Here is a 72,089-nt window from a genome sequence, read left to right as displayed (position 1 = left end):
AAGGAGAAAGACCAACAGAAAGAAATACTGAAAGAGACAGGGTCTGGGATAAATAACTAAAGAGACAGGGAAAGAGTGAGAGAAAGACAGAGAGACAAAGGTAGAGAGACAGCTGGACACAAAGACAGGCAGAATAAGAAAGGGATGGGGAGAGAAAGAAAAAACATGGGAGAGAAACAAAGAGAAGAAGCAAGAGGGACGGAGAGGTAGACAAACACAAACATGCAATCTATTATGGCTCGAAAGACGTCATCTGATCAGCTATGATATTCCCAGAAGTAAAAAAAAAAAAAAGCCCTGAAAGGCACAGAAGTCTGAACTGGGCCATCAGTGACCAAGAATCAAACCACTTCTGTAGAACAAACACACGCTGACTCGCCTCGATATATATTTATACACACTTACAGTGTACGCTCACTCAACCCCGACTCGCCTCTTTATATACATCCACACTCAGTGTACGCTCACTCAACCCCGACTCGCCTCTTTATATTTATACACACTTACACTGTACACTCACTCAACCCCGACTCGCCTCTTTATATTTATACACACTTACACTGTACACTCACTCAACCCCGACTCACCTCTTTATATTTATACACACTTACAGTGTACACTCACTCAACCCCGACTCGCCTCTTTATATTTATACACACTTACACTGTACACTCACTCAACCCCGACTCACCTCTTTATATTTATACACACTTACAGTGTACACTCACTCAACCCCGACTCGCCTCTTTATATTTATACACACTTACACTGTACACTCACTCAACCCCGACTCACCTCTTTATATTTATACACACTTAGTGTACACTCACTCAACCCCGACTCACCTCTTTATATTTATACACACTTACAGTGTACGCTCACTCAACCCCAACTCGCCTCGATATATTTATACACACTTACAGTGTACGCTCACTCAACCCCGACTCACCTCTTTATATTTATACACACTTAGTGTACACTCACTCAACCCCGACTCACCTCTTTATATTTATACACACTTACAGTGTACGCTCACTCAACCCCAACTCGCCTCGATATATTTATACACACTTACAGTGTACGCTCACTCAACCCCCGACTCGCCTCTTTATATACATCCACACTCAGTGTACGCTCACTCAACCCAGACTCGCCTCTTTATATTTATACACACTTACATTGTACACTCACTCAACCCCGACTCACCTCTTTATATTTATACACACTTACACTGTACACTCACTCAACCCCGACTCGCCTCGATATATATTTATACACACTTACACTGTACTCTCACTCAACCCCGACTCACCTCTTTATATTTATACACACTTACACTGTACACTCACTCAACCCCGACTCACCTCTTTATATTTATACACACTTACACTGTACTCTCACTCAACCCCGACTCACCTCTTTATATTTATACACACTTACACTGTACACTCACTCAACCCCGACTCACCTCTTTATATTTATACACACTTACAGTGTACGCTCACTCAACCCCGACTCACCTCTTTATATACATCCACACTCAGTGTACGCTCACTCAACCCCGACTCGCCTCTTTATATTTATACACACTTACACTGTACACTCACTCAACCCCGACTCACCTCTTTATATTTATACACACTTACAGTGTACACTCACTCAACCCCGACTCGCCTCTTTATATTTATACACACTTACACTGTACACTCACTCAACCCCGACTCACCTCTTTATATTTATACACACTTACAGTGTACACTCACTCAACCCCGACTCGCCTCTTTATATTTATACACACTTACACTGTACACTCACTCAACCCCGACTCACCTCTTTATATTTATACACACTTAGTGTACACTCACTCAACCCCGACTCACCTCTTTATATTTATACACACTTACAGTGTACGCTCACTCAACCCCAACTCGCCTCGATATATTTATACACACTTACAGTGTACGCTCACTCAACCCCGACTCACCTCTTTATATTTATACACACTTAGTGTACACTCACTCAACCCCGACTCACCTCTTTATATTTATACACACTTACAGTGTACGCTCACTCAACCCCAACTCGCCTCGATATATTTATACACACTTACAGTGTACGCTCACTCAACCCCCGACTCGCCTCTTTATATACATCCACACTCAGTGTACGCTCACTCAACCCAGACTCGCCTCTTTATATTTATACACACTTACATTGTACACTCACTCAACCCCGACTCACCTCTTTATATTTATACACACTTACACTGTACACTCACTCAACCCCGACTCGCCTCGATATATATTTATACACACTTACACTGTACTCTCACTCAACCCCGACTCACCTCTTTATATTTATACACACTTACACTGTACACTCACTCAACCCCGACTCACCTCTTTATATTTATACACACTTACACTGTACTCTCACTCAACCCCGACTCACCTCTTTATATTTATACACACTTACACTGTACACTCACTCAACCCCGACTCACCTCTTTATATTTATACACACTTACAGTGTACGCTCACTCAACCCCGACTCACCTCTTTATATACATCCACACTCAGTGTACGCTCACTCAACCCCGACTCGCCTCTTTATATTTATACACACTTACACTGTACACTCACTCAACCCCGACTCACCTCTTTATATTTATACACACTTACAGTGTACACTCACTCAACCCCGACTCGCCTCTTTATATTTATACACACTTACACTGTACACTCACTCAACCCCGACTCACCTCTTTATATTTATACACACTTACAGTGTACACTCACTCAACCCCGACTCGCCTCTTTATATTTATACACACTTACACTGTACACTCACTCAACCCCGACTCACCTCTTTATATTTATACACACTTAGTGTACACTCACTCAACCCCGACTCACCTCTTTATATTTATAAACACTTACAGTGTACGCTCACTCAACCCCAACTCGCCTCGATATATTTATACACACTTACAGTGTACGCTCACTCAACCCCGACTCACCTCTTTATATTTATACACACTTAGTGTACACTCACTCAACCCCGACTCACCTCTTTATATTTATACACACTTACAGTGTACGCTCACTCAACCCCAACTCGCCTCGATATATTTATACACACTTACAGTGTACGCTCACTCAACCCCCGACTCGCCTCTTTATATACATCCACACTCAGTGTACGCTCACTCAACCCAGACTCGCCTCTTTATATTTATACACACTTACATTGTACACTCACTCAACCCCGACTCACCTCTTTATATTTATACACACTTACACTGTACACTCACTCAACCCCGACTCGCCTCGATATATATTTATACACACTTACACTGTACTCTCACTCAACCCCGACTCGCCTCTTTATATTTATACACACTTACACTGTACACTCACTCAACCCCGACTCACCTCTTTATATTTATACACACTTACAGTGTACACTCACTCATCCCCGACTCGCCTCTTTATATTTATACACACTTACACTGTACACTCACTCAACCCCGACTCACCTCTTTATATTTATACACACTTAGTGTACACTCACTCAACCCCGACTCACCTCTTTATATTTATACACACTTACAGTGTACGCTCACTCAACCCCAACTCGCCTCGATATATTTATACACACTTACAGTGTACGCTCACTCAACCCCCGACTCGCCTCTTTATATACATCCACACTCAGTGTACGCTCACTCAACCCAGACTCGCCTCTTTATATTTATACACACTTACATTGTACACTCACTCAACCCCGACTCACCTCTTTATATTTATACACACTTACATTGTACACTCACTCAACCCCGACTCACCTCTTTATATTTATACACACTTACACTGTACACTCACTCAACCCCGACTCGCCTCTTTATATTTATACACACTTACACTGTACACTCACTCAACCCCGACTCGCCTCTTTATATTTATACACACTTACACTGTACACTCACTCAACCCCGACTCGCCTCTTTATATTTATACACACTTACACTGTACACTCACTCAACCCCGACTCGCCTCTTTATATTTATACACACTAAGTGTAAGCTCACTCAACCCCGACTCGCCTCTTTATATTTATACACACTTACACTGTACACTCACTCAACCCCGACTCGCCTCTTTATATTTATACACACTTACACTGTACACTCACTCAACCCCGACTCACCTCTTTATATTTATACACACTTACACTGTACACTCCCTGGCTGGTGAGACTTTACAAAAACAAACAGAGAGACAGAGAGCTTAACAGAGAGATAAAGGCAAAAGGAGAGATAGATAAATAAAAAAAATACACAGATAGACAGGTAGAGAGAGAGAGGGAGAGATAGACAGATAAACATGAAAAGCAAAATGTATGTAAAGATTTATCTTTAGAGAAAAAAACTAAATCAAATTATTGTGAAGCATTTAAAATGTTCAGTCCAGTGTCCTGTCTGCATCAACACACACACACACACACACACACACACTAATGCAAACACAGGCCCTGATGCACGCTGCAGCGAGGCCTAGCGAGTCCCTGTTGTTTTGCACAGCCCAGTGTGCCACGCCAGTTTAGTGCCTGCAAAGTGGCTGTAAAGTGGCCACAGGAGGTCGAGGAGCCTGCACCATTAATATACTACTAAGGCCCAATTAAAGGCAGGTGACCCAGAGGAACCAGGTCCTTTCCCTCCATCTGCCCTCTATGGGGCTTCATTAAAGAGAAAGATGCAGGAGATGCATCTCCAAGGATGCCACGGACACAGCAGCAGCAGCCCCCCTTACAACAAACACAAACACACTCACACAAACACAACAATTACACCACATCCACAACACAAACAGAGGCCCAGGCCACAGAAACGATGAGCACACACACACAATTAAGCCAACGGAGGGGGAAAAAATGTACGAAGACGCTGCGACCAGGTCGTGCTCAGACACCGCACACGTGTGATTACATCAGCGCTGACGAACAAAACCGCAGCAGGAGTGTTAATGAGCTCGCAGGTAGGAGTGTGTTAAAAATAAATAAATAAATAAAATATAAAAATAGAAGTATATACTCACAGATCTATAAAGTCCACATTAAAAGTCTACATCGGCACAGATCTACAAAAGTACACAAAATGCTTGACAGTTATTGTACAAGAGAGGAGTGTAAAAGAACTTCCAATGCATTAAAAATAAAATAAATAAATAAACAAACAAACTCACCAAGAGAACCCTGTGCCCACGGTGAAGCATGGTGATGGCAGCATCAAGCTTTAATCCTGCTTTTCTCCAGACAGACCTAGTACTTCTCTCAAGGTGGATAGAATCGGGGAGAGCTACAAATACCAGTTGTTATTAGTGCAAAACATTCAGATGTCTGCTGGCTGTAAGTGAAAAGGGATTCGTTATCTCAGCCCAACAACGACTCGAATCAAAGATAGATAGATAGATAGATAGATAGATAGATAGATAGACAGACAGACAGACAGACAGACAGACAGACACACACAGACCAAGCAATAGGTCAGTAGATAGATAGATAGATAGATAGATAGATAGATAGATAGATAGATAGATAGATAGATAGATAGATAGATATAGACAGACAGACAGACAGACACACACAGACAGACCAAGCAATAGGTCAGTAGATAGATAGATAGATAGATAGATAGATAGATAGATAGATAGATAGATAGATAGATAGATAGATAGATAGATAGATAGGTCAATAGATAGATAGATAGATAGATAGATAGATAGATAGATAGATAGATAGATAGATAGATAGATAGATAGATAGATAGATACACACACAGACAGACCAAGCAATAGGTCAGTAGATAGATAGATAGATAGATAGATAGATAGATAGATAGATAGATAGATAGATAGATAGATACACACACAGACAGACCAAGCAATAGGTCAGTAGATAGATAGATAGATAGATAGATAGATAGATAGATAGATAGATAGATAGATAGATAGATAGATAGATAGATAGATCGATGGGTCAATAGATAGACAGATAGATAGACAGACAGACAGACAGACACACACACAGACCAAGCAATAGGTCAGTAGATAGATAGATAGATAGATAGATAGATAGATAGATAGATAGATAGATAGATAGATAGATAGATAGACAGACCAATGGGTCAGTAGATAGATAGATAGATAGATAGATAGATAGATAGATAGACAGACAGACAGACAGACAGACACAGACCAAGCAATAGGTCAGTAGATAGATAGATAGATAGATAGATAGATAGATAGATAGATAGATAGATAGATAGATAGACCAATGGGTCAGTAGATAGATAGATAGATAGATAGATAGAAAAAAGAAAAATATAATTCTAATTATAAAATGTATGCAAAATAAAAAAAAGTAACTTACTTTACTACCTAACATCAGACCAGTTGAGAAAGCGTCTGCTGTAACGTGAGTGAGAACAGAAACAGATGTTCTGCACCGTTACATGTAACTATAAATGAATAAATGTATAAATGGTAAATCTGACAGATTGCTGTAAGAAGAATAAAAGAAATGTAAGATGTTGTGCTGTAAATCAAGCACTTAGTTGATTGTTTTCCTAAAACTGCAGCACTCTTAGAGGTCTTTGCTTACTTCTAGGATGAACTTGTTGCCTTCCAAAGCCAGTCAGTTAATGTGTTTCAACTAAAGCGTTGTGTTCGAATATATTGGGGTTTTAAGTAGAGTTTAATTCTAAGAGCTTAGAAAGTTTTAGATGATGAAGATGATGATGATGAGCGCTCTATATATTGCTTTACTCTGAATCAGCCTGCTACTGGATTTTTTTCCCTTCGTCTCTCTCTCTCTCTCTGCAAACAGCAGATTTTCTGGGTCTGAGCCAGGGTTCGGGCTGCCTGGAGAGATGCGCACGGCTGTTACAGCGGATGTGATTGCGCTGCCAGTCAAGCCGCACACCCGCGTGTGTGAAGAGGTGATTAACAGACGTGGGAGATCACACGTATACGTGTCATCAAGCAGAGCTGTTGATGTTAGCCTGGGGACCAAAAAGAGTGGTTTCAGAGCACATACGTCGAAACACAAGCGGGTGTGTTTGCATGTTCTCAGCAGGACTAACAAAAAAGGAGGATAAAGCAAACACGGCAAGAAGAGCGAGAAGGTTTACAGGTTGCTCGGGTGAAAATGGGAGGGTAAAAAAAGCAGCAGGCGACGGATTAATGCGGCCTGGATTGAAAGACAAGGAGTCGAAGAGAGCGAGTGGACGGTCAGGTGCGGAGTAACACGGACAACCCAGACAAAACATTAGCTTCGTGTGGATAAACATCCTGTTAGCCACAGCTAATAAGCCAATTAATGAAATATTTATAGCACCATTAAAGCTTCTCAGGCATTCACTTTCTCCCCTTGACTACAAACCGCAGATGACGCCATCTTGCTGATCAGAACAGTTACGCTAAAATGAAATACATGTTGCATATAACAGTCCCTAAACGTCGACGCTCGTGAAGCCGAACACGTTCACGCTCTTGACTCACGAGACATCATTTGGCTCCTTAGCAAAATTTCAACATTTTGATAATTAAATAATGTGCCGTTTTAAGAAAATAATCAATTATCTAATTTCTTATAACTTCCTGAAGCATCATTCCTCATATACGACAATTAATTTTATCCTTTTAAATTGTTTTAAGTTGCATTTTTTTTATCCATTTATATTTTTTGCCTGCAAAAACACAGCTTTGTTCTCACCTACGCTATATAAACCAACCGTTCGTTCATCAGCCCATCGTTTTTCTCTCTCAACACTAGATTCTAGATTCCTTTCCTAAAAGTTGTACATAAAAATATCTGAAACAAACATTTTGAATCTGTTTACAATTAGTTGTAAACAGCATCCGGCACCTGCCGTTTAGATCGCTTGTTACTATAGAAACCGTAATGTCAGTACACCGCATTCATATTCAACTTGTGATTTGGTTTCCAGATGGAACTAGAAAGTCTTGTGAATGTACAAATTTCAGAATCTAGAACAGACATTTTTCATATGAGGCTGATTTATGGAGAGAAGAAAAAAAAAAAAAAAAAAAAAAAAAGTCGGAGAAAAGAAAGCCAAGAATGTCAGAAGCCACAGAGGGCAAATCTAACACGCGTTTGACTGCACGACATCCAACAGTCGCAGCTCTGTATGCATGTCGTATGATTTGAAATGCATATTGATTCGACTAATTAATTCCAAATATTTCATGAGTGAAGAAGGAAGCAACGTGCACACACACACACACACACACAGTGTGTAATTACCTTCTCTGTGCTTTAACAGTCCCCATAATGCAGCACTCTGACACAGGGCCACTGTGTGTGTGTGTGTGTGTGTGTGTGTGTGTGTGTGTGTGTGTTGCTGTCCTACCTCCCTGAGGAAACCGGCGCACTAGCCACTTTAATGAAGTCCCACAGAAGGGAAGCAAAACCTGTCTTGTTTTTTCGTGCTCGCCTTTTGGGCCAAGAGCGTAATTGGGGACTGAGTATCCAATTAATGCTGAACAACCGAGGGGGCTCGTGCGGAGAGCATAAGGTGACTCGGCTAATATTGTTTGTTAGGCGCTGTGTAATGGTAGGGAGGAAGGACGAGGCGGAGCTTTGGGACACGATCGCACTTTGAAGATGCTCTAAATGGAACCATCGTTTAGCCCAGTGGCCAGAGGGACGCGTAATATCGAGGGACGCTGATTATTTACTCGAAGTAGGCGCTCAGACTCTAGTGCCGTCTGGCTGTGCGTGTGAAGAAAAAAAACGTTAGGGTCCTTATGAGTAAGGAGAAGGAAGAGGAGGAAGAGGAGGAAGGCACCCCAGGCTGGATGTCCTTCGCCTAGACCAGCAACTAGGTCACAAACAAACGCGGTGTTCGAAAGCGGTGGCGTCTAGCGAGAAGGAAAATCACATTAATGCCACAGGGACAGAGGAGTCCCTCAATCCCTTCTTCATTAAAACTAAATAAAAAAGCCAGGTCATTTATCTCCTTCCCTCTAAAGCCATAAACACAAATAGTTTCACTTGGCTATTTTTCTTTCACTCAGTGCCACGGCATAGATCATCGACAATAAAAGTCTCGTCCTGACGATTTGCTGGGTTAAATTGGAATGTAAAGGAAGCGAAGTGTAATTGGAAGAAATATGATGTAAGTAATGACACCAGGGTTACTTTCTTGGAAAAAAAAAAAAAAGAGAGACAGACACAAAAGGCAAAGACAAAGCTGTGGGAAATTATACGGAGGCCTCGACGCTCAGCTTGAAGGCTTTCCTTTGGTAACGACTAGCATCTTTAAAAAAAAAAAAAAAACAACAAAAAAAAAACACTCATTACAGGAACAATAGAATGGGGTGGTGGTGGGGGTGGCGTTGGGGGTGACAAGGCTTTACAGCTGGGTCCCCCGAAAAGCAAGCAGGCGGTACATCATTGTGTCTGTTATTAATTGGATAACAATTAGCCAGATTTAACCCTTATTAATGACATCTCTGTTAGGATGTAAGGATGACGCTGCACTCTCGGGCGTACGTCCGTCCGTCCGCAGAGCCACAGTGCACTCTGTGGAAAGACTTGGAACCGGCAGGGAGACGAGGATTAAATTAAAATAATCCTACATGCACAGGTAAATGATGAACTGCAAGAGGTTTCAAAGGGTGCTTATTAACATAGCAATGTATCAAACAACCACAGGGGAATGAAATCCGTTAAAAAAAAAACACCATAAAATGCTACGGTGAAATTAAAGAATTTAAAAAAATGGACATGAATAAATTAAAAATAGATATGAAGCAGGCCTGCCTGGAAGCGTAAGTGTTTTCAATTATAAAGTGCTTACTAACACATTTAAAATGGTGCTAGACTACAAGCCTAGAGGGGATGAAGCTCCTAATTTGGGTAATTCTGGCTTTGACAGAATCCGAACACTTACAGCAAGGGTTTTAAAGTGTATTTAAAGCACTCCGAATGTGAACGTTACCAAGGGGACTGTAACCAGGCCCGGGTCACGGCGAAGAAGAGGGAGAGAGAGAGAACACTATTACCATGGCTTCAGCACCAAGGGAGGCCTCCACACCAGGCTCATCATCAAACTCTTCTCTTTTTTTTCCCCCCTCAAATAGCCCATTCAGAGTTGGATCGAACAAAGCAATGCCTCCTGCTTGAGTCGTTTTTTTTCCTTTTCCTTCTCACCCCCCTGTCCAATGTGACTGAGGACAAGTATGACACTTTAATAGTTTGCTTCATCTATCTTCCATTGTGCTTTTGCACCTTTGATACCGAAGCTATTCAGTGTTACGCTGCACGTCCTAAAAGCGCAAGAACTTTGACTTTGACCTGCGGTCCGTTCCCAGTGCGTATAAATGAGTTACAGCTCCAACCTCGGCGGAAAGGCATCTGTATAAGTGCTGCTTCGACCACTGTTTTAGTGCCCTGCGAAGATCCCGATCCAGATAAGAGGGCCGCCTGTTTGAATGACACCTCTGTTACTTGCGCGGAGGGAACCGACGAAGCAACCCTTCGGATTTCAACTTCAACTTGACCTCCGAGACTGGATCGGATATCAAAACACATTGCCATCTGGCCTCGGTCAGGACCCAATGTGGGCTCCAGAGCACGAGGTTAATATCATACAGTTAGGGAGCGAGATAGAGACCACAATTATCTTCAATTCCAGGACAGAAAATCCTATTATTCTATCCTGGCTCGGACAGATGGGGAGGCAGCGACGTCCTCTCCCATTCCTGAGCAAGCCAATCTGCTGGCTGTAGCCACAGCAGAGTTGAGGAAGGTACACAATGGTGGGAGAGGGCAGGAGGCCAGCAAGGTTTGTTCTCATGTTTTGTATCAGGGTGCGGTGCTTGGTGAAACCTGAGCCAGGACCGGCGGCTGCGTCTCCTCCCTACAGCACGGACACCACAAAAGAACCTGCAGGGAGCGTTTGAAACCCTTCAACAGCAACCACTGGGAGGTGAAGCGACAGATGAACACATCCCATGAGAACCACTTCTCTAAGGGGGTACACCGACCTTATGCGATATGTGTTGGGAATAGGCAGGAATCAGACTAAATATGGGGCATATTCTACTAAAATGGTCCAGAAATACATTACAAAAAGGCGGCCAGTATCTTTTTACCAAAGGCGATGCTAATGTATGTTTCCCAGCCAGCTGAGGTCTGTGTACTATCAGGCCCCAGAGATCTGTTTTACGGAGCAAGCCCATGCCTGAGCTTATTAAAGGAAAGTTCGCCCGAGTTACCCAAAAGATGCGCCTATGTTTTAAAAAGAAATCCGAACATTAAAACAGACCGATCTGTTCACTATTAAGTTCTAAAGACAAAACAAACAGATTTTAAATGGTAAAAAAGATGCATCAATCTTAGTGACCCTGAACATGCCACCCACAAACACCGCTTTCACCTGTGGTGAGAATTTAATAGCTGAGAATACCACACAAAAGGGTTGTGTGAGAAAGCATGAATGCCCCCCACTTTAGCACCCCGGCTAGAGTGACCACATTGGTGGTGTTGCAGACCACAAAGCCATACCGTCATACCGCTGTAGTGTGAGAAATTGCCCAAGGCATGTTATAAGGCCCCATCGTGGTCCTCTTCACTGCCGTTTTTAAAAAAAAGACACTTTAGGCGAAGACCTGCGGCTGGAAAAAAAAATTCTATATGTTTTTCATAATTTCTTCCCTTGATATATTAGACTGACCTGGTTACTTGAACACGACACCTATTAGAAGGAGTAGATAACTACATAATGGGCATTTCTGCATCTATGCATAATGGCAGACAGGAACCGTGTTATCAGAACAGCGTTCAGTGTTAAAAGCCCTTCATCAAGAACGTAATTGATTCCTGGTTATTAAAATGAATTTATTAACTAAATTGGTTATTAAATGTCCGTGAAGCTTCTTTAATGGCGCTCCCAGCGTGAAGTCCATTAGACAGCACGACCTAATTTAAGACTCGAATACGACACGATTTAGAAGCAGCACAATTTTGATATCAGAAAGGCGGTGATCAAGGGGTGACGGTCTGGAATGCAAGTTTGAACAGTCTCCTCGGGCTGCCTTCAAAGTTCATTTAATAAAAAACTAAAAAAAAAATGAAAGAAAAGAAAAAAACGAAATAAGGAAAAAAATAAAAAACCGCCCAGCACTACGGTGGAAATCTCAGCGTGTGCAAGTGTCATGATAATTAAGATGGCTGCCTCCTCTGATGCCTCCTCGATGGCCCCAGCAGTTATCAAGGCCACGTCTGGAAGTCATCATTTATCTAAGAAACAGAAACACAGAGGGTGCAGAGAGAGAAGCGAATGGAGGGGGGGCTGCTTGTATGCCAAGACAAGGATGAGATATTGGGACATAAGAGAAGTAACAATGTCCCACTTACGCTGTCAAAAACGTCTTTTGATGCTCACTAAAACACGGAACTGAATTCGAGGCTTGCGAGTCGGCCGCGATTTCAATCGAGAAGTATTCTGGAGTAGAGGCATTTAACGCAAAGACGTAGATGAGCTATTTGGACTCTGACAGCTTGAGCGAGATGTTCTTACTTCATCCAAACACGTATTCTGATGGTCACCAGACCCTGGAATTGAATTCAAGCTTGTTGCAAGTCGGCCCCCGGTTTCGGTTTGTACCGGAGGTAGTCCGGATAAGAGGCAATTACACAAAGACAAAGATGAGCCCCTTGGACACGGATAGTCCGATGTCTCCCTTTTGTAGTCAAGTGCCCAGCAAACCCACTAAGGCTGCCACCAAAAAAAAAAGTGAAGTACTTCGAGTTGGCCCACAATTTCAGTTTGTACTACGAGTAGTCTTGATCAGAGGTATCGGGGGGGTCTGCTGGTATGCAAAGACAAAGATGAGCTGCTTGAGTGTGGAGGTGTAGGGTTTGACTTCATCCATGTATACCGTTGCCCATAAAATAACCTAACACAGCCACCAAATGGCGAACTGAATCAAAGCCCCGAATCGACCTCCAGTTCCAGATTCGTCTGGGACTCAGTCTGGATCAGAGGCATTAAAAGACAAGACTTTGCCTTTCCCTTAAATTACACACACAAAAAACAGTGTAGTATAAACTCACAAGGCACCCTGTGGAAGCAAAGAAAAAGAATCGCCTACCTGCTTATTTCGGCGGAGTTTCTCCATCGTTTCACCCAAAACAGAAATTAAACGTGTATCTACATTTTATCATGTCTGGTATCGCCTTTGAAAATTGCAGGTAGTGGTAGTGTTTAACATTCTCTTGTCAAGCATCCCCCTGCTGAGACAATAAATGCCTGTCCAGTTTTGCTCGCAGCAGCAGCGGCAGATTAGAAACAGCAGGAGGAACGGTGTAGTGTGAATACAATACCGATAAGAACGCGCCTCTTAGCCCCACTGCTACGCCTCGCTTCTGCGAATGTGAGAACCTGCTGTTTTCTAATATTTACACACAACTAGAATCGCAAATGTACCATAACTGCATTGAAAGAGCACTTTCTGTCAGCCGCCTAAAAATCAGTCTATAGAGTTTGTTCCATGGGTGTTTTCAAGATGGAGGGCACAGGGGGTGCGACGACAAATAGGAACACAATGAGAGTGAAATTTATTTTCATCTAAATGAGAACGAGATACAAAAAAGACCAAATTCATGAAGCCAGACAGATGAAAATGAGATACGAGACGGCATTTCTTCTTTCAAAACACGATAGATTAACGAAACAGATTTTTCAAGTATAACACAATTTAAGTTGATATTTTCAAAAGATTTTTTTTTTCCCGCCCATTTGCTCTCGACATAAACCTCTGATCGGATCTGCGCGGTCCCCTGGTCCCTTATCTGAACAATTCAATGTCAAGAACACCATTTATCAAGTGCATATGAATGGGGACAGTGCGGTCCCATGACCCTGCGAATGGTATAGCATTACCCGTGTAAAGCTGCCTTTCTTTATGAGGTATCAGAGTGCAGTGCCTTAAGGGCTGTTGATTGATGGACATCAGCCTGCCATGCTGATCACACCAGCTTTCACAATCCTTTGAAACTAATCAAGGTTTTTGCACAGGGGACGTGACCCTCACATCAGAGTAAAGGCGCTCTATCTGGAGCTTATTCACCGACACATCCGGGAGCACTCGCTGATTCCGTGTCCCGTGAAGAAAAAAAATATCACTCAACTATCATAGTTTCCTCGGTCACGTTTATGAAGAAGCATGAGAAACCGGTCCATGACTTTATCACTTTGGGCTACCTGGAGGGTCCACTAGGAGGCTTAACAAGCTCAAGTCTAAGGAAGAAATGGTGGTAAACTCTCTGTCCCACTAGTCCAAGCTCCAAAAAACATTAAGGAGAAGGAAAAACTGTCCATTATGGATAAAAAAAAAAAACACAATTTACAGTCAGAGGACATCAGGATATTGGATATTCAAGTATACTGCGGTGTATTAATATTTTTACTAGTAGTTCACGATGACCACTATTTTAAATAAAAAAAGATACAGTAAGAAATATTTTTCTAAAATTATTTATACTATGCACCAGTTTTATCATTAACTTTTCCCAAAAAACACACTCAAACTCACCATGACTTTACTTACCTTGTCTTTAATTCTTCAAGACACAAATCTTTCCATATTCTGGCAGATCTGACTGTACAGAGTAAACTAAAAAGTATTCACACAACACAAGCAAATAAAATCGAAGCTAAACAGACACGACGATGTCAAGTTTTCGACTCCGGCGTCCAGGAAAACGGTTCCACCGTGTTGTGGGAAATTGGACGTACTGTAAATGGAAAACTAAAGAACTATTACACAACATCTATTTGCCAGTCGACAAACACATTTGGATGAACAACTGAAATATGACCTCTCCTCGGCAGTTCGAATTTACTGAAGATTTTCAATTAAAATCAAACTGGTCAACTTTGCACAAGGCAGGAACATCTCAAGAACGTTATCTTCTTGCTCAGTATTTTGACAAACCCCAGCTTGGCCTACTGTTTCCCCTTAATTCGCACTTCTCCTCTACATCTTATCCTACATCTACCGTTTGCCACACGCTGGTTTAATCTCAAAAGATCCTTCTACTCCTAATCTACCTCCTACCTCTGTTTAATTCCTCTCGTGTAACCCTTACTATCGACGCTGACATACTGTAAAGTCTCTACGTAGCCCAGAGGACGACGGGTTCCCTTTTTAAACTCTCGGTTGCTGAGTTTGTCCTGTTTCTGTCTCTTTCGCTTTGCTCATTAAGGGCAGGAAGACGGTTTCCTCTGAAGCTGCTAAGCCAATGTCTAATGTAAAGGATAGTGCTAGATAAGTACAGTTAAGTGTTAGGGAGGAAAAAAAACTTTGGTGTGGGACCAGATTTCACCCAAAATCTTTGTGTTTGTGTAAAGATCATACATGTATCATATGGTTTAGGAAATAATTTTGACCTATAAACTGAAGCTGATTGCTGAAGTTCAATTGGAGGCCATTATGAAGAGCTGGAGGTACATTCTGTCTTCCTTATCACTTCCATTTAAACATCTAATAAATTGTATTTTTAGGTCACACATCTGTGTTGCTATGTAGCTACAGTGTATTATAGCATATAATATGCTTGTAAATCATTTTTCTGCTAAAAAAAATTCTTTCAAAAAGTACAGTTAAACAACTACTGTACTCCGTCATAAGTACTGAAGAACTTTCAATAAGGTCATCCGTTCCTCAGGCTTTACGGTAAGAGATGAGCTACATACAGTGCCAATTGGACTCGATACCACAACGACGTTACCGGATAGGAGACGAGTGATGCCGAAATCCACATTACAAAAAGTACCAAGGGGGTCCGGGGCACAGTTTAAGCATCTGCTGAGAGAGATTCGAGGTTCAGCATGGAGCCCCTGCACCAAACCGGCACTGTTGTAGAGAAATACACGGCAAAGCAGTGGATATAAACGTAGGTCAATCAATGGCCACGTTCGGGGCCCATCAAAGCTGCGGGTTTGCTCTGTGTGTGTCCGGTGGAGGGAACAGGTGGTAAAGTTGTGTTTAAATGCTCTGCCCCCCTAAGTGCCCTGAGTGTGCCATCATTATGTGCTACTGCCCCCTACTGCGAGGCAATGGCTGTGCGCCCACAAGGTCAGTGGTATAGAAGGGGGGGGGGTTGTAACACGCAGGGGTGCACTTTACCCCGCACGGCTGGAGCGATCGATAGCGCCCCTGCAGCTCGGCTCGGAAAACAAACATTACGAGAAAACCTCTCTCTGTCTCTCTCTTTTTCTCCCTGTCGTAAGAGAACACAGCTCAACTCGGTGGCTAAGCAGATTTAACAAGGCGAGGATGGAAACCACAAGGCCTGTACAGTGGGCTGTACCTCACAGTCCTGGAGGAAGACTGTTTTATTTCAGTGTGTACTGAACCAGCTGTAGACGGTTGAAATGACAATAAAAGCTCCTTGACATCTGGCTGTTTAGGTCTTTTACCAAATCAACCACAATTTGTTGTCCAGCACATGCAGCACTCGGTGTTCTCTCACCAGCTGACTCGGCCAGGTCTGAAGTAAGGGATGAACCAGTCCATGCTCAAGAGTATCCTTTGTTTCAAGAGAACCGTAGTAACTATTTGTTCACATTTAAACATATAAAAAAAAATTTAATTCGGATTTAGAAAACTGGAACAGACCTGTGCTAATTTGACAATAAAAAAAAATGAAAAGAAGAAGCATTTAATTGTCACATATACAAAGCATTAAGGAGTAAGGGCCTTGCTCAGAAGCCTGACAGTGGCAGTTAGGTGATAATGGGGAAGTTAGGCCAATAGGTGGGGCAGCTAGGTGATAGTGGGGCAGCTAGACCAATAGGATAAGCTGAAAGAAAACAAGAATGAAATCATTTTTAAAGTTTTAATTTTTTTAAGTCAGTTACAATCATTTTCTAAACGACTATATCTTCAACACCAAACACAAACAAACTGAAGTTTCATAGTAGTTACTTTTTTCGACACAAGTTGGCTGTATTTTATTGAAAATAAAAAGAAGTACATTGTTAAGGATATCTTGGGTAGCGGTAGAGATTTGTATATCTTACTTAACCGTCAATCATTTTGTGCCAAATCTGTGATGATGGGCTTAGTTTTTTTTTTTTCTTTCTTTTTTCAAGCACAGTTCCAGATCGATCGGGTTCCACAAGATGTTTAACGTTTTTCAAATTCTGATTCAAACTGTGAGTCGATTCTGAGTCTATCACGTCAAATGATTCTTTTTCGATTTTAGGGCAAACGTCAAAATTTTAAGTAAATTCTTAAAAGAAAAGCTTTTTTTTTACTATGAGGGATAGTTTTCCATCAGTTGGATTTCGATTCGTTTAGTCTCGACTTAATTACGATTGTAATTTTGAGGAATAGGAGGAAATAGTCGACCAACCTAAATATATCTCTCGTCACTTGTTATCTGCATTCGATGCATTAATATTCAGGAAAAAAAATAAAAATAAATAAAAAATGTTCCACAAATCTCAATCCGGAGTGACAAACTCTGCACGCACTTCTTTTACCTTTATTCACACCGCAGCCGTTTTTTGATCTGTTTTCTCCGAGTTATGCTTTGCCCTTTCAATGTCAGAAAGATGGTGCTTAGCCATAAAAACATTCTCTGCCTGCGATCAAACCCACTACCAAAGTTACGACGAGACGCAATCCTGAGTAACACGCCCACAACTAACTTTTAATGATGGCTCTGTGAGGAAGCGGGAAAGGGAAGACTCGAGCACGAGGAGCGACAAACAGCGGGACCCAAGTGTTCGCCTTTTGTCTTCTCCTGATCAAATGGCGGAAGAGAGGAAAGGTATGGCGCACACGCACGCAGCCTTTTTCCCTGAAGAGCGTCTCAGCTCCGGGATCAAAGAGCAGAGAGAGAGAGAGAGACAGATATATATATATATAGAGAGAGAGAGAGAGAGAAAGAGAGAGAGAGACGCACCTTGCCTTTCATTCTGAGACGAGAAAGGAGTCGGATGCGACGTGGAAAGAGTCGGCACTCGGCGAGCTCCTTTGGGGATTCCCTTATCGAGGGCAAAGTAATCCCCTCCGGACCTCGGCGGCACGGGCCTGATTATTCAAGCCATTACAAAGGGGATGAAAATAACTCGCTACTCACAGCAAGCGTACTTTTTTTTTTGTTATTTATTATTTTACTTAGAATGTACCCAACATCCTGAAAAAAAAAAAGAAAGGAAAAAAAATGTACAGCTAGGAAATAATCTAGAGAAAAAAAATAAAGTGTTAAAAAGAAGTTGTAGCAGTTTAAAAAGAGGAGAGCTATGCGGTCTTTTTGGGCCTGCCTCTGCCTCTCTTCGCTTCCACCGTCGCCGCCGCAGGGGACGTCTGTGTCCCCGAGTCGACGAAGCGCTTGGTCGGACTGGACTTATTCACGGTCGTCTTCTTCTTCACTCCGTTCTCTGCGTGACGAGAAAACAGTCGCAGCTGGAAAACCGTTTCGTCTCTACGATATCGTATTAATTTTTTTTTTTTTAAGCAAATATGTATAGAATAAATAACAAGACTTGAAATTCTAACAAAGGCAGACGTCTAATGGGAAGCTTTAACCAAAAATATATGGAAACTTCTAGACTAACCGATCTGAAGCTACAGCAGAAAAACAGATTTTTTTCGTAAACAAATTTAAGTTTAATATTACGTCCTAATTTTTACTAAACAAACGATGACTAAATGACTCGTGATTCGTTCGAAACTCACAAGTTAGACACACAGCTCCTTATTAATTTAAAGAGCTGCTGTAGTAACCATGATGACCGCTTCCTCCTCATGTAGTCTCAGGGAGTTTTTCCTCGCATCGGGATTTTTGTTAAGCTGCTTCTTGGTGATTTTTCTTTTTTACTTTTCGAAATAAAAGTGCTGTCGGTGTATTAGAGATCTAACCCAAAGGAGTCAGAAGGAAATCTGACTACAGGAAGTGAGCACTTACCCTTCTTCTGAGCCGGACGTCTCTTCTTTGCTGGTGTTTCGTCGTTAGACGTCTCTTTTTCTGCGGCTTTCTTCCGCTTAGGAGTCTTTAGAAAGAGAAAGGGAGAGAGGGATAGAAAAGAAATGGTCAAATCACTTGCCTACAGCATCCTTAGGGGGAGTTTAAGTCTAATATTAAAAAGGAACCTTTCCTCTGTGATACGCGAGGAAACTATTACGTTTGCCTTAAGCCTTAAGCGTGACGTCTGAGCAAATGTAATTACGACTCGCTCCCCGGCTCTCCAGCAAGGCTAAAAAAACCGGCGAGGGAAGGAGGAGAAAAAAAAATAAAATAAAATCATTGAAATATCAAACACAAAAGGTCTATTTTGATAGCGCTTAGAGTTATGCGGATTTTCAAGGTTATATCCGTGACTGGAGATTACAGGTCAGAGACGCAATTTCATTCGGCGCTTTGAACCTGCTAAACAATCGTTTGTATGCTGAGTTCATTTATTATGACGTTTTCCTCCGTTTCGGATCTTGTTTGGCGCTAATTTGAGCGCGAGATAGAGAGAGGAGCGAATGGGAGAAAAATCACAAAAAAACTGAACCCGGGGTTAGCTGGAAGATGCACTTAATGACAGCAATCAAACCCCCCCACAAACCCCCTTCCCTCAGACTGCGTAATGAATGCTCGCCTGCCTGTCTCTCGGACTCGAACCATCATCCCTTCTCTCTCTCTCCCCCTTTCTTCTTTCCTTTCCATCCATCCCCTCCTCACATTTCCCTTCCATTTTGCCAATTGCTGCCTCATGATTACCATCCAGACCCCGCTGAGCTGAACAGATTGGCTCGATAATTACATACAATAACTTCAGTGGGCAGGTAACCCTCAGCTGGCACAGGCCAGCTCCCTGGTGGCACCTTCCATATGCAAACGGCATTGTGGGAAGGCGAGGAAAGTCCGTCGCCTCCCGTGTCGCGAGAGCGCGCGCTGATTGCTGGCCTGCGCTCGCTCCGAGGTGACCGTGTCAGCAAATTTGTGATACATTAGCGGGGAATAAACACAGGCACTCAGGACCTGACGGAAGGAGTGAGCGAAGGAGAAGAGGGCGGGGGAAGTGAAGTCTTTGTTCACAAGGGTTTTTTCTCTCTAGTGCTGTGGACGTTGTCTCCATAGTTCTCGGTAGAGTCGGGCGCTGACGCTTAGTACGTAGCGGACGTTTAGCGTATTAAGACAGAATATCAGCAATCAGAAAACATTTCCAATCCAAAGACGACACAATTGAACAATGTAAACCGTATTTACAAGTGCACCGAGGGGTCAGACGTCAAAAACACACACACAATTTACCAGTGAAACGAGCACGCAGAGAAACAGAGAGAGAGAGAGAGAGAGAGAGAGACAGAGAGAGAGAGAGAAAGAGAGACAGAGAAAGAGAGAGAGAGAGAGAGAGAAAGAGAGACAGAGAAACAGAGAGAGAGACCAACATAGACAGTGATACAGTGATAGAGTGAGACAGAGAGAGAGAGAGAGAGAGAGAGAGAGAGAGAGAGAGAGAGACAGACTGACTGACAGAGACAGTGATAGAGAGAGACAGAGAGAGACAGAGACAGTAATAGAAAGAGACAGAGAGAGACAGAAACAGTGATAGAGAGAGACAGAGAGAGAGACAGAGACAGTGATAGAGTGAGACAGAGAAAGAGAGACAGAGACAGACAGACTGACAGAGACAGTGATAGTGAGACAGAGAAAGAGTGAGACAGAGACAGACAGTGACAGAGTGAGACAGAGAAACAGAGAGACAGAGAGAGAGACAGAGACAGTGATAGAGTGAGACAGAGAAAGAGATAGACAGAGACAGACAGACTGACAGAGACAGTGATAGAGTGAGACAGAGAGAGAGAGAGAGAGAGAGACAGTGATAGTGAGACAGAGAAAGAGTGAGACAGAGAACGACAGAGACAGTGACAGAGTGAGACAGAGAAACAGAGAGACAGAGAGAGACAGAGACAGTGATAGAGTGAGACAGAGAGAGAGAGAGAGAGAGAGAGAGAGAGAGACAGTGATAGTGAGACAGAGAAAGAGTGAGACAGAGACAGAGAGAGACAGAGACAGACAGACTGACAGAGACAGTGATAGAGTGAGACAGAGAAAGAGAGAGACAGAGACAGACAGACTGACTGACAGAGACAGTGATAGAGTGAGACAGAGAGAGAGAGAGAGAGAGAGAGAGAGAGAGACAGTGATAGTGAGACAGAGAAAGAGTGAGACAGAGACCTACAGACACAGTGATAGAGTGAGACAGAGAGAACTTCACTTCTGTCAGCACCGAGCACCGTTCCAAACACCTAATTGTCGGATTTATTTGCTTTTAGAGTCATTACACACCCAAAAAATGTAATGAATCAGCAAAGCAAAGAAAGAGAAAAAAAGTGAGCTGAGGAGACGTGCAGAGCTGGAAAACCATCTCATATTCACTGGTCAGAAATCCAACAAAACATGAACTATTATTCAAAAAATTATAATAATAAAAATAAATAAATAAATAAAATAAGATAAGATTTTAAAAAAATAGATCCTGTAGCTCTACAGCCTTGTCCTGTGGTCCAGTTTTCACCTCTTTTATAAATAAATAAATAAATAAATAAATAAATGATTCACTTCTAGATGATTCGAATCGAATCACAAAGAACACACAAAGGTTTCATTCTAACAGACAAAACCCTGAGGATGTTGGTGTTTACAGAAACAGTCAGATTTTTGGGAATCTTTTGGGAAATTTTCAGTACAGTATGTCATGAAAAAAAAAACAGACACGAAGGAACGATTGCTGTCCTGATGTTGACAACAGAGAGGCACTAGAGTGACGCAGAAGACGTCTCACCTTGACCGACGACGGTCCGGCGTCGGACACGGACGCTGCGAAGTCCAGCTTGTCGTCGTCTGTGGCGCCGATGCTTTTCAGTCCGTGCTGCAAAATGCTGCGTAGCTTCGTGTAGTCGGGTTTTTCCGTGTAACCCAGCGTCTTCACCTCCTCCATGAACTTTATCATTTCCTCTGAAAGACAGCGACGTGTTAGGGTTAGGGTTAACGATTCGATGACGATGTCACGACTGTGTCATCACGGTTGAAATGAAGCTTTATTGCACCTGCGCTTCTATGGTTTAAGGTAAACCGCAGGTTTATTTCTACACGTCTCCGTTTCTATAGTAACCAACTAGGTTTCAGAAGGAGTCTCCAGTGTCAGTCCATCAGCGAATGTATTATCCTGCACTCCTGTGTGTTGTTCTGCATCAGTGAACCACTAATAGATTCGTACGGACTGTATGACTGGCAGAAAGTAGAACTTTTGCCCGCCTCTGTGTAAAGAGCAATTTCCATTTCACAAGCCGATAAAAGAGGAAGGAGTGTGTTTAACACTGCGCTGGGAATCGAGGGCGCTTCCTGAGCTGGAGTCTCCTCGCAGCAGGCGCGTGGCACTCTGACCTTCAGGCTAAGTTTAGTGGAAAAAGAGGGCGACAAAACATCACACGTTGTTTCTTAGACTTCGCTGTTCGCAAACTGTTGTTTATCGTCGGCTGCTCAAATTGTCACACCAAACAGAATTAGCCATGATGGCCTCGCTAAGCGCGCCGCCTCCCGTCACCTCGGCGTTGGGACGAGACGTGTGCGAGCAAGACAACAGCCCGAGGAGGGATCTCTCCTTCTGCTGTGTGCCTGTCACTGAGCTTCAGAAGTGCCAGCGCATCATCCGGTGAGCAAACGGCTCCTCTGACGCCTTTGATTTAAGAAAAAAAACAGCGAGTCCTGAAGTTGTGCAAAAGTAACAGCAAGTTACAGAGTGACTGTGTGGAGTGAAACGAGAAGAGATACGATTCTGAATAAAAAAGCGAGAGAACTTGTGTCCGTTAAGGTTTTCACTTATTGGCATCATTTTCCCGAAAGTCTGGATTCAGGATAATAATATGCAGATATAATTGAGCTATTTAAATATGCGAATATATTTAATGAGCCTGTGTATTTATACTGACAAAAGACATGTAGTTAAACACAGAGGGTGAAAACTGGGTTGCTGTCTAAAAAGTAATTATACAGAAGTGTTTATATGATAAGATTTTGTAATAACTAATATTAAGCTTGATTTGGAATATCTGGGATATTTCTTATGTAATATGGAAAACTTTTAGAATTGCAGATTGGAAAGTTGACCAATCAGAATTGAGAATTAGCTTTAAAAGCCTTCCAGATAATCTGGCCTTTAAGTAGCCTGATAATGTGAGCAGTAATATTTTACTCTCATTCACATAACTGATCCTGGTCCAAGTAAGGATTAAGTCTAACAGTCTTGGAGCAGAGGAGGATTGTACTTTGTTCATTTGAGCAGCGCTGCAGTGTTCGTGAGCGTTTCCCCTCACCTGGGTCGTGTCCTGCGATGAAACAGCTCTTCATGAACTCTCTGACATTGTTGCGACATCTGCGAGAGAGAGAACAAGAACGATGGACCGTGAGCTGATTTGATTGTTCCTTAAGTAGCGTTAAATATGCAAGTATGAAATGTTTAATAATATATTGCTTTTTGCTAATACTAAAAACGCAAAGGGCGCATGAATATGCATGAATATGCAAATTAGACACAACCCGGTGCTGTCCATCCAAATCCATCAAATCAAAGGTGGATCATTAAGTCTGAAAATCAGACTCGCTCGCAGACGGTCTTCATTAGCTGGTGAAGCGCTGACCGTGACTGAAATGTAGCTAGCTAGCTTTTAGCTCGTAAAGTTATTGCCTGCTTTCGGATTTATTTGACTCACGCTCGTCTAAACGGCAGCCATGGTGTGTTTAATCATTAAAGTTTCTGAATCTCTGAGATGCTCCATTATATCCCAGGAGAACTTCAAAACCCACCGTATTTTAGAGTCTCTGACGTAAACCGGGTCCTTGAGTTTATCCTCCCAGGGCAGGCGGCTGCACAGCCACTGGATCATGCAGTAACCCAAGATTTCCAGGTCGCCTCTTCTGGAGGGAGCTGAGCGGAGGAAGAAGAGGAGGGGAAAAAAAACACAAACATAACTTTACTGAAAATTGACCAATGCAAAGTTGCTGGTTACGTTTCCTAGCAACCAAAACGGCCCAGAGGAGCTGCAACATGCCTTGTGGACCAGTTAATATACGTATAATCTATCCATCTTTATTAATTAAAGGAAATACACACAAACTCCATGATGTGCATCGATGCTGGTGAACTCGATGGTCCCGTCGTGGCATCTCTTCGGGTCCTCTTTGTATTCCTTCGGCACACCTTCCGGTGAGAATCTGTAGGCCAGTCCGTAATCCACCAAGTAAACCTGGCAGGGAATTAACAATCACATGCAATTACAGTTTGATTTAAAAGAAAAGAGAAAAAAAAAAAAAAAAGAAAAAACAGAAGTGCTGAGGCGCTAATCTCGAGAGGCCACTTTTTAAAACCCGAGTTTTAAAATAGCGGTTTAATAATACACCGCTGATACATTATTAATCTCTAAATTAAATGTTTGGCCGTGCCTCAGCTTACCCTCCCTCCCTTTATTTGCTCCAGACTCGTCTTGGCAGTCATTTAATATCGACTGTTTACACGCTAAGCATGAAAAGCTTAAATTATGACTCATTAAGGGAAGGCATAAAGAGACAGAGAAAGTGTAGCAGAGATTTAGTTTAGGGGGGAAAAAAAAAAAGTTTGTGTGTGCAGCAATACACACACACTACAAAAACACAGACACACACACAAAAACACACATTTCTACATCTCCAAACCTTTGCCTCTTTGCAGCATTAGAACGTCAATCAGAAATGAACTAAAGGATTATACTTCAAAATGGGCCATTTGTTGACTGGAGGGGCGGGGCTTTAAAAATGGGGGGTGGGAGGGACAGAGCAAAGCATGCTGGTGGTAGCACCTTCATGCAACCAATGGACTTGTATTATACTTTAAAACACATCAACACAAAATGCAGCATAGGTTTCATTAAAGTTCCTGTTTGCAGTACTTTCAGCAGTGAAGCATGGTGGTGGAAGCATCACACAAGCCTAAAGCCTAAAATTATGGAACCCGTCTCTGAAGCTACAGCGTACAAGACAGCTCAGTTGTTTGTGAATTCAAACATCTTATGGTCCTGTTATCGCTGCCTGAAAAGCTCCATCTGCACCAGAGCTCTTAAACTTGTGCTACACAATTCGCACAGACCTGGTTGGGGTTCTTATGGGAAAGCAGCAGGTTGGAGGCTTTAATGTCGGCGTGGACGTATTCGTGCTCGTGGACGTACTCGAGGATGTCGAGCTGGAGGGAAGACAGCGGGAAGACGTCGGGAGGGGGAAAAAAAAACATTACTCCATGCGTCCAAGGCTTTTATTTACAAATTCAATTCTAATGTTATATCTGTGTATAATAATATATAAAGATATTTAAAAACCTCAAAAGTATTTTAGTTATCTTTATATACAGACATGATTCTATTTACACAGAAAAGTTTAATCTTAATACATTTTTTAGATGCAGAAATAAAGCTAGCTACTAACTTCCTCCTGGAAAGTTTTATTATTATTATTATTATTAATAGCATTTTTATATGTTATATTTTAATATTAAAAAAAACAAACAATTGCATAATTATCAATTACAATTCTGTCATTTTTCATGAAGGATTTGTTAATATTTTATATATTTACTGTCTATTTTAAATGAATTAACCCACATCAAAAAATCTAAATCTTATAATTAATTATTATTTTTTTTGATGTTTCGAATTGGTGACCAAATGTATAACTCTAAATGGGGGAACTTTTAACTTTTTCTTGCACAATAACTCACAAGTCTGAGGCCCAGCTGAAGAACCAACTTCCGTGGAAATTTCTTGCCACTTTCCTCGAACTTCTTCTGTAGATCCGTCCCGAATCGGTCCATGACCATGAACCTGTACCTGAAAAGTCACGTGGTTTATAAATCGCCGTGATGACGGGCGACTGAAAAGCTGCCATGATGCCTCGCTCATCTTACCTCTTTCCTCCGTTCTCGTGAAGTCCTGAGCCCCAATATTTTGGCACCCCTAAGTATTTCAGTTTCCGCGACTTTATCCAAGTGCCGACTGAAACAAAGTCAGGAACGTCAATCAGGCCTTGTATCAACATACGTTTATAAATATAAAGAATAAAGGAACCGTAATACCGGCTTTCTCGTGAGATTCTGAGAGTTAAAGCGCTACTGCGTGCAAAATCATATGCCGAGGCACAAACACAAACTTGCTGCTACTAGAAATAATATAAAGGTAAAATCCCGCAGGGACGAGCGAGTGGCGGCCGCGAGCTAATCTGCTGGCGGGACAAATATTTACCAACGTCACAATATCCTAATGAATAAACCATGAGAGTTGCTTAGTAATATAACAGTTAATTGTCAGGGGAAGGTGACATTTGGGTTGTTATTAAATAAAACGTATTGCTGTGAACTCTGAGCGGCCAGAAGTGGCGCCGAATGCATGCAGTCTGTTTGTGCGTCTCCATGAGCCTGGAACTTTCTTTAATTAAGAGACTAGCTCAGAAAGCCTGAGAGGGTGAGAGTTAGGAGTCAGGAGAGCGTACTTAGATCGGGTTTGGCGGCTCGCATGTAAAACTTCAGCTCGGAGAAGAGAGGGCCGTTGTCGCTTGGCTCCTAGGGAGAAAAAAAAAAAAGACAAAGAGCTGACAGGTTTAGCAACAATAATCACACTTACAGATCTCTAATTAAACAAACTGTCTATTAAGACTTGTTATGGCGTACTTTGTACAATATTATCCTGGTTAACACTGTTACGTTACCACGACGATTCGCCAATTATTAACGAATGAAAAATTCAACATCAACCTATTCAAATTAATAGAATCTCTGACTAGGAAAAAATCAAAACCTTCGGACCAATCGGAATTCAACATACTAAAATAAATCACACACTGCAATAAGATTAAGCATTGTTGGACGTGTAAGAGGAATAAAACACTTCTGTTGTTCCTTTTGTTGCAAGGTGTAAATATGATAAACATCCACGTCTCTGTGATGAGTTTAAGTCCACTTCATCGCAGCATGCTGTGGTTGATTAGTTTCCTATTAAAGCACAAAGGAACAACAAGGCACAAAGAAGTCTCTTGTGCTTTTCACGATCTGGACCGTGGTAAGGAAAGTTCTGAGGACGTTCACTGTCCTGCTCATAAAAGGGGAATAAAGCTTAAAAATCAGTGGCTCCAGGATTTTGCTGTGTTTTTGCCTTTTTTTTTTTTTTTTACAAAATTTGTGGATAATTTTGTGTCATTAATGTTTTATTTCCTGCGCTCTTGAACCTCCTTTAAAACCCCAGGAGAACTTTAACCAGAGCCAAACGCTGTATGACGAAAAGAAACAAAACTTACCACTTTGATGACGTAAGGCGCGTCGTCTCTGACAGCCTTTGACGTATCGTCGCTTGCTGAGCAAGGAGAAGATTAACAGAGTTATTTTGCTGGTAATGATCGTGATCATGTCTTGCGACAGCATCAAAAGCTACGGAAACTCTTACCCAGATACAACAGTCCAAAGCCTCCCTGACCAACGGGCTTCCCGAGCTTCCAGCTTTTTTTCGCTGTGTCTGTCAGAACCTCTCCGGGGGGAAACTCCTCAGCCAGCTTCCTCTTCGCTGGCGCTCTGGCTTTACCGGCTGCTTTGGCTTTGGGCGGCATCTGAATCTGTTTGTTTATATAAACGAGTAAATAGATGTAGACATTTCCAGCTCTGAATAGGACTAGTGCGTGATGCCTTTGTTAATTTGAGTCATACTATAAGATCTGTTCATTCTCTGTAGGTTGTGCGGCGGTCACTAGCAACAAAAATCAGTACTCTGTAAGTGCCCGAGTAATTCACTTCTCAAAATTCGAAAGTTAATAGCTGGACCTGGACCTCCACTGAGATGAGGCCGATTCTGTGAGGATCCTGAGGCATCTAGAGATGTTCCAGCTCCAGTTAGACTCTACTATACTAAAGAGGAGACGCAACTCCATGTGGTCTTTGAGGACAACAATCTCCTCATCAATACAACATTTATCAGACTGTATATTTATAATCACACCCTTCAGTGTCACCCAAATGAGGATGAGGTTCCCCTTTGAGTCTGGTTCCTCTCAAGGTTCCTTCACCATCTAAGGGAGTTTTTCCTGCCTACAGTCACCCGAGTCACCACAGACATTAGGGATACATACAAACACATTTAAATATATCTAACATTAATCATATTAATCTTTATTATAACCTTTTGTTCTATGTTTACGTTCTGTAAAGCTGCTTTGAGACAATGTCGATCATTAAAAGCGCTAAAGAAATAAAATTTAATTTAATTGAATAATAAATAAATAATTTATAGCTGCTATAAGAAGCGACTGTTTATAGCTGCTATAAGAAGCGACTGTTTATAGCTGCTATAAGAAGCGACTGTTTATAGCTGCTATAAGAAGCGACTGTTTATAGCTGCTATAAGAAGCGACTGTTTATAGCTGCTATAAGAAGCGACTGTTTATAGCTGCTATAAGAAGCGACTGTTTATAGCTGCTAAAAGAAGCGACTGTTTATAGCTGCCATAAGAAGCGGCTGTTTATAGCTGCCATAAGAAGCGGCTGTTTATAGCTGCTATAAGAAGCGACTGTTTATAGCTGCTATAAGAAGCGACTGTTTATAGCTGCTAAAAGAAGCGACTGTTAATAGCTGCTATAAGAAGCGACTGTTTATAGCTGCTATAAGAAGCGACTGTTTATAGCTGCTAAAAGAAGCGACTGTTTATAGCTGCTAAAAGAAGCGACTGTTTATAGCTGCTATAAGAAGCGACTGTTTATAGCTGCTATAAAAGCGACTGTTTATAGCTGCTAAAAGAAGCGACTGTTTATAGCTGCTATAAGAAGCGACTGTTTATAGCTGCTATAAGAAGCGACTGCTTATAGCTGCTATAAGAAGCGACTGCTTATAGCTGCTATAAGAAGCGACTGCTTATAGCTGCTAAAAGAAGCGACTGTTTATAGCTGCCATAAGAAGCGGCTGTTTATAGCTGCCATAAGAAGCGGCTGTTTATAGCTGCTATAAGAAGCGACTGTTTATAGCTGCTATAAGAAGCGACTGTTTATAGCTGCTATAAGAAGCGACTGTTTATAGCTGCTATAAGAAGCGACTGCTTATAGCTGCTATAAGAAGCGACTGCTTATAGCTGCTATAAGAAGCGACTGCTTATAGCTGCTATAAGAAGCGACTGTTTATAGCTGCTATAAGAAGCGGCTGTTTATAGCTGCTATAAGAAGCGACTGTTTATAGCTGCTATAAGAAGCGACTGTTTATAGCTGCTATAAGAAGCGACTGTTAATAGCGACAAAACAAACTGACATCACATTTAGACCAAAACATCTCATCTTGAAATAACAGATTTTTAAAAATATATATATATATTTTTTGTTTCCTGGCTTAATTCCATAGTTTGGGGTTCGAATAAAACTGTTTATAGAAAATTCTGTTTATAGAAAATCTTCCTACATATAAAACGTTGATTGATTAATCGGTTAATATGCAAATGAACACATTAAACCCCGCCCACAGTCGGAAAACTCTCGCGAGCGCCAGTCTTCTACCTCTGAGAGCCGATTAATCCCTTTGAGGTCTTTGAGGACAACAATCTCCTCATCAATACAACATTTATCAGACTGTATATTTATAATCACACCCTTCAGTGTCACCCAAATGAGGATGAGGTTCCCCTTTGAGTCTGGTTCCTCTCAAGGTTCCTTCACCATCTAAGGGAGTTTTTCCTGCCTACAGTCACCCGAGTCACCACAGACATTAGGGATACATACAAACACATTTAAATATATCTAACATTAATCATATTAATCTTTATTATAACCTTTTGTTCTATGTTTACGTTCTGTAAAGCTGCTTTGAGACAATGTCGATCATTAAAAGCGCTAAAGAAATAAAATTTAATTTAATTGAATAATAAATAAATAATTTATAGCTGCTATAAGAAGCGACTGTTTATAGCTGCTATAAGAAGCGACTGTTTATAGCTGCTATAAGAAGCGACTGTTTATAGCTGCTATAAGAAGCGACTGTTTATAGCTGCTATAAGAAGCGACTGTTTATAGCTGCTATAAGAAGCGACTGTTTATAGCTGCTATAAGAAGCGACTGTTTATAGCTGCTAAAAGAAGCGACTGTTTATAGCTGCCATAAGAAGCGGCTGTTTATAGCTGCCATAAGAAGCGGCTGTTTATAGCTGCCATAAGAAGCGACTGTTTATAGCTGCTATAAGAAGCGACTGTTTATAGCTGCTAAAAGAAGCGACTGTTAATAGCTGCTATAAGAAGCGACTGTTTATAGCTGCTATAAGAAGCGACTGTTTATAGCTGCTAAAAGAAGCGACTGTTTATAGCTGCTAAAAGAAGCGACTGTTTATAGCTGCTAAAAGAAGCGACTGTTTATAGCTGCTAAAAGAAGCGACTGTTTATAGCTGCTATAAGAAGCGACTGTTTATAGCTGCTATAAAAGCGACTGTTTATAGCTGCTATAAGAAGCGACTGCTTATAGCTGCTATAAGAAGCGACTGCTTATAGCTGCTATAAGAAGCGACTGCTTATAGCTGCTATAAGAAGCGACTGTTTATAGCTGCTATAAGAAGCGGCTGTTTATAGCTGCTATAAGAAGCGACTGTTTATAGCTGCTATAAGAAGCGACTGTTTATAGCTGCTATAAGAAGCGACTGTTTATAGCTGCTATAAGAAGCGACTGTTAATAGCGACAAAACAAACTGACATCACATTTAGACCAAAACATCTCATCTTGAAATAACAGATTTTTAAAAAAAAAATATATATTTTTTTTTGTTTCCTGGCTTAATTCCATAGTTTGGGGTTCGAATAAAACTGTTTATAGAAAATTCTGTTTATAGAAAATCTTCCTACATATAAAACGTTGATTGATTAATCGGTTAATATGCAAATGAACACATTAAACCCCGCCCACAGTCGGAAAACTCTCGCGAGCGCCAGTCTTCTACCTCTGAGAGCCGATTAATCCCTGTCACTCTAGCATTAGCGTTCACTACACAGTATTCGGTTCAAACCAACGTTTCTTACACCGACAATAATTAATATATTAATTAAATATGTGACATACTTGAAATAAACTTAAGAAACGCGCGCGCGCGGCCACGTCTTAGCCCTATTTAGCTCGCTCAGCTAAATGCTAACTGTTAGCTGTTATGCTAACACCTGCTAACAAGTTAAATAACTTCGCCTAGCGTTTAAAAGAAGACGTCATGGGTTTAACAAGCTTAGGCGACACATCCGTGAGTAAACACAAACATCGTGTGTGTAAATAAGTGACAATAACACAAACCTGCACGGAACACAAGATGAATTGCAAATAAACACAAGCGCTTCACAGCTCCAAACTTCCCGCACAACTCTCAAAGCGGAAGTAAAACTACGAACCCGATTGGTCAACACGGGAACACGCAACTTCCTGTTTGGCGCCAAGCATGCCTGGATTTGTAGTTTTTTATATTATATTCCGTGTTTTCATTATACAACACTTACTGGGTTTATTTTTTTCAACAGCACAAGACATGCAGTGGACTTAATTATTATTTGTAGTTAGTTTTTTTTAGGTCTGTGTATATTTTCTTAATATTTGTCCCATTGGTTATAAATATCACGTGGAAATAAAGGAATCACGGTTCAGTATTAGGACCGATGGAGTTTGATTCTTTTGGTTCTAACTGCATCTTACTTTAGAAGTGTTGGTATTCTATGCTGAGTGGATATTCTAAGCGCTTGGGTCATTCATTATTTATGCCTGTGGCGTCCCGTAGCAGCTTTGTAAATGCTTTAAACACAGGTTTCTGGTTTCCATGTGCCACCTGACTGCTCCAGATCCATAACAGAACCGGTTCTACACAGTAGACTGTGAAGGTGGAACTGGACATGTAGATGTTTTCTTGAATCTGAACCGTCCGAAATGACTTCGGATGTTGTAGGACGGACCGAGATCGATCGAGCGAATACGTTAACGTCCGAGCAGCAGCTGTGATGACGATGAGCAGCCATAATGAGGACGAGGAAGTGAGAAAACAAGAAGACAAGAAGAGCCAGGGGGTAAAGCGAGTCTCGTTTCCACCGGATGAGGAGATGGTTTCGGGATTTGCTGAGATCAAGGACGCACGACAGGACGGTAATAAATCCTCAATAATAACGATAATAATTCTCCAGTCTGATTGGTCAGAAAGTGTTGACTATTTAAGGAATGAATCATTTCAACAGAGTGCTGTTATAGGAAAATAATCAAGCTGCGATCCACCAATAGAAACCTAAAGTTGATTAATTTTGGAGTTCCAAAGTGTATTATTATTCTTCTTACATTGCAATAATATGCTGACTTTTCCAACTACATTTAATATCACAGAACATTGCCATGTATCATGTTCTCTAATGGTTAGAAGCTTTGCCTCACACCTCCTGCGTTAGGGGTTCGATTCCCACTTCCACCCTGTGTGTGGAGTTTCCATGTTCTCCCTGTGCTTTGGGATTTCCTCTGGGGTCTCCGGTTTCCTCCCCGGTCCAATGACATGCTTTGTTGGCTGATTAAATCATCATTAAAATATCCGTAGTGTGTGAATGAGTGTGTGATGAGTTGGCACCCTGTGCAGAAGCGTTACCAACCTTGTGCCAAGGGTCCACTGGGATAGACTCCAGGTTCCCTGCGACCCTTTCTAAGAGAAGTGGTACTGAAAACGGACGGATGGATGAATAAAACACTGCAGGATGTGTTGTCATGGAAAACTAATCAACAGTGACTCTGTTTCATCACAACACCCTGTTGTTGCTGTTAGTGAATTATTTATTTTTTTTTAATTCTGTCCTGTTCCATCACAAACACTGAATGCAATGAACATGATGCTTTGAAAGGGACGGATTAATAAAATAAAAGTTAATATAATTCCCCGGGATTTAATGTAAAACCTTGAGACAGACAGACAGACAGACAGACGCAAACACACGTACACATGCACGACTGCCTCTGCACTTCTGGTAAAAGTTTCTTTGTCTTTGTCTTTGGAATTGCGAGTAAATCAGGAGTTCATTACGTCTGTGAGACGCCCCGAATGCATTTACCTTGCGTTAATGAAGCACAGAGAAGTGTATTAGGAAGGGAAAAAAACAGGAAGAAAACATTTTTAAAATGCGCTTTTATCAGTACGGCTAATTGTAGAGCGCTCATTAAGACACAATAAACACTGGATTAGTGGATAAGGAATGAAAGGCTGTTGTTGTTTGTTGAGTCTTTTATTTCTCACTTCTATTTTAGGAGACAGTCGAACCTTGACGGATATAATTTTGGCCTACGAGCAGAGCTGCATAAAGCACAGAGTCGCACCCCATCCCAAGACCCTGGACCAAATAAAGGTACAGCGCATTAGCATGCTATTCGATTTTCTGTGTAAAAAACCTCATACGTGAGTTTGGATACACAAAGCTATTTGATCCAGAGTAAAAATTTTAAGTTACACCCTGAAATTGATCATGTGACTTCACGTGGCATGTTGTGAAACAGCATGTGTTGTGAAACAGAATTATCCCTTTTATGATAAAGAGCGGGGGCACGGTGGCTTAGTGGTTAGCACGTTCGCCTCACACCTCCAGGGTCGGGGTTCGATTCCTACCTCCACCTTGTACGTGTGGAGTTTGCATGTTCTCCCCGTGCCTTGGGGGTTTCCTCCGGGTACTCCGGTTTCCTCCCCCGGTCCAAAGACATGCATGGTAGGTTGATTGGCATCTCTGGAAAATTGTCCCTAGTGTGTGATTGCGTGAGTGAATGAGAGTGTGTGTGTGTGTCCTGTGATGGGTTGGCACTCCGTCCAGGGTGTATCCTGCCTTGATGCCCGATGAGGCCTGAGATAGGCACAGGCTCCCCGTGACCCGAGGTAGTTCGGATAAGCGGTAGAAGATGAATGAATGAATGAATGAATGAATGATAAAGAGCATAAAAACACTAATCACGTATGTAATTCATAAGATGTTCAACAAAATTAAAAGAAAATCAGGTGGTGGAAAAATGAATCGTGGAAAAAAAATGAAGAATGTGAAAATATGAAGCACAAGTAAGTAAATGAATCGTGTCAAAATATATGAATCATATTAAAAAACAACACCAGGAAAAACTAATAAATCATGAGCAAGTAAATGACACAAGAGGAAAATGAATCATAAGAAAATATATGAATAGTGAGAATAAAGGAATCATGTGAAAAAGTGAATCATGAGTCATTGACTGAATGAATCATGAATTAATGAATCGTTTGTAAATTCAGGTGGGGAAAAGAATTGTGAAAATTTCACATATGAACAAATGAAATAAATCATGGGAAAAATGAATGTCTTAAAAAATAAACCATGTAAAAATTCTTATGTGACAAATGAACATGAGAAATAAAAGAATCATTTGAAAGTAAATCAATTGTGTGTAAGAAAATCACATGTGAAAAATGAATCATGAGGGCAAGAAATATGAATCGAATAAAAAAATGTTCACATGAACAAATGAATCACGAGTGACTAAGTGAATCAAATGGAAATTCACATGAACAAAATTAATCATGAGTAAATAAATGAATCAAATGGAAATTCACATGAACAAAATGAATCATGAGTAAATAAATGAATCAAATGGAAATTCACATGAACAAAATGAATCATTAGTAAGTAAATGAATCAAATGGAAATTCACATGAACAAAATGAATCATTAGTAAGTAAATAAATCAAATGGAAAATCACATTAACAAAATTAATCACTAGTAAATAAATGAATTAAACGGACACTCATTTGAATAAAAATGAATCATGAATAAATAAATAAATCAAATGGAAACTCACATGAACAAAATGAATCAAGCGTAAATAAAAGCATCGTGTGTTTTCATGTGCCAAAATGTGCTACATCTGAAACAGACCAATAGATGTGTAAAAAAAAAAAAAAAGAGCTATGAGGTATCTAAAAATAACACGTGTAAATTTAAAGTGTGAAGTTTGTGATTTGATGTTAAAATGTCACTGCTGTCCCTGTCATTAAAAAAAAACAATATAAAGTGTAAATATGAAAAAAGCATGTGCACATTGATTCTGTCTAATTCATGCTTACTAAACTTTAAGCTCAACGAGACATTAAAGTCAAAATAAAATCGAGTATACACACACACACACACACACACCCAGGCGTGCATGCATGCATAATTCAGAGCGCACGCTCACTCCTTTTCCCTTTGACCAGCCATGTTAAGAGCATCGTTTTCCCCTCTGCATAAATTGACGATTAGATCAAGGGGAATTATTTGCAGAAAATGAGAGACTTAGCGGTACTTACATGAAGCGCACGCTCAGTATTAGCTCTGAGGTGCTAATGAGCATGGGTGCGTTTAAACAAATGTAGGTGGTCCGACCCGAAAGAAGAAGAAAAAAAAAAAAAAACAGGGGGAAAAAATCTGTATAGCTAAGCAGCAGAGATATTTAGCTGCATTCTTAATAAGGCTATGCAAAATGGAACTCGCTGCTTAAAGAGCAAATTTATCAAATTAGGTATTTTCAGGCAGGACGGCCCCTGGAGGAAACTATTTAAAGCTTTTATCGCACCCGTGGGCTTTCACTTTGATTTGAGATGCTGTAAGTGGATAAAACAGTGCTGCGTTTGGTTACATCTTCATACGAGTAAAGGGAACAGTAATGAACCTGAGGGCCAAGAGCCTAATAAGCTTATTATTATTATTATTATTATTATTATTATTACAGTTCTTATTACCAGGACTATCATTAATATTATTATTATTGTTATTATTCTAATGAATATCATCCTTTTCAGCTGATACCAAACGCTTTGATTCATTTGTAGGTATTATACAAGCTCGCTCTCTCTCTCTCTACGTAATCTCAGGTATTTCAACCCTGAGCCAAATATTTCCGGAACATAAAAGCTTTCCGAGAGGTTGTGTGAATTCTAAAGAACCTTACGTGACCAATGAATCACAAGTAAATAAATGAATCATGGAAAAGAAAAGAAAAAGGAATCACGAGGAAGAAAACGAATCATATGGAAAGTGTCATTTGGAATAACATAGCATAAGTAATAAGTTATAAGTAATGAATGAGAAATATGATCACGTGTAAAAAAAAAATTGTTATTAATGAGTAAGTAAATAAATAAATCACGAGTAAATAAATGAGACACGGAAAATCAAATGTGAAAGAAATTAAGCTAGTGTAAATAAGTGAACAGTGACTGAAGGGGAAAAAAATGCAAAAGTAGTAAAAAGATGTTTAATGAAGGAGCATCCAGGATCAGTGCTTCAAAGCAGAGAGAGACAGAGAGACAGACAGAAAGAGAGAGAGAGAGAGTGTGAGAGAGAGAGAGAGAGAGAGAGAGAGAGAGAGAGAGAGAGAGAGAGAGAGAGAGAGAGAGAGAGAAAGAGAGACAGACAGAAAGAGAGAGAGAGAGAGAGAGAGAGAGAGAGAGAGAGAGACAGAAAGAGAGAGAGAGAGAAAGAGAGAGACAGACAGAAAGAGAGAGAGAGTGAGAGACAGAGAAACAGAGAGACAGAAAGAGAGTGAGAGCGAGAGAGAGACAGAAAGAGAGAGACAGAGAGAGACAGACAGAAAGAGAGAGAGAGACAGACAGAAAGAGAGAGAGAGAGACAGACAGACAGAAAGAGAGTGAGAGAGAGAGACAGAAAGAGAGAGAGTGACAGAGAGAGAGCGCCAGACAGAAAGAGAGAGAGAGACAGACAGAAAGAGAGAGAGACAGAAAGACAGACAGAAAGAGAGAGAGAGAGACAGACAGAAGGAGAGAGAGAGACAGAAAGAGAGAGAGAGACAGACAGAAAGAGAGAGAGAGAGAAAGACAGAAAGAGAGAGAGAGACAGACACAGAAAGAGAGAGACAGACAGAAAGAGAGCGACAGAAAGAGAGAGAGAGAGAAAGAGAGAGAGAGAAAGAGAGACAGACAGAAAGAGAGAGAGAGTGAGAGAGAGACGGAAAGAGAGAGAGAGAGAGAGAGAGAGAGAGAGAGACGCTGGTAAAGAAATAGCAGATACAGTAGTAGCTGCTATAACGTAAGTGATAACAGGAATTACCTTCCATGACATAAATCTGAGCTGTAAACAAATAAAAAGTACGTCTCGTTCTGTCAGTAAACACACACACACACACACACACACACACACACACACACACACACACACACACACACACAGTAGTCTCCTCTCTCTTAATCAGAAAGCTTCCTCCTGTCTGATCTGAAGCGTTCTCATTTCATCCCGGAGAGAAAATTCACTCGCATCTAAAGGCAGAGCATAAATAACTTCCACACATTTAAAACTTTAATGCGCATCATCATGCTCCCTGGACCGACCTGATTCCCTGATTAAAGTCTCCTTCGGCACGCATGAGACGTGTTTATTCCTCCCTCACGTCCTTTCACACATCTGATCTCCACAGTCTGGAGCCATGTTAACAAAATCACAATGTCCTTTTGTCCACTTCTGAGACAAAGTGTGAGACGTTGCCATCCTTTATTTTAAAAAGTAAACGAAACATTTATTTGGGGTATGTTTTTAATTTTTTAATGATAAATTAAGTTACCCATTTTGTCCGTGCTCTTTCTAGACACCGCGTGTTTAATTGCTAATTGTTAACTGGGAATGAATATATTTGCATATTAATTAGCACCCCCATTTGCATTTTTAATTTGCTGCCTTCAAAGGGTGTGAGATAAAAGGTCGTGTTATTTTAAATAATTTATCCTTTATTGCAGAAAAGATGCTGAAAGGAAAAATGTGCAAGCAATTTTTAACCCCTGTGAGCTTTTCCTGTAAATTCTGAAAAAAAAAAAATTCTACTAATTAATACAGCAAGGAGGAAGAAGGAAAAAAAACAGTCGTTAATGCAAAGCCACAAAAAAAAAAAAAAATGCAGCTCTTTTAGAGAAGAATGACAAATGCACCAGAGATGGAGTCTCGCTGATAAACTGCATCCCACACGTTTTGTCTCGCCGTTTTGTCCTTTCCCTCCTGACACATCACTGCATTTGGCACTTGTCCATTTTTATTTACAGCAGCAAGAAGCACAGGACGTCGCTCTGAGTTTATTAAGATGAATAGCATCAAAAAAAAAAAAAAGAGAAAAAGGTTCAAATCCAGAGCTCAGAGGCTGAGACTTGGGGAGTGTTCACAAGCTCCACACACACACACACACACACACACACACACACACACACACACACACACACACACACACACACACACACACACACACACACACACACACACACACACACACACACACACACACACACACACACACACACATATACACACACACACACACACACACACATACACACGCTGCAATCAGACATATTGTTAATGTTTATAGCAGATTGATCCAGGACCTTGATCAGCCCAATACCTACAGGCTGCTAAGAGCCATCTGCTGTCTGTCTGCTGGATAAACGGCTGCAATGCAGAAGCTCTTCATCAATTACATTCCAGCATTTTTGATTTTCAAAAGGAATTTGAATATTTTTTTTTTTTAACCTACAGAAGATCCACATGAATTTGATTTATGTGATTTACTTGATTCATATGATTCACACAAATCACACGATTCATATGATTCACATGATTCACTTGGGATTTTGCTTCATGTTCTGTTTGAAAACCTTTTCACACGATTCTTGCCTCCATTTATTTATTTATTTCAACATGCGATTTTTTACGCAGTTATTTGTCCTCAACAGGTAAACTTTACACGATTCAGTTATTTTTGACAATTTCCATTTATTTAGAGAGAGAGAAAGAGAGAGAGACAGAAAGAGAGAGAGAGTGAGAGACAGAGAGAGAGAGACAGAAAAAGAGAGACAGAGAGAGAGAGAGACAGAAAGAGAGAGAGAGAGAAAGACAGAACGAGAGAGACAGAGAGAGAGACAGACAGAAAGAGAGAGAGAGAAAGACAGAAAGAGAGAGACAGGGAGAGAGAGAGAGAGTGAGAGACAGAGAGAGAGCGAGAGAGAGAGAGAGACAGAGACAGAAAGAGAGAGAGAAAGACAGAACGAGAGAGACAGAGAGAGAGAGAGACAGACAGAAAGAGAGAGAGAGAAAGACAGAAAGAGCGAGACAGAGACAGAAAGAGAGAAAGACAGAGATTTATTTATTTATTTGTTTGTTTGTTTGTTTGTTTGTTTGTTTGTTTGTTTGTTTGTTTAGATGACCAGACAGGAGCGTTGCAAATTTACTGATTTTTATAATTTATTTATTTACCTTTTTTTTTTTTTAAATGATTCAGTTATGTTTAAATGATTCATTTGTTATTATGATTCCCTTTTTTTCACATGATTTTTTGACACACGATTCGTTTTTTTTTCAGCCCTTCATATAATTCTTACATAATTGCATTTAATTCTTTTATTTCCAATTTTACATTTGTGTTTTTTTTTTTCTATTGTTACAGACGGTCATTTAATTCCACATGTAATTTATTTTTATAAGTGATTTTTACTCATGATTCATTCACAGTTTATGATTTATTTCCTTTTGCGTGGCTTTTTTTTTTTAACAAATGATTCAACTATAATTATATGATTCTTTAATATTTACTTATATATTTACACGATTCTTTTTTTAGTAAATTTATTTTTAGGTTTTTATCTTTTTATTCTATTATGTTCATTCACTTCATGTGATTTAGAGAATTCATTTGTATGAAATAACAGAGTTCATCATCACATGTGAATCCTGTTAGCTGCTCTGAAAGCAAATCCCCACAGATCCCAGAGCACCACATGCTCCACTCTCACATACCTACTGTACATGGTGAATCTCCTCATACGGTTCATCTGATGTTTCATTTAAAGTCGTGTTTTCTCTCTCTCAGGTTTAGTGAAATGCTCATCAGAGGAAACTCGTTTCTGTCACTTTCGTTCAGATGCAGTCAGATTAGATTCATGCACTGCGAACAATGGGGCTAATTAATGCGTCAACAGATGACCAGCTGTTTCTAATTAATAAAGCCAGCTTTAATTAATATGGAACATTTGCATTGACGGATGAAGACGGCCAGAATTTACTGTTCAGAGTGAAAATGCATGAAGATCGATGAATGAATGAATGAATGAATGTACAAATTTTACTACAGGTAAATCCATGCATTCACTCGTCCATTTATCTATCTATCTATCTATCTATCTATCTATCTATCTATCTATCTATCTATCTATCTATCTATCTATCTGTCTGTCTGTCTGTCTGTCTGTCTGTCTGTCTGTCTATCTATCTACCCACCCACCTATCTATCTATCTATCTATCTATCTATCTATCTATCTATCTATCTATCTATCTATCTATCTTTGTCTACTTCTATCTGATCTCTCTCACTTTGTGCCTTTCTCTTTCTGCCTATCTGTCTGCCTGCTTCTCTCTCTCTCTCTCTCTCTCTCTCTCTCTCTCTCTCTCTCTCTCTCTCTCTCTATCTATCTATCTCTATCTCTCTCCCTCTCTCTCTGTTTGTCCTGCAGGAAATCACCTGTTTGAGTAACAGAGCCAGATGTCTTGATCTTCAGGGTAAGTAAACAGATTTTTTGTATGTTGTAAACAACTTTTTACTTTTAAACTATCATAATTACTCTAATTCCAACTGAGGAATAAAGAACCAGTCTGTCGTTCATTATTTCTTTTCATTTATTCCTTCGTTTCTCGGGCCTAGCGCTCTCATACAGTGAGCTCTGCTAACACTACATCAGGTTTATTTGACCAGATCAAATCCTTTTTCCTGATATTCTGAGACTCCAGACTTTTTTGTCCTCTCTTAAGCAGCCTTACAGAAATACATAACATCAGAATATAATTAGAATGTAAAAAAAAATCCCTAATCAGCAAGTCAGAGGAGACGTTGGTGAGAAAAACAGGGTGTTGTTTTGTTACTCGGTTTTATTAAACAGCGCAAGTTTGACCAGGCAGTTACTAAGGATTCGTTTGTCTTTGTTTGTCCTGCATATTTTATATCTGACTTCTAAACAACAAAACAAAACAAAACAAAACAAAACAAAACAAAACAAAACAAAACAAAACAAAACAAAACAAAACAAAACAAAACAAAACAAAACAAAACAAAACAAAACAAAACAAAAGACGTGTCTGGGGACAAAAACGTTTTCTTCAAACAAACAAACAAACACCTCAGTCCCAGTGCAAACGTTTCTGTCAAATGTTAAATAAATAAATAAATAAATAAATAAATAAAATTTTAATAATAAAGAAAATCAGTCCCGGTGCAAACCTTTCTATCAGACATTTATTTAAAAAATAAATACAAAAGAAAGAAAGAAAGAAAGAAAGAAAGAAAGAAAGAAAGAAAGAAAGAAAGAAAGAAAGAAAAACAGTCCTGGTACAAACCTTTCTATCAGACATTTATTTAAAAAAATAAATACAAAAGAAAGAAAGAAAGAAAGAAAGAAAGAAAGAAAGAAAGTCCCAGTGCAATCCTTTCTGTCACACATTTATTTAAAAAAATATCAATAATAATAATAATAATAATAATAAACTAATTAAAAAAGGAGGTAGTGTTTTCTGTCCAAATATGTATCTAAACCTGCTGTTCGTGTAAGAAAAACATTCTTTCCAATTAATGATCTGTCATTCAAACTCTCATCTGTGCTTCAGACACTTACAATATCCACTTATAGTGTACTTGAAGTGTAGCGTTTAAACCCGACCTGTGGAGTTTAGTGCTTAGAGTAAATCAGGATTGCTATCTGCTATGTCATTTCCACAGACATACACAGATACAGCAAATTCCAACGAGTCGCTTCGGGTCACCCAACCAGGATTACCAGGTGCTTGTTTTTGTGCCTTCTGAAGGCTTCGTCGTCCGGAAACGCGTTCGCATTCCCGTTGATCCCGTCATGCGGGACTGGACCCATATCTTGCATATGGAGATAGCATCGGAAACTTCGTCAAGCCTCTTAATTGAAATCTGCACTCGGCTCCTGCAGGGCTCGGATTAAACCCTCAGTCCCTTTGATGAGGAGAACGTCGGTTCTTGATATTGATATGAGCGCGTGGCAGATTTAAACGGCGGTCAGCGCCTTGCAGCTTCCTGCTCCCTGTCACACACTGATGACATCTTGACTCCGAGACGTGGTATCATTATCAGAGAGCGGCAGAGGGGATTAGAAAAATGGGATTTCAGATCCCCCTATGTAGGGTGCACTTAAGTGATTATTGTAAAAAAATAAAAAATGTACAAATGATTATGCTAATGATGAATAAATTATCATCTCTCCAGCACATTGCTGTGAGAGATCTGGCTTCTCCCCGACCACGAAGATAAGAGTTTATGAGGGGATGGGGGTCCAATAAAGATTCACAGCTGTGACCATCAAAGTGTTTCTCTAGGCTTTGTTTGAAAAAAAAGTTCCTGAAAAATGACTTTGATTTTCCTCTGTGTGGTGGGGAACGCCATCGCGTCCATGTCGAATGTTCCTTTGCTCCTTAATGAACGCCAACCACCAAGTGGCTTCTGTGGAGATGCCGAACTCAAAGCGTGCGTCGCTGGCATAGACTGATTTTCTGACATTGGACTCCTGCAGCAAGAAACTGGCTGTTTGGTTGGTTTATTTCCTGATTATTGTTATGTTGAAATTTCCTCCCCTAGGTGTTCGTTTGGATTACCGCTCGTGCGAGTCTCTGGAGGAGATTCTGAAATCTGTCCGCTTTAATCTGATCAACCTGCAGGGGGCGGATCTCGAGGAAAATGTAAGTTTACTCTGTTGATGTTTGGTATGTTATCATAAACCATAAAGGTGTTGATCAAGAATTCTTGATTCTGATTGGTCAGAAGGTGTTATAGTAGCACGAGTGGTAACAAATTAAGGGCGCGTATGGAGATGTACGGAGATTTGCACATTTTTAGATGGATCTAGAAGAGCCTTAGATTAATTGCTGAGGTATATGAGAAATATCTCAGGCATTATCCTTCTTTCCGTAGGGAGCCTCGTCACTCATGGATATGATTTCGTACTATGAATCAGCCACACATCTGGATGTCTCCTGTAACAAGAGTATGGGAGTCTCGGGATGGCAGGCCCTCTCACGTTTACTCAAACAGGTACGCAAATGACACATCTGGATTTCAGATGATATCGAATACCGTGCTGGTCATTCAGCATCTGTTCTGTGGCCAGAAAAGTGGACAAAACAAAAGTTCCCAGCTGCTACGTTCTGTGTTGTTCTGTGTCCCTTCAGCACAGCGTCTGATAGCTTTCGTGAGCTTTTCTGGCCACAACATTCAGAACCATGTCAGAAGATAGGGCTGGAACCCATATTCTTTTAAAAGCCATATTTACCAATAATGGTGCCAATACTTTTGGTGCTGAAAGCTTTTCCCACCACAAATTTGAAGCAAACAATCGAGACTTGTTTATATAATGTTAGGACGATGTTGAGGAAACAACACAGAAAGCTACATTCACTAGCTGTCCTGCTAAGCCTTATGACTTCATAAAATCTACTGAACATCACAGTAAAGTGTCATTGCTTTGAGCTCAACAATTACAATTTGATTCCAAGGTCTGACAATTATTCAGATTTAGTTTGCAAAATAAAATCACTTTCAGTTAGCGAGCTACGGCTGGCTAACTAGCCCTGTGGGCCATCCTGTGGGCTGACCTAGCTAACAATTTACGAGGAACAAAATCGTAGGTGTTACGCTAAAGTTGTTTACTAGTTGTTGTTGTTTACTTTATGTGATTTAAACCTGTCCCAAAATGCAAGCTCATTTACTCGCTCGGTGTTAGCTTAATGTCTTAGCAATTTTAAGCTAATTAGGAAGGCACGAGGATGTTGGAACGTTTCCAAACTGCATATTCATAGATACGAATTTTGTTCATGACACGGGATGTAAAGATGTTCGGATTCGAACAGTATTAATTTATAGTTATTATTTTATAGTTATAAAATACTTATAATTCATTCATTCTTTCATTTTCTACCGCTTATCCGAACTACCTCTGGTCACGAGGAGCCTGTGCCTATCTCAGGCGTCATCAGGCATCAAGGCAGGATACACCCTGGACGGAGTGCCAACCCATCGCAGGGCACACACACACTCTCATTCACTCACACAATCACACGCTACGGACATTTTTCCAGAGATGCCAATCAACCTACCATGCATGTCTTTGGACCGGGGGAGGAAACCGGAGTACCCGGAGGAAACCCCCGAGGCACGGGGAGAACATGCAAACTCCACACACACAAGGTGGAGGCGGGAATCGAACCCCCAACCCTGGAGGTGTGAGGCAAACGTGCTAACCACTAAGCCACCATGCCAACCAAAATACTTATAATATTATAATATTAATTAATACAAATATTATAATATAATAATAGTATTAATTAATTAAATAGCATTTATTTATTTATTTATTTATTTATTTATCTATTATTAAGTATTAAGTATTATTAAGTGAAGAAAATGATAAGTATTATTATAAGTATATATATAAGTATAAATATATAAGTATTATTAATTGAAGAAAATGATGTACACTTCCAGAGCTCCAGTTTGGGAACAGCAGTACTGGGAATGTCTGATTTCCCACAAGGCCCTGGTCTTTTTTTTCCCCCTCATGTAACATTGCAGACCTCCTCTACTTAATCTATTTTTAATATATAAATATTTAACACAGTTTTAATGAAAAATATGACGTGTAATTTTGTCTTTGCATTGATTTATAAGTCAGAAGGCAGCGAGCCACTTTTCAACGCCTTTTCTGCTCTCTCGCCTTCGATCCTCTGATCTGATTTGTATTCCGAGCGCAGGGGAAGTAATGAATTATCATGCATCAGAGACGAAAATATTCGCACGGCGGGATATTGCTGTGTTCACACTTTGATTTTAATGGCTATCATTACACTTCACTTTAGTTCACGGCGATATTATGTTCAATTAGCGGCGTCTCTAGATGAAAGACAGGCGAGTTACGCCCTCGTGGTTCTCGTGGACGTCGACGGTCAAACCAAAGGCGTGCTCTTAGGCGGTATTATAGGAGATCAATCACGTATCCGTCGACAACAAAAGAAAGGGATGGGGTGGAGGGAGGGGAATCTGGACACTTTTGAAGATGCGGACTAGGGGATGGAGAATAACGATGGCCGTAGGATCTGCGGCGTCCTCCTGTCATGGGATGTTTGACGCTTCGGATGAAAAGGGGAAAAGAAACCGACACCTTGCCCCAGCAAAGGCAGATGACTGAGGTTTCTTTCTCTCTCTCTCTCTGTTGTTTTCACTTTTTCTACCTCTTTAGAGCAAAACCTTGTGGAGGTTGGATGCCTGTAACATTCCCATCCAGGATTATCCTGCACAGGCCTTGTCGAGAGCTCTCCTTAGCAGCAGACTAACAGAACTGCACCTTGAAAACACCCGACTGAGTGGAAGGCCACTCTTCACACTCGGTATACTTGTGCTACACACACTCGCTCACACACTCACTCACACACTCACACACCTTGTGAAAAGTCTCCATGAACTGTTTTATCCATGGAACGTCTGAGAAACAAGCTAGTTTCTGTTAGCTTGCTACTATAACCCTGAGTAAAAACTCACACTGACTCTACTTTATAACCCAGAGTTAAAACTCACACTGACTCTACTTTATAACCCCGAGTAAAAACGCACACACTGACTCTACTTTATAATCCTGAGTAAAAACTCACACTGACTCTACTTTATAACTCTGGTTAAAAAGCTGTGCTGCCTCTACTTTATAACCCAGAGTAAAAACTCACACTGACTCTACTTTATAACTCTGGTTAAAAACGCTGTGCTGCCTCTACTTTATAACACAGAGTTAAAACTCACACTGACTGTACTTTATAGCCCAGAGTAAAAACTCACACTGACTCTACTTTATAACCCAGAGTAAAAACTCACACTGACTCTACTTTATAGCCCAGAGTTAAAACTCACACTGACTCTACTTTATAACCCAGAGTTAAAACTCACACTGACTCTACTTTATAACCCAGAGTAAAAACTCACACTGACTCTACTTTATAACCCAGAGTAAAAACTCACACTGACTCTACTTTATAACCCAGAGTAAAAACTCACACTGACTCTACTTTATAACCCAGAGTAAAAACTTACACTGACTCTACTTTATAACCCAGAGTAAAAACTCACACTGACTCTACTTTATAACCCAGAGTAAAAACTTACACTGACTCTACTTTATAACCCAGAGTAAAAACTTACACTGACTCTACTTTATAACTCCGGTTAAAAACGCTGTGCTGCCTCTACTTTATAGCCCAGAGTTCAAACTCACACTGACTCTACTTTATAACTCCGGTTAAAAACGCTGTGCTGCCTCTACTTTATAGCCCAGAGTTAAAACTCACACTGACTCTACTTTATAACCCAGAGTTAAAACTCACACTGACTCTACTTTATAACCCAGAGTAAAAACTCACACTGACTCTACTTTATAACCCAGAGTAAAAACTCACACTGACTCTACTTTATAACCCAGAGTAAAAACTTACACTGACTCTACTTTATAACTCCGGTTAAAAACGCTGTGCTTCATAACCCCACTTTTAAACGAAGCCTGTAAATGGCACGATATTTAAAAGCAGGGTTTGGAACGTACTGTATATTACACACAATTAGAACTATTACATATTATGGGTGAGGTTTTTAACATTATTTACATTCATTCATAATTTCTCATGAATATTGCATTGAAATTTAAATACATTATTTTCCTAAACATAGGGTTAAATGAAATTGAATCATAAGTGTTAAAATAATGGCCTCTGACTCTCTATTGTGTATTCCTGCCCCTGCTGGCTAGGTAATAGGTCTGGAATTAGGTGTGTGTGTGTGTGTGTGTGTGTGAGAGAGAGTGTGTTTGTGTGTTGTATGTACACGGCCCTGGCCAGCATGAACAGATGAAGAAGAACAGCGAGAGGAGTGGCAGATTTTGGCCCTGTGACCCTAACAGTCAGACTCGGCCAGGATTAGATGTCCTAATCTTCTGCCTGTCAGTTTACACGCTGTTGCACCGATCCGTGCGAGAGCCTCTGCGGCCAGCTCGCCGTGAGCGGCCACTGTAACAGTAATACTAGCTCCTTTAAGAATGTAATACTTGGCTGTGGCTAACGGAAGCGTTGTTAGGTGCGAGAAGGCATGGCTAGTTATCCAGTCTGAAATTTCTCCTTTATTTACACGTCCTCCGTGCCGTTCTGCTTTTATTTAAAACACAGCAATGAGAGAGACTCAGATTCAGACCCTGACTACTGAGTGCTCTGGAGACACATCATCACAACCCACTGTGGATATTTTATAGATTTTTTTCTTTTCAGTCACATGACCAAGATTTTTTGTATTATTAACCTCAACAGACAAAAAAACAGTAGGAGGTGAGAGTAAGCGTTAACATTATTGGTAAATTGTTGTATAAAAAATATAAAACACTTTTTTTTAATTTCTCGAGGGAACCGGGGGGACGCTAACTTTCAAGCAGGCGAATATTAAGTCCTGGGAATGGTGATGTTCTGGTGTTCAGATGAACGTGAGAAAAGTAAGTTTTTTTTAAAGACGTTCAGAAGAAGACGATGAGAATCTGAAGCAGTCCAGTTCTATTAACTTGTCACTTTCCCATTAACACTTTCTTAAGCTTTTATCGCATGTACACTTGTCAAGCCCTTGTCCCTTTGGCTTAATGTCCACATCGAGCCGAGTTGCATCTGTTTGATCGCAGTAATGTCTCAGCGGAGAAGAGCGAGAGCTGCTCTGGACATGCTCCATTAGCGAGAGCAGTGTGAGAGGACCTTAAATGAGCGGGAGGACTTGAGCGGCACATCCTGCTTCGTTTCTCTAAGCAAAGCCTGGATCTGTTTGATATTTTGGTGCGATGCCGGTGCCCCCTGTGCTTCTCGCTACAATGCCCAGCTGCTGATCATCGCCATCGATTGGGCGCGTCCCTGATTAAGGGACTTGCTAGCTCGCACGGTGGAGTCTGTCCGATCAATCCAACGATCCCACTATTCACTTCCTGCTGTGTGTGATGGCCATGTTGGCATTCGGCATGCGACCAAAAGGGTCTGATCGGATCTGGCGCATTGATCCGAACAGCAGGACTGTGTGAGGCTGCGGACAAAAAGCCCCATAAAAAAAAAAAAAAAAAAAAAAAAAACTGTCCCCTTCTGTAAGGACACAAAATGAAGTTTTATTCTGAATGTCCACCTGTTTTGTTTTTTTTCCAGAATCTGTATTAATTTTTTTCCTACCTACTCACATCCTAATAATTAAAGCTCCTCCTTTTAGCATTATTTGACAGGAGAATGTCCTAGCGGCTACCCGACTACACGTGTTAAAATGATTTCCCCTTTTGTTCTTTGGAGTTTGCTCTCTAAAGAAGAACATCGCTCTGCAGGAACTCTACCTGTGTGACAACGAGCTGAACAGCTTCAACGACTCCATGCAGTTAGGAGAGCTTCTCAAACACAACCGCACTCTCCGAACCCTCAACCTGAGCAATAACGCCATATCAGACTCAGGTAAAGCCGTTTCCTTGTTCCAGTCTGCTCTGACATGCCCGATTCTGTTACACGGAGATCCCCGAAACATTTTCCTTTCTCGTGCTGCAGGTCTGGAGGAGCTCTGTGATGGGCTGAGAGTTCAGAAGTCTGGTTTAAGAACATTAGTGCTGCATAACAACCAGATTACTCACCGCGGCATGACTCATCTAGGAAGTGTTCTGGTGAGTTGAACTGCGAGTTCATTAAGAACGCTTTTATGCAGCAACGTTTGCCAATTAGTCTGATGAAGTGCGTAATATGTTAATACATTATGCCCCAATTTTCCAGACAAATGCAAAGACTAAAAAAAAAGAAAAAAAGAAAAGAAATGAAATGAAAGGAAATCACAGTGTAAACCCAGCTCTTTTAAATACTAGAAAATAACAACTGTGGGTTTGATTTACTAGGGATAGACCAGACAGATGGACCACTTTATAAAGCAGTGAAATTAGAAAATTATAGAAAATTGCTAAGTTATTGTAATTGCTGACATTTAGGAATTATTCATTCATTCATTCATTCATTCATTTTCTACCACTTATCCGAACTACCTCGGGTCACGGGGAGCCTGTGCCTATCTCAGGCTTCATCGGGCATCAAGGCAGGATACACCCTGGACGGAGTGCCAACCCATCACAAGGCACACACACACTCTCATTCACTCACACAATCACACACTACGGACAATTTTCCAGAGATGCCAATCAACCTACCATGCATGTCTTTGGACCGGGGGAGGAAACCGGAGTACCCGGAGGAAACCCCCGAGGCACGGGGAGAACATGCAAACTCCACACACACAAGGCGGAGGTGGGAATCGAACCCCCAACCCTGGAGGTGTGAGGCGAACGTGCTAACCACTAAGCCACCATGTCCCCCCATTTAGGAATTAGAAAATTGGAAAACTATATAAACTGGGAATTGGGAAAATGGAAAACTATAGAGATTAGGATTAGGAAAATGGAAAACTATACAAATTGGGAATTGGGGAAATGGGAAACTATGCAGATTGGGAAATTACAGAAACTGGGAATTTTGGAAATCGGAAAATTAAACAAAATGGGAAATTGGTACGTTCTAGAATTTGAGAACTGGGAAATTGTTAAAATACCTATACTTTATTTATTTGTTTGTTTGTGTTCACTTATTTTGTTCCTTCCTTCCTTTTGTTCTAAATTCGATAAAACAAGCCTCCTTGTCATGCTTATTATGCCATAACATGGATGATCCAACAATCATTTGCTTCGGCTGATATTTGTTTCAACACTGTGACCAGTAAAGATTGTTCCTCGAGCTGCACCATGTCTGCGCATAATTAGTTTAGTCTTCTGCACGGTTGTTGTCAGCAACTTTAATAGGTTCGGCTTCGTCACGAATCTTTTCTTTCTAAATAGAGAAAGTTCTTAAACGTCTTCGTGACAGCTCCTGTATTCTTTTGGCACCGATAGAGTTTGACAGGACGGCAAAAAAAGAACCGGGGAACAAAAAAGAAAGCGTCTATCTTTTCCTCGCTGGATGGCTTATGTGTAATCCTTAATAATATCTATTCCCCTTTAGTGGCTCTGATTGTCAGAATAAACTGTACCTTTTTGTCATTTGAATGGCGATCCGAATCAAAAGGGTACAAATTAAAGGGCCGCTTTTGTCTCCTCTCGGCCGCTGGCGTGTTCGCCGCGAATCCATCCAGGCCAAAAATAAAGCTGGTTCGTTCCATTTCGCCTGCACTAAATAAGAACAGTTTGATTAAATAATAGATATGTGTTTAGTGGGCTTTTCCATGTGCTGTGTCATTAAGAAGGATAAGTAGACATCCATGCGACCATAATGAATATAATTAGTGCAATGGCTGGTCGTGTCGAATATGACACAGGAAGGGCTGTTATTAACCTCTCTCTTTCTTTTTTTTTTTTTTTTGCTTTTCTTTATTCCGGGGCTCCTTTAAAAGAAGGCGAGAGCACAAGCGATAAATGGGTTAGTCGGTCAGACGATGGAGCCTGGATCCTGTCATAGACGTTAATTAAATCATGTTCTTCGGCCGTGACGTTTACGGAATCCCGTTATGTACGGGGGAAATGTCCTCGATGACGTCGGACGTGTTTTATACCACGGCTTTAATCAAACACGGACAAAAATAGACATGATGATACAGGGCGCTAATTAGGGTGTTGTGGTCACTCGGCTAGTTTTTTCGCAGTTAAGAGCAAATCCAACAAATATTTGTGATGTGTTTAGGGAGTTTAGTGCTAATTTGTCGGATGCTGTTGTATCCCCATTATTCCCATTATTCCCTACACCACATCTGTTAACTATTATACATTTTTAAGATTACTGGTTAACTAAATTACGCCGTTATAAACAAAACGTTTTATCTAATCGACTACATTTGGGTCAATTAAAGAAAACGGTGTAAATCCGCTAAATGTAATTTTGTTCTGCTTTAATGTGACTTTAATGGCTTTAATTCGTCTCCTAGCCTTTGTTGAGAACGCTGGAAACGTTAGACCTAAGCTCTAACGATATAGAGGACAAAGGGCTGCACGCTCTGAAGGAGGCGCTCATCTGTAACCGTTCTATCTTACGACTCAACCTGGCTTCGGTGCGGATAACATGTGAAGGTACAAATCGTCCACTTTCCTACTTCCTGTTATCGTGAACGCCTCAGGTTTTAATTTCAGTTCTCGCTGTTTGCCATTCGGTGCTCGTTTCAGGTGCCGTGGTGTTGGCCGAGTTCCTGGCGGAGTCTCGGTTCCTCCAGACTCTGGATGTGAGGTGGAATCACGTCCTCACTGGAGGCCTGATGGCTTTCGCTCTGGCTCTGAAGCTCAACTGCACTCTGGTTCATTTAGACCTGGATCAAAACCCCAAAGAGGAGAAGGTGAGGAAAAATGTCACGTTATTTTTATTATGTTATTCTCATACATAGTATAAGGTGTAGCCACAAGGTAATAAACCGAAGACTCGAGTTAATACACAAACGAAGTGCTCGTGAAATATTATGCTGTGATCAGAAGACACTTGAGCCCGTTGCCTTAATATATTAGAACATCATATTTAATACATTGACTTCAGTTAAATATTTAGTAGGAAAAATTCTGTTCTCATGCTTTGTCCTGCACATGGCAGCTTGACCAACTCCACCGATGAACGTGCTAAAAAAAAAAAAAAAAACTCCATTTAAAACAATAGCAAGAAATTCAAACATTAATATTACTTGAATGAAAAAGATCTGAAGTCTTTACTCGTAGCTCGTTCAAGGTCAACAGGAAGTTGGTCTGTTCAGACTGTCTCTTGCTGTCTGGTTAGTTTCCGCTAAATGTCGACGTGATAGGACTAGCTAGAAGTAGCTATGTAGAACTAGCTAGTAGCTTGTGTTTTTAGCTTTAAACTAGCTAGATGTAGCTAAGTATAACTAGCTAGTAGCTTGTGTTTTTGGCTATAAACTAGCTAGATGTAGCTAAGTATAACTAGCTAGTAACTTGTGTTTTTGGCTTTAAACTAGCTAGAAGTAGCTAAGTATAACTAGCTAGTAGCTTGTGTACAGCAGCCAATAGGTTAAATCTAGCCGCGATGCTAAAGACTGATAACAATAACACGATAATTCTAATGTTGACAATCTGTTGAGTTTAAAACGTTTTGCAGCTTGTTTCTTCAAAACCTTGCGATTATTTGCACTTGTTTCAGGATGAGAAAGTTTAAAGCCCAAAACTTACAGCTTCGATATTCACAGTAGAACAGTAACGTGAAATCCTCCTGCCAACCCCACCCTCCCTTTCCTTTCTCCACCTAGCCTCTGTTTAAAAAAAAAAAACACACGAAGCGCCGGCTTTAATGCACACCCCAGCTCGATTAGGGGAAAAAATAATTAAGCTCAGTTGCCATCTGTTTGTCATGATTTTATCTCCTCTAACTTATTTGCATATTAAAGCATTAATTAAATTCTCCAAGGAAAGTAACGCTCACTTTAAAACACACTCCAAAGCCTTCCCTCTCGTCTGGAAACGGAACGGTTTTATTTTTGATTTTCTGATGTGTTTTTTTTTTTTTTTTTGCTGAGTTCCTTCCCTGTCAATCAGTTGTGCTTTATAATATTTCATAAAGATGGAGCATCTGTCATTTAGAAAGGTGCCTCGTTTAAACGCTGTTGAAACACAACGGTATATTATGATCGTTTTTAAAATGATGGATTACAGAAGAAGTTTGGTGAGAAAGAAAAAAAATTATATATATATATATATATATATATATATATATATATATATATATATTTAGAGAGAGAGGTATTTTTCTTTTTTATAAACATTACTCTTGTTGATTTTAGTAATATTTGTCACTTTAGGTCTGATATCATAACTGTATTGTTTATTATTTGATATTTGAGTCATATTGATGTGCCGTATTTGATAAAAAAATTTGTTCTGTTTTTCCAAGATGGCCGCCCAATATAGCTAACCAAATTATGTAGTAAATCGCATAGCCACGTTTCCTGGTTACCGTAGTTTTGTCGTAGCAACGTAACTACTTACGTCACAATAAAAACAAAACTCCTAGATACGTTCTAGCAAGTGAAGGAAGAACTCAATGCTTTTGTTTGTTCAAGATCAATTCGATTTGTTTCTATTTTCAGTTTATGAAAATAGAGTCAACTGGAATTAAAATAGAACAGGAAGAGAATAAAAAAGACGGAACAAAATAGAATAAACAAAACGGAATTTAAAAGTAAAATTAAATAAACAAGGAACAAGAATGATAAGAAGGTGATATGGCAATAAATATTGTGAGATTATATTTAATTATATGACTGATCGCATATAATTAATAATAATGAACTGCGTAAACGTTCCTTGTGACTTGTATTAAAAACCGGAAATGAATGTTGACCAAAATAGAAACTGTTCTCAAAAGGAATTTTTTTGTGATAGGTATCATATTAGCTACATTAGCATGTTAGCTCTAGAGCAGAAATAGTGGAAGGACAGACAACATGACTGAAGAAGAAGAAGAAGAAGAAGAAGAAGACTGTGTAATTCCACTACAATATTTTTTTCTAAGCTATTTTGAGTAGGCATGTTTTACTTGTGTGTGTGTGTGTGTATGCACTGCTGGGATTTGTCTAGGTCAGGGCACAACACAGCAGAACAAGTGACACTTGTATGAAGTAAATCTTATCATGAGAAATCAGCGGGCGATCAGATCGAGCGTTTCAGACATTCAGTCTTGCGGAATTCCCTCTGGCCTGAGAAAAGTGAATTTATTTCTTTTTTCATCTTTCAAATGGAATGTGTATGAGATAAAAACGTGTGTGTGTGTGTATGCGAATGTGTGTGTGACGCAATTTGGGATGCGCATGTTTAAAAAGAGAGGAAGGTGGCGCGGAGAGGAAACAAACAAACAAACAAAAAAAACTCGGTCCTCTGGTCTTTGTTTACGGCGTCTGATTTGGCATGCGTGTCGACGCTCGGCTTCATTTGATCGTCGGCCCCTTGTTGGCGTGAATTATTAATTATTTACCCGTCTAAAATATTCATAGAGGGAGTTTTATGAAATGCAGGATTCCAAGGACAAGCTATGAGTGGCTGTAGCAAGGTAGTTGATTCTGGTTTTCTTGTTTGTGTTGACATGATCGTCAGGATCGTCTTCGGGCTCCGGGTATGTCCTGTGAGAGTTTAGGGAGTGTGTGTGTGTGTATGAGAGTGTGTGTGTGTGTGTGTTTGTGTGTGAGAGACTGGAGCTTTAGTATAGAGGTGGGCAGTGAGAACCTGATGTGGGTTCCGAGCTCTTAAAGACGTATCGTAATTGCTGCTGTTAGCGTGAGAAGAGTCTTTAAGAGCACATGGAGAGGAAGCTGGCTTTGAGGAAGATGATGGGAGGATGAGAGGATGAGAGGATGAGACGAGGTGTTTGGAGCTCGGAGATGCTCAGGGACGTCAGGGTGGGGTGGAGGGGTGAGTGTCAGGATGGTCATGGTGTCTGAATCTCTGATGGAGGGAGGTGAGTGAGCATACTAAAAGTGTGTGTGTGAGAGAGAGAGAGAGAGAGAGAGAGAGAGAGAGAGAGAGAGAGACCCCACATACCTCCAGGGCCAATCAATTGACTCTAAAATTATTGCAACCCTTCTATCTATTCTTCCTTAAAATGCACTGTGCTGTGTAGCTTTATTTCGAGCACAAAATAACAGCATGCTTTTTAAATCCTTCTTCACTTAAAACACACGCTCATGTCAAAAGTATTGGCACCCCAGAACACCCTGTAACATCTGGATAGAATTCAATCCGTTTGTATGTGGATTTCTTGAGCATTCTATCTTCTTTGTGTCATCCCCCAAAAAGCTTTAACCACTTCTTCTCCTTCTCCTGACTTTATTTTGCATCTTGTTCTTATTCCTGTGTCGTTATACTGAAGGATCAACCTGTTCGCAACTCGTAATCTCTTGGCAGAGGCAAGCGTGGTTCGGGTCTGCTCAAATTCGGGCCTGTAAAATTTTTTCTCTCCTGTTTTAATGGCATGGCGATGGTATTTAGCTTTTATTTAAATTTGATTTATTTAAAATAATAAAATAATAGTGCCACATAATACCACATCAGAAAAAAAGAAAGAAACTGTAGATTTATTTTATACCGTGATTTTCTTCTATTCTATTATAGGGAGCCAATATTTATGGAATAGATTACGCACGTTACACTCGCTCTCTCTCTCTCTTTCTCTCTCACACACACGCACACACACACACACACAAACACACACACTTACGCAGAGCACACTTAAGCATATTAAACATACACAAACACACTCAATTTAATACACACTTATACGCATGCGCACAAATACATAGCGCACAAAAAAACAACATAAAAATACGCGCAACTGCACGACAGATTTCAGCAACGTTAGCACTGATCACATTAGTTTCGTTCAATGCAAGTAAAATGCAGCTCGATCGTTCAATCGTTCAATACAGCTAATGCAAATCAAAGGAAGACAGTTTTTTTTTTAAACGATGGTGTGATTACAAATGAGGTTCTAAGTGAGTAGAAAGCGAGTAGAGTAGAAAGTAATATAATATACTGCTGGCACACTGTAAACAAATTCTTCGATCATGAGGTGAGGTCTAAGGTCTTAAAATTTCTAACCTTGTGAGGAATTTCTATTCAACGTTACTACGACGACCATCCAAAATCAACCAATGGGAGACTGGAACGCAAAAGTCTCAGGAGGCTACAAATAAGGAAACAGGTATGATGAAAACAGGGTAATGACAAGATCAGGGTAAGGAACTGATTTCTGGGGGATTTAGGGCACAAGGTGAGGGAGGAGTCTGGGACAGGAACTAACCCATGACAGGGAGAAATCACTGGACTAGGGGAGGAAATCGAAGAACCCTGAGGAAACCCTTAAAGCACAGGGAGAACATGCAAACTCTACGAACTCAGGGCGGAGACGGAAATCGAACCCTCAACCCCAGATGTGCAAGGCCCTGAGACACCAAACCCTCCAGAATGTATTCATTTTTCTTTAAGAGTATCTAACGGCGTGATGAGTCGCAGTCTTATAAGACGTCAGCTCATTCTACTTTAAAGAAGCTATACGCATTTCTACCGTCTTTCCTCGTGCACCTTCATCGCCTCCTAATTCACCCGATGCTTTGTTCGGTGTCGTATTTCTCTCGAAGTTTTTGTCTGCAAATCTCTGTCGACGCAGACAGAAACGTCCGCGCGATCGAGTCGTCTGCGAGATGAAAAGCAATAGAACGATTTATGTGACTGAAAAGGATATATAACTGATGCAGTTTGATGTCTGTGGAACGTTTAAGGTTAAAAATCCGACAAATCTTTTTGCTCTGAAATTGTCCTACAAACTTTAGAAGAAATCTCTCTCTCTCTCTCTCTCTCTCTCTCTCTCTAACTCTCTGTGTCTCTTTTTCTCTTTGCACCCTCGATCCAAACAGTCTTGCTCAGTTCCTGGTTTATTTTCAGGGGCAAAACAGGCATATTTGCCAGCTGTGTAATTTACTGTGGCGCTCATTTGCATATTAAAGCATTAATTAGCCCCTCAGAGTGCGCGAGTGTGTATAGTGTAATCATTGGCCGTGTAGTGTTTGGGTCGGGTGTTTGCGCCGTCGGGAGCGTGTGGGGGTCTCTGGGTGCTCGTGTTGACCATGCGGTGCATGCTTGTCGGCTTTGTTTCTCTCTCTTCCTCTCTCTCTCTTTCCCCCCTGCTGTAGAGGGGGATGAGGCGAGGTTGCGCTGCTCGGTTTTTCAGCTTTTTCGGGGCTCTTTGATGTGTCACACTCGATCTGTCTCCCTGTCATTTTAATCGCTCTACTTTACCCCCATCGGTGCAGTCAGAGGTGTGACCTACAGTTTCGCAGGAAGGAGGTTGCTTTTTCTTCTTCTTCTTCTTGATTTGATGGTGATGGAAAGAGGCTAGGAAGCATATGGAAAAGAAAGTCAGAAAGACAAACCGCATGTGAACGACAGGCCGTATCCTTCAAAGTGTGTGTCGGAGATCTGAACCAATAAGATGACAGGAATTATAATAAACCGCTTAAGATATAGATCATTGATAATGGAAATAATTCTCATTTAAAAATCATTAAGAATGTATTTACAGTCCTTTAAAGTTTTGTCTAAGCAGATGGTTAAATGCGTATCATCTCACATAAGAGAAAAGGAGTATTTTTACTTCAGCACTTCCTGAAATACTCTCACGGCTCATCTTTTGATATGACGGAGAGTCATCTTCCTCTCCGTCTCCTCAGCCCGTCGGATGAGTCGGTCCATCAGAGTTTTTGCATTTCCCTTTGGGCATGTCCTCCAACTCTACGCTCAAGCGCCTCGAGTCACCAGTCAGCCGCACTGAGGCTCATCTGAATATCATGAAGCCCTCAAGTCACTGCTTTTTTATCGGGGGCTTCATCCAGCGAGAACCTTCCTTTCCCTTTCAAATATCCGCGCTTGCAGAAGCACCTCATCCCCCCTTTTTGAATATGGATGCTTTATTAAGTGCGTGCGAGTGACGCGATGCCCATCTCGGCATCTGAGTGAGGGAGGATCTCATCTTTGAGAGGAACTTTGAGAGCTTCTTGCTTGAGCATTAATTATGTCGAGAACTTATAGACTTATCTCGCGTGTTTGAGAAAGAAGGCATCGGACGGCGTCGGCTTTCTTTCCAAAGTGACTGATAAATGATCTAAAAATCTTCTATGATTTTGATGGATGATGACGAGGACGATGATGAAGATCAGGATCAGTGGTTATTATCGACGATTATGTTAATTATTATGTTATATGATCATTAAATTCCTCCTAGTCAACTTAAGTCTTTTTTATAAATCTAGGGAAAAGAGTCCGATTTGAATAATTTACTGTTACTATAGAAACGAGAAGGTATGTATTGATTCATACATTCGCAGCATCACTACTTTCAGAGCTGCTGTTAGAAAATAGAAAATGATTCAGATTGGATTCGTTCCGTCAGTTCAACAGCACTGTGGTAAAATGTGACATTAAGTGACAGAGAAACATCAGGATGAATAACTGAAAAATATATCAATGTTAATTGCATCCATAAAATCTCTTCGCTATCTTTACTTTTTTATTTTTTAATGCACAGATGAAAAGCAACGATCAACATGTTCACGAAGCTCCGAGGCTTGCGTTTTGTTGTGTCTGAATTTAGAGAGTTTCACAACAATACCATGTGTTGTGTACGTTTAACACGTCTGCGTGAAATTGTTTTGTCTGTTAGCAAAAACACCCTGACTGAAGTGTAACCCCGCACCCTGCTCACCGTGTCTCCAGCTAACTTCTTATTTTTTCTATCTAACTTCTTTTCGATCATGACAATAGAACAGATCAATCATAGAGAGAGAGAGAGAGAGAGAGAGAGAGAGAGAGAGAAGTTAAATCGAGATCATTTCTTTCTCTCCCGTTGCCGTTTCTCACGTGAGCATCCGGTGTCGCTAGCAAGCTCGCTGGGTTCACAGTCCTAAACAATGGCTGAGAAGAACAGAGCTGCTATGAATTAACACCATCACCTTTCAGTTGACACATTTTCGGTGTGACTTTGAAAAGATTTTTTTTTTCCCTCCGTTGCACTCTCTCGCTTTCGCCCTCTGTTTCTCATCGCTGGCATGGATCTCAGGAGTCCTGTATTTGTTCCGCTGTCCCAACTGACTGAATTGGCAGACCATTGGTGTATTAGCGTGACCACAGAGGGTATCTGTAGAGGGGATTGGCTGGGGTAGGTAGTAGGGCACTGCTTGTCCCCGTCCCTGTCACACCGGCCCAGGCTGCCTGGGCACCATGGAGGGGAGATAATTGGATTTGTTGTCACCTCCAGCGGCTGCCAGGAGCGGGCGTCTGCTCTGCTTAGCGATGAAGACATCAGCGTGACAGGGACCCTGTGAGAGGATCAGCTGGCATGGCGGGCACCACTAATAAAGTGCCAAGGTTGTCACGTCCAGGCGGGCAGAAGCAGGCCAGCTGTTCAAGCGCCCGTGTCCCAACGCCAGGCCAGAGGGGAGCTGGATTGGGCATCCATCATTAGTTGGCTCGCCAGAACTCTCGGTTCAGATTGAGCGAGGAGGCATGGGTTTGACCTCTGGCCCTCTTACTCGTGAGCCGAGCTGGGCACTGTGGCAGCACTGGCTGGCGCTGGAGGCCAACACTACGGCTCTGTGCCATTCAGTCCTCGTGGATGGCACCTGTTTGGCGTTGGGCTGAGATGATGACGGGCTAGCAGGTGAGACGCCCCGGTGGTAATCAGTCCCTCGCTGTCCATCGCTCCATCATCGCTTCACCACGTGCCATGTCCTACAGAGTGCAGCACTTTCTCTTTCTTACGCTATACACACCGTTCCTTTTATTCTGGAGTGTGAAAGAAAGATAAAGGAATAGTTTCATGAAAAAATTTACACGATTTGACCGATTGACCGGGACATTATAACTAAATAAATAACTTATTTGGTAAAAATAAAAAACTGAGCTACATTTCCTACATTAGCGTACAAAACCTGCTAATGTTGATTTTTGTGTTTGCCATTTGCCCTATAGCATAATCAGGGATACCGTTACTCTTTCCCCTGTCGATCAGAGCGTGGTTAGGCAAACGTAGGAATCCCGGCTAGGAGATCATCAAATTAGTTCACTGAGAGAAAACTGGGGTAAAAATCACCTGAAAAAGTAATTTTAAAGATTTACTTAAATGTACGTCATGTTTATAAAAAAAAGCAACATGAGAAAATTTTGAAAGAAAAGGTCTTGTGTGTCTTGTGGAAGGATAAACACATTAGCTGTGTTTTAAGATTTAAGTAAATTGTGCAGATGATTACGTTCCCAGGTTTGATCTACCGCATATGAAAAAGGAAGAAGCCTTGGCGGATGCTTCGTCGCACGTATGCCTGCTTGGCCTCGATTTAACAGACTAGTACGAGTGTCCGTAATTGGGGAAAACATGTTTGTCGGGCCTCGACGTCTCAGTTTCCCCAGGGATCAATTAGAGAAACCCTCGTTCAGCACGCTCTATTCAAATGAATACCTGAAGAGTTCCTTAACTCGGTGTCTTTTTACAGGATAAACACTCGCAATAAAGACCTCATCAGCACGAGTGTGGATACATCCAAGCAAAATATTGCGCTTTGCTTAGCTGTAAAATTTGTCACGGCTTTGAACTGAGAAGGGAAAGAGTTTAAATTCTGCCAAAAGGACGAGGATTTTAAATACCAACGTTATACCAGGCTCTGGGGTCCTCTTGTAGGGTTTTATTTGCATGGTTAAGTTGGACTAAATGTCTAGAACCTGATTATGTTCTCATTTATGTAAATCCAGCCAAGTGCATATTAACCGAGTTCGTTCACCAGGACTTATAGAAGTGACTTGAACATATTTTGTGGCTATTAAGGATAGAATATGTGCTTATTTACTGAACAGAGCACGGACCGCCGACCAAACCGCTGGTTTATTAGTTACTTTATTCCTTGAGGTTTGTATTACAAGCTTATTGGATTTACGATTCCTGATAATTGTTTTATATTCTCTCTAATTCTAGACATGGTTTATGTGAGGAATAAAGCGCAATGTGGCAAATAATCAACGATCTGGTGGTGTGATTAATTTTTCAGTAACAAGAAGTCCTGAAGTGTCCTGAAGTCCTGAACTACGACAATCACAATTTATTATTATAATTTTTTTTTTTTTTTTGGAATGGGATCGATACGTCATCGTTTTCCCCCTTTATAGTTCCATCAACACAAAGCCTCGGCATGTGTGTCACGTTATCGACAAACCAGGAAGTGCAAACTTCTCATTTGTACTAGAGACCCCTTAAGTACGTGTCGGTTTACATTTGCAAAACGTAACCGTATCGAGTTTTACACGTGTTTTATCATGTATTAGACTGAGCGCATAAATATAAAGACTCTGATTTGCTCTCAAAGTTCACAGAGAGAGAGAGAGAGAGAGAGAGAGAGAGAGAGATGGATGTGAAATTCAGGTGTCACATCAAGCCCTAAATCACACCCTGTCACAACAGACTACACACTGCTATATTTAACATTATGACAACACTTTATTAGTTTCTTGAGTAAATGGCTGTTTTTTGAGGGTTTTTTTACACCAAAAGTTGCAAAACTTGTTAAAAATGTAGAGCTTGTATTTATTCCTAATTCACTTCCAGAGTTTAGTCTCGATTGTTTTGTTTGAAATTTTTCATCATATAAATGATGACAGGAAGTTTGTTTTATTCCCTGAACGATTTGGTTGTTGTCGCTTTCCATCATTTCATTTAAATACTGTATACAGAACGTACGTAATCGTTGTCTTTCTTCTCTCTGTCTGTCTGTTTTCCTCTCTACCTGTCTGTCTCTTTCTCTCTCTCTCTCTGTCTGTCACTCTGTTTTCCTCTCTATCTGTCTCGCCCTGCCTATGTTTCTGCTTTTCTGTCTGTCTCTCTTCTCTCTGTCTGTCTGACTGTCTCTTTGCCTGGCATTCTGTCTATCTGCCCCACTCTCCATGTCTGTCTGTTTTCCTCCTTCTCTGTCTGTCTATTTTTTTTCCTTCCTCCCTGTCAGTCTGTCTATCTGATTTCCTCCTCCCTGTCTGTTTGTCTGTCTGTCTGTCTGTTTTCCTCCCTCCCTGTCTGTCGTTCTGTCTGTCTGTCTGTCTTCCTCCCTTCCTGTCTGTCAGTCTGTCTGTTTTCCTCCCTCCATGTCGGTCTGTCTGTCTGTCTGTCTGTTTTCCTCCCTCCCTCCCTCCCTGTCGGTCTGTCTGTCTGTCTGCCTGTCTGTCTGTTTTCCTCCCTCTCTGTCTGTCTGTCAGTCTGTTTTCCTCCCTCCCTGTCTGTCTATCTGTTTTCCTCCCTCTCTGTCTGTCTGTCTGTCTGTCTGTCTGTCTATCTGTCTGTCTGTTTTCCTCCCTCCCTGTCTGTCTGTCTATCTGTTTTCCTCCCTATCTGTCTGTCTGTCTATCTGTCTGTTGTCCTCCCTCCCTCCCTCCCTCCCTCCCTCCCTCCCTGTCTGTCTGTCTATCTGTCTGTTTCCCCCCTCCCTGTCTGTCTGTCTGTCTATCTGTCTGTCTGTTTTCCTCCCTCCCTCCCTCCCTGTCGGTCTGTCTGTCTGTCTGCCTGTCTGTCTGTTTTCCTCCCTCTCTGTCTGTCTGTCAGTCTGTTTTCCTCCCTCCCTGTCTGTCTATCTGTTTTCCTCCCTCTCTGTCTGTCTGTCTGTCTGTCTGTCTGTCTGTCTGTCTGTCTATCTGTCTGTCTGTTTTCCTCCCTCCCTGTCTGTCTGTCTATCTGTTTTCCTCCCTCCCTGTCTATCTGTCTGTTGTCCTCCCTCCCTCCCTGTCTGTCTGTCTATCTGTCTGTTTCCCCCCTCCCTGTCTGTCTGTCTGTCTATCTGTCTGTCTGTTTTCCTCCCTGTCTGTCTGTCTGTCTGTCTATCTGTCTGTTGACCTCCCTCCCTGTCTGTCTGTCTGTCTATCTGTCTGTTTTCCTCCCTCCCTGTCTGTCTATCTGTCTGTTTCCCCCTCTCCCTGTCTGTCTATCTGTCTGTCTGTTTTCCTCCCTCCCTCCCTCCCTGTCTGTCTGTCTGTCTGTCTATCTGTCTGTCTGTTTTCCTCCCTCCCTCCCTCCCTCCCTCCCTCCCTGTCTATCTGTTGTCCTCCCTCCCTCCCGCCCTCCCTGTCTATCTGTCTGTCTGTTTTCCTCCCTCCCTCCATTCCTGTCTGTCTGTCTGTCTGTCTGTCTGTTGTCCTCCCTCCCTCCCTGTTTGTCTGTCTGTCTATCTGTCTGTCTGTTTTCCTCCCTCCCTCCCTCCCTCCCTCCCTGTCTGTCTGTCCTCAGGTGATTTGGGTGGCTCCTCTGGTGGCTGGAGTAGCTGCTCTGCTGTATGACGTAATCAAGCAGGAGAATTTCAGAGCTCTTTTTTTAAACTCTCGACTGAAATCAAAGATTCCTTCGGTTCTCCTCAGTCAGAGATCCTCTCTCAGTATTGCTCATGTTCTAACTGAAAGCTCCTCACGGTTACTCGTCCACCTGCGTTACCTCTGCGTATATCTGCATACATCCAGCTTACAGATGGTGCTTTAGCGTCACTGACTCCTAATCTTCACGGCGTGCATTAAAATGAGTCGTTAAAATCAGCAGCGCTCTTCCTTCTCTTCCTCTCCTTCCTTCTTCACACTGCACCGATGCTCATCGCTTCCCAAATCTTTTCTCTTTCCCTCTTTTTTGCTGCAAAATATAAATGATTTCAGATTCATATTTCCCTTATAATCCAGCGCTGCGTTTTCTTTTTAAGAATCAATCGAGATCACGAGTTTATTTTAAGGCGCACGTTTTAAAAGGCTGTCGTTTCTATAGCAACGGCTTATTCATATTCACAGGCAGAAGATATATGAATCCTAAATCCTAATAATAATAATAATAATAATAATAATAATAATAATAATAATAATCATAATAATAATAATGAGATTTGTTTATATTTAGAACCTTTTTATGGAAGTTTTCAATACCAGAGTTTATGCTTTAAAAAAATAATAATAAATAAATAAAATAAAAAATAAGAAAATGAAAAAATTAATTAATTAATTAATTAATTACATTTAAAAAAGGTTATTTTTTTCTCTCAATAAAATAAAATGACTTCATCATAACACAATATTTCTGGTACAAGAAGCAGAACAGAATAATAATCATCTACATTAACAGCTTCTTCACATCGATTGTTTTCCTATATCAGCGCGTCCCAAGCTTTTACTTCCTTTCTAAGCTCTACGTGTGGCTCCGTAGTTCCCGTTCTGTCCAACAGTCATGTTCCGCTTGCTCCGTGAAACAATTACAGCCATCTTCTCCTCCAGCTAATATCTCCCCACCTGAGATTCGTTAAATGTCTGAGACTCATGTCGGAGCTCGTGTAACGCGAGGCACGGGGCCGAACAAACAATTGGGTTTTTCTGCAGCACGAGAAGCCGTCAGGTCACGACTACACCGCAAAATCGTCAAATCTGTCTGCCCTCGTGCTCAGGGAACAAAACCCTCTCGGTTCTGCCGTGATATTTCAATACGAATCTGTGGAGATCAATTAAAGCAGCACTCGAGTCCGCCCCAGAGGTCACGGTGGGGTCGTTTTCCAGCACTCGTCCCTGATAATCGCTGCAAATCACGGCTCTCTTAAGCGCCGGGGCTCACCTTAATTACTGGTGCTGGCGTGAAATTTCACACCGCGTGCGATGCACAGATGAAAGCAAATTGATAATAGACGAGTGAAAGAGAGACGAGGCTGGACCTCGTTAAGTGCACATCGTCGTACGCCGCGTCGAAGACGGAAAACGATTCGAGGTTCGACATCTCAGGAACGGCGCGCTTTATTTCCTAACTTTATTTTGACACGATGTCACAATGTTTGCGTGTCACGCTTTTCTACGAATGTCCTCGTTACTAACAGTTATCAGATCTTTTTTTTTCCCCGTTCCAGTCGTCTTTAACGATATGTTAATGTGCTAATTATGAGAATCGGTGATGAAACGAAACCGCTCGACTGAGTCAGATCTACCTTTGTCACGTGAACGTTTTTTTACATTTACAGCATTTGGCAGACGCCTTTATCCAGAGCGACGTACAGAAGTGCTTAAGTCTCTATCCTTGGTTTTTTATTCTTTCTCTGTTTTCTGCATCTACAGCTGCTTAGTTTATACTTTATTCTCCAATCCGATTGGTCAGAAGGTGTCGATTCGTGTCCTCGGACAATTATTCGCTAGTTTTTGTAGTAAAAGTTCCTCCATGAACCTCTGTGGTAGGATTTGGTTTGAATCCAGGAAGAATCATTTGATTGTGATTTTGTCAATTTAAGGCTAAATTTGCTAAAGAAAACATTTTTGGTCACAACGATAAAAAATAAATAAATAAATAAATAAATCTTTAAAACAGTAGCTTTTCCACCACAGGAAAGTCTTGAAGATTCATTTGCGATATTTTTTTTCTGCTAACATGACATGCTTCATAACAAGTAGTTTTGTTTGTTTGTTTGCTTGTTTGTTTGTTTGTTTGTTTGTTCGATTAATCTGCTTCTTCTTCTAAGCTGCTCTAAGGTTACGATTAAAGATTAAAGACTAAAGAGATTTGACGATCCTGAGCTCAGATCAGATGTATACTCGGTGTATACTCAGACTTCCTCGCTGTATTTGTACGCACACTTCTTTTCATTCTTAAAGACAATTAACTTAAAAGTGAACAAAAAAAAAAAACAAACAATTAAACAGATCAATCTAGAAACATTTACTATATGAAAAAGACCACACAAATTTTTCTTTTTCTCCTGAGTCGCGTCTCAGACGATTCAGGATCCGAGTCTGGGCCTCGGAGTTGTTTATATCACATACAACACTGACATCTACAGTCAGAGTAGCTTTCTGACACGTACGTGGAAGAAGACGGATGGAGGAACACGACGTGTGTATAAGAGACAGAAGGAGGAAATAAATTGCTGGTAATTACAGCTCTTTAATTTAGCGAGTAGAAAATCCTGGACGTTTTAAGTGCATTTTATTTAAGCAACATTTGATCAGTCGATTTTTTTATGTCTAATAATAATAATAATAATAATAATAATAATAATAATAATAATGATAATAATAATAATAATAATAATAATAATAATAAAGTCACAACACAATTCAACAGACCAAAAAACATTTTTTTTATACTGCAGCTTTTTTCCTTTATTATTAAATGACTGTATTGTTAATAATAAACAAAAAGTTTTATACACATTTAAAAAAAAAAATACACGTTTTTATTTTCGGACCTCGCATCTAACCGCTAACAGTTTTCTAATTTTGAATCAGATTTTTGATGAATCCATACTGATGATAATCTGAGCGTGGATAAAAACGAAAAAAAAAAAAAAAAAAAAAGCTAATAAGTAAAGAATAAATAAAATGAGACGCATGCGTAGGCCTACTTGTTACTGGCATCTGAAATGTTCGGTAATTTACATATATTAGCATATAAAGTAATTGGCACAGATGCCAAGAAAACAGTGGAAAACAGATTAATTGTCATCCACCAGCCACAGTGACACAGTTAAAAATGAGGCCTCCGTTTTAAGAAGCCAATTATCAGAAAGTTTCTGAAAGTAGCCTTTCACGTCTCACACACACTCACATCTTTTTTCTCTCTGGACGCATCCCTACACACTGATATTGATATCCACATATGCATTTTACACACCTGGAGAGTGACGCACAAACATTGAAGGGGAAAAAAAAAATCAGAAAGACAGAAAGGGCTTAAGATAACATATGGACTTTGCTTTATTATATATACATACACACACACACACACACACACACACACACTCCTGTGATAGATTCTGCTCAGGCGAGTCGCAGCTCTACTTTTAGCCTCTGTAATAATTGGATAGTGCCTCCATTTATAAGGCTGTCTGAGGGAATGCAGAGCTAACAAATGAGCTAGTTTAGTTGCCAAGACCGGAGCAGCGCAACTTAAACGACTCCTTTTTCCTTTTTTTCCTTTTCCTTCCTCTTCTTTTCACTGCTGTTGTGAAATTAAGACCTTAAATAATACCATTAATACCAAAAAAGTGCCATTTGGTACAGGAATAAATATGTACAGTACACACACACACACACACACACACACACATGTTAATCAGAGTCGTGGTGTTTGATTGGCGCGGCCTGTGAGTGTTTGTGTAAAAGCTCGTTCGGCTCTGAGACCCCTGAAACCCCCGGTGCTTTGCGTCGTCCTGCTCTCGCTGCCCCTCAACGCAAAGCCTTATTTGTACTTGTTAATGACTTTATAATTCGTGACCGGCAGGAACCTGCTTTTAACCCGATTTGTTCAGCAGCCTGGCTGACAAAGAAAAAAATAAATAAATAAAGCCTGCGAGTGGAACGATGCCAGAAGGATCTCATGGCACAGAGTCCACCTTCTTGTCCATCTGTGGCTCTGGTGCAGGATGAAGAACGTTCGCTGTAGACCTTTAGATCCCTGAGAAGATCTTGTGACAGGTTTCTGATGGCTGTACTGTAGATGTAGCGGATGATGATGTGGTGAAGCGGTCTTTTTGAGCTAGGGTGAGAGTTTAAGGAACTTTTGGAAAATTCGTAAAGCCTCGACGACGTCTCGTTCTCACTGAACACGTTTCCTCAGCTGTGTGAACATTTCGGTCAAATCATGAAGACCCTGGAATTTTGTATTTTTTATTTTTTTTTTTGTATATTTTACCTACAAGAGGGTTTGATCTGACTGAAGTCAGGGTGCATCTTACAACCTCCCCCCCAACACACACACACACCCCTTCCCCTCTGTTCATCTTTTCCTTCCATCCACCCAGCAGCCCCCGTCTGTGCGTCTTTTGCATGCATTGTCTTTGAACAATGCACTGTTTGAACAGTGCGCTCGTGAGGAAACAGGCGCGCTAGCTCACCGCCTCGCCTTTTATCACCCGCATCTCCCGGTGACGCTATTAAAGCTTATGTTTCATTAAAAAAAAAAGGAGGGGGGGGGAGAGAATCAGCCAACGGGAGACAGACGAGCGCGACTTCAAACGTGCTGCCGTGACGCCGCAGACAGCATCTCAACCGAGAGGACAGACAAAGCAGGGCCGAAAGTGTGTCTGTCTAACTGTGTGCGTGTACCTGAGAGGTGTTAAATCATTAATTAGGACGGTTCCAAACATCTTTTCGTCCTGCGCTCGTCTTCGACGCGAGCCTTTGTTAATACGGAACCTGTGACGCTCGTGACTTCCAGCTGTGATGTGTCTGTAACACAGGGGTCAGGCTGAAATATAGGTTTAAAGTGGATTACTGACAGGTTTTTAGTGAAAGTTCTGGCCTAGTTACATCCGAAAAACAAACAAACAAACAAACAAACAAACAAACAAACAAATAAATAAATAAATAATCTAGCTTAATAAAGTTCAGGGATTGCAAATCAAAATATTATTTTTAAGCTCACATTTTTAATTTTATAGATTTTTTTTTTTGCTATGGCCACCTACCAAATCTTTGAAAAATGTCACATTTTTAATAATAATTATAATAATATAAAAAAATAATAATTAAAAAAATAGTAAAAATTCTGTAAAACGAATCATTTTAAAATTCATTCATGAATTTATTTATTCATTTATTGTTTGAGGGACGAAATTATTTTGGATTATGGAGTAATCCAAAATAATCCAAAATATGGATCCATAATCCAAAATAATTTGGAAAAAAATAAATAAACGAATGAATAAATAAATTCATGAATGAATTTTAAAATGATTCATTTTCCAGAATTGTTAAAAAATTTTTAATTAATAATTTTTTTTTTTTTTTTTTTTTTTTTTGTGCGTGAGTCAATCAGAGTGTGTGTGTGCCCTGCGATGGGTTGGCACTCCGTCCAGGGTGTATCCTGCCTTCATGCCTGATGACGCCTGAGATAGGCACAGGCCCCCCGTGACCTGAGGTAGTTCGGATAAGCGGTAGAAGATGAATGAATGAATGAATGAATTTTTTTTTTTTTTTGGTGTGATTTCATGAATTTTTCGAAGATTTGGTTTGAACCTGCTCTGGTACAAAAACCCTGATGTTCTCCAGTTAGCTAGCAACTGTAATAACAATCTGTGTTAGCTTTGAGTAAATAAGCCTTTAGAGTCCAGTGTGTAATGACTGAAAGTTTCTTTACGTGCTTTCTCTAAGTTTCTGTTTGATTCGAATGTAATATGTAATTTGTAACTTTGCGTTTTAGACGTAACGCAATACGGTCCTCGCTAAAGTGGTTCGAGTCGTGCGATCGCTCAACTAGCTAATGACCGAAACTATACCAGCAGGTAACCTTTACATCTTGTTCCATAAACAGTGTGGCACCTCAGTGGCAGTGACGGGAAACGAGATGGCAGGAATGTCAACGGTTTCCTCCGACGTGTTGATAAACGATTTTAATTTGACCGTAAATTCCATGCAGGATTGATTGCTAAAGAGTTTTAGAAAGTTTCTAGACGTCGTTTCTCGGCTGCCGGAAAATTTCTTTTCGTTGTGTAGAATCTTTTCATAAAGGTTTTAAAGACTTGAACACGATGGGACTGGGGTTTCAGGGTTGATGACGAGCGTTCAGTATTGGTGATTAATTAATAAATTTATTTATTTTTGTAATCACGGGACAGTGTCATCTCTATGCAGGTGTGAAGGTCACAAACCTCCAATCCAAAAAAGTGACCTAGAAAAAGTCAGCAGTTCTGAAGGAAGGAAGTTTTGGGCCAGCGCAACTTTTGGCCCAGATGTTGATGAGTCTCCTGGAGACTGAGACGAGGCCTGAGCTTGGTGTGTGTGTGTGTGTGTGTGTGTGTGTGTGTGTGTGTACATGCGAGAAGTGGATATGCGAGCCAAGCGGAAGGGAGCGCATGGCAGAGCCGAACTCTGACTCTGGCAGCGGAGGTGTGTTTTGCAGCCGTGGATCTCCTGCTCCAGAAGGCGGTGGCTGTGCCCGCGGCGGGTTTCCTTCCCCGCGTTGGCACTGTGCGGGTGGCGCGGCGCTGCTGCTGCAGCGAGCCGATCGTGCCCTCTGTCACTCACGGGGAGCGGCCCCTGTCCAACTGTCACTTCCTGACAGTCTGATAATCAATCTCTTTATTAACTGCTCTGCTGAAAACAGGCTGGCACGGCGGGCATCGCCATGGCACCGCTCCGCCGGGGTCGGGAGGTTGGCACGGTGGGGATCGACCGCTAAAAACACACCAGTGGCTTCGAAGGCCTCGTCATCCCCGGTGATAATTTATGAGCAGGGAAGTGTGCGTGTGTCGCCTGAGCTGTCCGCCAGCCAGCTCCCCACCTACTACTACTACTACTGTATCCATGTGTGTGTGTGTGTGTGTGTGTGTGTGTGTGTGTTTCTTTTTCTTTCTTTCTTTTGTTCTTTGCCAGATTCAATATCAGTGTTTACAGCCTTGTTCTTTCACATATGAATCCCTCCTGAAGTCAAACTGATGAATAACTAAAAACCGTTACGACTGAGCCGCGTCGCGTTAAATATTCACGCTGTTCTTGTTCTTGTTCGCAGGACGAGTTTCTGATTGAAACCCAGAAGAATCTACTGGGCAGGATCTGTGATCTGTGTGTGGCGAACGCCGAGGCGGCCTCGGAGACGGACCGCCGCTCCGCTACTCTTTTAACGCAGGACAACGACGAAGACGACACCGAGGAGGAAGATAACAGTGCGGTTCCACGTGCGGCTCCACGAGTCCCTGCACGAACACTCGCAAGCGAATAAAGAAAGAATTCCTTCAAAAAATAACAAGAACGTCCAAATCCACGTAATAAAGCTGAAGCCTCTCTCTCTCTCTCGTGAAGCCGTGGCCTTCCTGCTGCTTACAGCCTAAAGTTCCTGTCGAAGGAAGTTTTTTTTTTCTAATGTGAATCCTCTCTTTCTCTCTTTCTTTCTTTCTTTCTTTCTTTCTTTTAGGCTAGATCTGTTCATTAGAGCTCTGTGTAGACAAACCTGTTTGCCAAACTTTAGTAATTCACACACACACACGCACACACAAACACACACACTCTAACTGTAAGAGAAAGACCAAAGTGTGTGAGCACAAGTGTGTGAGCACTACTGTAAGAGAAAGACCAAAGTGTGTGTGTGTGTGTGTGTGTGTGTGTGTGCTAATGTAATAAGACACTGCATAGTTTATATAAACTACGTTTCTTTTCACACACTGAAGAAGAGAAAAACGCAGCGCGTAGGAAGACAAACATATGTGAGGACGAGAGGGCCACAATTTTGCGTCTGCTCATTTGTTCGAGCTCGTATCCGAGGTGCAGATTAGCGTGATTTAGCAGGTTACTCCGCGCGACCGAATGGCACTTTAAAGAAAGAAATGAGCCGCAGCGAAACTCCGTGCATGACTAGAAAGGTAGATATTGTTTCTGGAAAGCAAAAAAAAAAAAAAAAAAAAAAAAATGACTTTTTCAACCAGAAAGCAGGAAAAAACTGAAACTGATTCTGTGTATATTCTAAACAGAGCTAAGCAGATCATATTTAAGTTAACATAAACACTGTAGTGTAAATTAGCGTTTATTAGTAATTTCAGTCCATTATATTTCACTCCTACGTGTTATTCAATTAGCGAAGCCAAGCCGTTTTTTTTACTAGAAACCTTTCATTATTTATCCGTTGTAGGAGATTGAGATCGGGAACGATTCGGAATCGGTTGCCGAGACGTTTCTTAATGGATCTTTAATTGTTAGACTGGAGGAAAAAAAAATCAAACCCAAGGCAGAATTCTCAGCGGTGAATGTCAGATCCCATGCAATGCAAATTAGGAACAAAAAGGGAAAAAAATAAATAAAAGAAGTAAAGTACAGATTTCAGGTTCAAACGCTCGTCTTGAAGAATCCCAGATTACTCTGATGGGGTTTGATTGACAGGTTGTGTGTAGGGAAGTGTGTGTAGATGTGTAGATCAAGACCCCCCGCCCTGTACACACACACACAAACACACGCACACACTTTCTGATGTGATTTGGGTTTCATGCAGGATCCCCATAAGCAATACCCCACCCTCACCACCACCCCCCCGGTTTGTGCCCCTCGGCACAGGGCAGGGGCAGATTGACAGAGCAGCATGGTGCCAGGCCCCGCTGAGCCGATGACGCCCACTACACACACATATAGACATAAACACACACACACACACAAGATCTACCTGATGTTTTCAACAAAGGCTTCCGTCTCACCGGCTCTGATGCCAATGGCTTTGGAAGCGGCAGAACCTGAAACAGATGTACAGACGGTAGGAGCGATGTTCCATACATCAAGATGTGATAAAAAAATAAAAAAAAAACCACAAACGTCGTTTCATTTTGAGCTCAGAGGAGAGAGAGGCTGCGACAGTCACCCGAGAG

At 41.0% G+C, this 72,089-nt stretch overlaps 2 protein-coding genes across 2 annotated transcripts; one reads left to right on the top strand and one right to left on the bottom strand.

Annotated features, from left to right (window-relative positions):
- Positions 1–17,154: 17,154 nt before the first annotated feature.
- Positions 17,155–31,520, bottom strand: vrk1 (VRK serine/threonine kinase 1). The gene is made up of 13 exons (XM_060880476.1): positions 31,402–31,520; positions 27,555–27,720; positions 27,409–27,464; positions 26,608–26,677; positions 26,027–26,114; positions 25,841–25,949; positions 25,217–25,309; positions 24,209–24,341; positions 23,902–24,022; positions 23,412–23,470; positions 21,881–22,053; positions 19,012–19,096; positions 17,155–18,484 (listed from the first exon to the last, which is right to left on the bottom strand). The coding sequence occupies exons 2-13, from the start codon at positions 27,712–27,714 to the stop codon at positions 18,345–18,347; spliced, it is 1,287 nt and encodes a 428-aa protein (XP_060736459.1). The 5' UTR covers positions 27,715–27,720; positions 31,402–31,520; the 3' UTR covers positions 17,155–18,344.
- An 11,187-nt stretch (positions 31,521–42,707) lies between these two features.
- Positions 42,708–70,462, top strand: si:dkey-288a3.2 (protein phosphatase 1 regulatory subunit 37). The gene is made up of 8 exons (XM_060878911.1): positions 42,708–42,859; positions 43,092–43,211; positions 45,412–45,559; positions 48,515–48,670; positions 48,761–48,873; positions 51,165–51,306; positions 51,400–51,566; positions 70,253–70,462. The coding sequence occupies exons 1-8, from the start codon at positions 42,737–42,739 to the stop codon at positions 70,460–70,462; spliced, it is 1,179 nt and encodes a 392-aa protein (XP_060734894.1). The 5' UTR covers positions 42,708–42,736.
- Positions 70,463–72,089: the final 1,627 nt, after the last annotated feature.

Source organism: Tachysurus vachellii, chromosome 10 (genome assembly GCF_030014155.1).
Source record: "Tachysurus vachellii isolate PV-2020 chromosome 10, HZAU_Pvac_v1, whole genome shotgun sequence".
NCBI lineage: Eukaryota > Metazoa > Chordata > Actinopteri > Siluriformes > Bagridae > Tachysurus > Tachysurus vachellii.
The sequence above is the reverse complement of the archived record's forward strand: the minus strand, read 5'-3'. Positions and strand labels throughout refer to the sequence as shown.

Coding starts and splice junctions, on each gene's coding strand:
- vrk1 (XM_060880476.1), bottom strand. CDS start 27,714: ATGCCGCCCAAAGCCAAAGCAGCCGGTAAAGCCAGAGCGCCAGCGAAG. Junction 26,115..26,607: donor AGCCGCCAAACCCGATCTAA/GTACGCTCTCCT, acceptor ACTTTGTTTCAG/TCGGCACTTGGATAAAGTCG. Junction 18,485..19,011: donor ACGTCCGGCTCAGAAGAAGG/GTAAGTGCTCAC, acceptor CTCGTCACGCAG/AGAACGGAGTGAAGAAGAAG.
- si:dkey-288a3.2 (XM_060878911.1), top strand. CDS start 42,737: ATGTTGAAATTTCCTCCCCTAGGTGTTCGTTTGGATTACCGCTCGTGC. Junction 42,860..43,091: donor GGGCGGATCTCGAGGAAAAT/GTAAGTTTACTC, acceptor TTCTTTCCGTAG/GGAGCCTCGTCACTCATGGA. Junction 45,560..48,514: donor AAGGCCACTCTTCACACTCG/GTATACTTGTGC, acceptor TGTTCTTTGGAG/TTTGCTCTCTAAAGAAGAAC.